Raw genomic sequence first — 72089 nt, forward strand, 5'->3', positions numbered from 1 at the left:
TAAACCTGCACACAAACTTGAAAGTTATCAAATACTAGAGTATTTGCATTATCAAAACCGAGTGTGACTTATAAGGTCAACATTCTCCCCCTTTTTTATGATGACAAATACACTATACAAAAAGTGGGTATAGCCTTGAAAGGCTCCCCCTAGCAATATTCATAATGTTAAAGATTTGTCAATTACCCAATGTGCTTAAGTGTCTTTGAACTTTTCTAATAATACCAAATAGGTCCCAAACGGTTATATTTTTTCCAATTCACCCCCTCTTGGGAATACACCAAATCTATCAATTGGTATATGACTTATAAATTAAGCAAAAATATAAGTAATTGACCCCAATAACTAATAACAATTGCCAAAATGGTTGATCTATGCAATTTAGAAATTAAGCATACACGTGCAGAAAAGTAAGGTGCTGAAAAGTAAATAATGCACGCGATATGTTATCGGGGTTCGGCCAAATTGCCTACGTCCTCGCCTTGGCTACACCAGCAAAAGGATTCCACTAATGCTCACTTAACGGGTGGGAGCGGCACCGGTTAGAACCAGGTCAATTCATGGGGCAGACCTCAACCAACACGCCTTAATAGGATGGTGCACCTAGCTTTCCTAATCGGGTCTAAGCCAATTCGGGACTATTCCATAGGGCTAGTCTCCCTCTTTAGGCCCCGTGCTTGGAATACAACCAATGTGTATAAAATGTTTGTACACGGAAATACGCTTTTAGACAAGCAGATGTGTGCACCAATATAGCTCAATCAATAATGCAAGCACGAATGATATGTAAATATGCTTAGTGATCTAATGTGTGCTAAATACTCAATCACGTATAGATTTCTAGTCCAGATCTAGAGTGTATATTCAAGCAATATTTGAAACGCACTATGTGAACAACACAAATCAGATTAGGGTTTCAAAATATGCTAAACAAGTTCAAACAAACAAACTCAATTAATGTATTTTATTATTCAAGGCACAATGAAGTTGTTTGAAGTACTAGCTTTTGAAAAGGATTTTTGCACACAAAATCTAGGTTTAGGTAACTTGCAACAACAATGCAAGAACCACAACTCTCAAAGTCTTTCCACACTAGATTTATCAAATGAAATCGGTGGAAGAACTTTAATGCTAAACTCTCTCAGAAAATCGATTAAACAATAATGTAAATAAGAGTTCTAGCTATTGTGATTAAGCACACAAGCCTTAGAAGATACTCACAATGCTTGGAGAAATCAAGAATGAAGAGTATGTGAGTGTTTGAAATTAGTATTTGGCTAATATAGGGTTTTGAAAGTTGAGAGAATTTTGCCTAATCAAGTTTGCTAATCCTTGCTAATTAAGATAAATGAATGGGTATATATAGGCAAGGAGGAATTTTTGACCGTTGGGGACACAATGGGTATAATTAAATTTGTTTAAAAAATCATTAAGAATATTATCCCATTTTACCCCATTTAAAAATTCAATAAAAAATATTTTAACTCGCGAGGTTCGGGTGCCCGGCTAGAGGTTCAGGTGCCCAAATAGACACAGTCAAAAATTCAATTTTTAGAGATTCGGGTGTCTGAAAGGTGAGTCCGTCTGTTGAAACAAAGTCAGCAACATTTGTTCGATAGTTCGGGTGCCCGACTCACAGTTTGGTTAACCGAACTAGGCATTTCAATTGCTCGACCCCTATTTTGAACGTAATCGTTCGGTCGCACAAGTAGTTGAAAAGTGCTCTGACATAGCTTCAGGTGCCCGAGGAAGATACGTTCAAAATAGGTTCGGGTGCCCGAAAACCAAGTCAACATGTTGACTTGTTCGGTCGCCCGAGCCATCTTAAACGGCATAGGTTCGATCACCCGAACCCTCTCAACTTTTCCTATTAAGTTCATTTTACCCTTAATTTGATTCCCCTGATTATGATAAGTGATGTAGGGGACTTGTGTTCTTAGTGTAGGTACCTAAGGTCCAACTAAGGTCGTTTTGAGCATACCTACCTACCATGCATGATGCAAATTATTACAAGTCATTTAAGTGCACAGTTCATAATAAATTACATCTCAGAATGAAGAAAAAAATAAATGAATACAAAATATAACACATAGATCTTCATTCTTTGGCACGGACATTGCACGCCACCAAGATATGTCTTTTAGTCCTGAAGCGCGCACAAGGTGAACCTGCATGCAATACTCAGTACAATCATTAGTACCAAGAGTATTTGTCATAATCAAAACTGGGTGTGACCTATAAGGTCAACAGCTGTCAACACCCCAATTTTAACTAGGTCACTCCAAGGAAACCCAACGAAACAAGAGTTGACTTAGAGCCTTAAATGACCCCGAGTTTTGGAATTAAGATCCTAATCCTTCGATTGAGTCATTCTAATCTCAGTAGAAATTCTAAAAAGTAAAAAATATGGTTTAGAGTTGAGTCTTGTAAATATTCAGCCCAAATCTTAGGATTTTGGCCAGTTGTTAGGATTTGTTTATGGTAATTTTAATTAACTCTTTTAGTTGCAAAATTAAGCTTGGTTGTTGTATGGGACCCTTGGTTCCAAAATTAATTCCCCCTTTTACGTATTAGGGTTTGAGTCGTAGGAGTCCGAAGGTTGATTCCTTTTGAAGCACCTCTAATACTGCGAGTTTCTAAACCATTTTTCCCATAGCCGAGCCCTGTAGCTTCCAAATTCATTGAAGATTAGACTTTAGGTTCCCCTGATTTCAGAGTCTTTTCCCTTCTAAATAAGTTAGTGTCCTTTCTCCTAAAGTCTCAATTTTAGTTTTAAAACCCCATAGAGTCCTCGTGAAGTGGTCCTTCAAATTTAAATTTGTCATCCTTCATATTAAGTCAATAAATTTAACTCTAAAAAAAAAAAAAGTTTGGAGTCCTCATATTAGATTAAGAGTGGTCCTTTAATTTTAAAACCATTTTTATTTTTGATAAGTTCAGATTTTAATTACAAACCCAAAAATTAGTTCAAAGACCTCATAATGAATTGAATGTGGTTCTTCGATTCCAAAGTTAGTGTTCTTCATAATAAATTTAGGTCCCATCCTTAAGTTTTAACCTTATTTTCAAAACCCAAGGTTCAATTAATCTTCTAAGTTTCCATTCAAAGCCTTAACCTATTTGGAAATTGGGTCTTAATTTTAGAATAGGTCCTATTTGGGTTATTAAAAGTCATATTTACTGTTTTGTTGGTGTTCAAACTGGGTCAACTAAATTTTTGGTTATTGGTCAAAATCAAAAGATGGGGAAATGTCACAAGGTGTGTGTGCACGTGTGAAACACCTGCACACGAGCAAGCATACAAAGGAAAATAAAAAAGTGAATAAGATGTACAAGTTGATGTGGCAAGAGAATTCTCGAGGGTACATTACATGTTAAGTGTAGGGAAATAATACATACAAAGCCTCCAACTAGAAAATATAATGGAGTTATACAAACAGTGGTTGTAGCGAAAATTGCTCGGGGGTACATACGTGTGCATAAGGGATAACAAATACATGCAAAATGGAAATTGCCTTGGTTCAGCAAATCGAACCCACTCTCAAGCGACTAAATTTCAAAAATCAACTTTTTTGTTTGTCTTTGTTTGGGCGACCGAACCGTGGATCAGGAGTTCGAAATTGTTAGGTTGTTTTAATTTTTACCATGGTTAAGAAATGTTAAATGAGGTTAATTTTCTTCAAAAATTTTAAAATTTTTTTAATAATTACCCCTATGTCCCCAATGGTCAAAATTTAGCCATTCTATATATATAGGGTCTCATTTGCGTGGATTAAGAATTAATTAGCAAACTGATTAGCAAAAAACTCTCTAAAAAATATCAAATCTTATTTTGCTATACTAAGCCCATACACTCAAATACTTTCATTCCTTCGTAACGTCCTCAAAATTCTTGCCATTTTTTTTTCCAAATATATATATCTGTGCATTCACATTCATACCTAAGCAGCGGAAACACAAATCATGCAGTCATTCACATATTTGCAATGCAATACCAGAGCTCAGTATATATATATATATATACAAACTTAAGTCATACAAAAATACCCCTCCAGCATCATCTACTCAAAAATATACACTACTATGTCAAAACTCATCCTATAACAAGGGTAATCAAACTAACTCCTATTTGTGAGCCTGATCCGCTCGCCTAGTTGGCTCACCTAAAAAATGTTAAATTAATAGGGTGAGTCAACGCTCAGTAAGTGGAAATATGCTATTACTAGTGTGTGACAACTAAGTTAAAGATACTTTTAAAAATAATAACCGAACTGCAATGTAATAAATTATCTGTAAAGCATATATTTCTTTCACAATTTAAAGCATTTTGTATCGTCTGTTTTTCTACTTTTCATACTGGTAATATCATACTATACTCATCATATATTGTAAACATATATATAACTGTGCTTTTATCCCTGAGACTCTGTACGTCATGATTTGACCCCTCATGACAGGGTTGTGTGGCTCGTAGGCGGGACTCTATCTTGTCGGCCCTCCAGATAAGTCAATATACTGTACACTACCTCAACCCGGCCAAACTGCATCCTCTCATAGGCGCAGGACTGGCTACTACCTTGTCTAATCGGCCCCCTCTACCCAGTGTACTGGGGAGCTGCATCCTCTCCGAGCTCGGTTAGACGGTACCCACATATTATCTGAGATATGTGGTTGCACTCTATCCGTATATAGCAACGGTACAGTGCTCTGTAAACTGTATCTGTACGATGTCTGTCTATAATCTTTCCACAGGGATCTGATAGTATATATATATATATATATATATATATATATATATATTCTTTTACTGTTTTCGCCATGTTCCAAACTTACCATAATGCTATCTTTATGTACTGTATATATACTATAAAACTGTATACTGCATTCGTAGCATCTTGATGTTACCTTTGTATCTCTGCCTATATATTTTGTCTATATACTTTGTCTGTATACTATGTATGTTATGGTAATAGGAACATGACATGCTAAAACTCTGTGTACTATTCTGTATAAAGCTGTAATATAAATACTGATATGAATAAACTGTATGCGTGTATACATATATATATGTGTCTATCTGTTCCATGAAATTGTTCATAAGAATACTGTATATGCATGTAAATCTCTCTGTATAGTCTCTGTGAATATATGTCTATATCTACACCTGTATATTCTGTATAATTTCATATACTGAGAAGAACCATATAAACTGTACATACTATCTATTTCCACGCATTCCGTATATTATGATATATATTATAAAAACTATATTAATTACTTCATCTCATGAAAATCACTTAGACCACACAATCATTTAAACTCATATTTGATAAAACTTGTATAATAAACTAGCATAAATATACATCTATAAAATCGCTGTTAACTTTATTAAAACTCATAGCATAGCATATTTCCCTTACCTCAACTTTGAAAAGCCCCTTAACAATTCTGGCTCTATACCCGTAGGATTCCTAACTCAACATCCTGAAAACACAATATCCCAGAACAAAATATCAGTATTTTCCCACCTACATCATTTCCTATAACTGTCATAAGACCAAAAACTGGATAAAAGACCTTACCCTGAATTTGGGATGAAATTTAACTTTGTTCTCTCGACGATCCACTCCGGCAGACTCGTAGAGAACTCCACTAGGAGCGTTGTGGTAGCTTTGGATCGTCGATCCGGCAACTGGTGGGGCCGAAATTGAAGAGAGAAGGGAAGGATTCGTAGAGAGAGAGAGAGGAGAGAGTGTGGAGCGCTGAAAATGATTAAAAATCCCGATTTTTAGATATTTATACTACCAGATTCGTTGACGAGACACGTCACCTCATCGACGAGTCTTTCATTAAATTTGTCGACGAGTCCCTATATTCGTTGATGAAATTCAGGCTGCTCCATACCCCTTCTCGGTATTTTCTCGTCGACGAAGCCTTGTGTTTGTCGACGAAATCCTTTATGCACTCGTCGACGAACTCCCTGTGTTTTTCGACGAAGTCTTGTGTGCAACTATGAGCTGCTTCTGTTTTTGCTTCCCTTTTCCTCTCTTTTTAATATTTGAATATGAATATTTTCTGGGTCATTACATTCTTCCCTCCTTATTAAATTTTGTCCTCGAAATTTACTAGCTGGATCCCATCAATACACTCCATCATTCTATAAAAGAAAAGGGGTCTACTTATTTTATTACCTGCCCTCTCTTGTGGCGGAGGAATACCGTGATTACATATTATGTTCTGGGAGATTACACATATAAAGCTAAAAATTATCTACTAGCTAAAATCTTATACGTGTACCTGCAAAAGGAAAACCTATCTAACTATTATGCTTTACCTGAGTACCTCTTTACCTCTTAGAACAACTGCGAGTATTTTTGTCTAATCTGCTCCTCGAGCTCCCAAGAAGCTTCGTCTATAGCTTGATTCTTCCACAAAACTTTAACTAACTGTATTTCTTTAGTGCGTAAAGTCTAAACCTTTCTATCCAAAATCTGTACTGGTACCTCTTCATATGCCAAGGAATCCTTGAGCTCTATCTCTGCATAGCTAATGTTGTGGGATGGGTGTAACACCCCAACCCCGAGGGGTTTGGGATATTAACTTTTTACTATTGATTTACAGCGGAAACAAATAAACTCAATTATTATTAAACCAGAGCGCTAATTATCCATATTACAATCATTTATTTTAAAAGAAGAAAAATTACACAATCATAAATATCCGACATCATACTAATATTTCTAATCAATCTTTATTTTTCTATCCCCACCTGCATGCTTGTTAAGCCTGATTTTCGACATGCCCTTCATAGTTATCTGAAATGAAAATATGATTGGGATGAGATGACGCTCAGTAAGTAAATAAGATTATTATTAGTGTGTGGCCAAAATGAATTTTTTAAAAATTTCGTAAAACAATATTTAATATTATAACTTTAAAACTGCTTCTAGAATAAATATAAATTTAAAAATTTCTGTATAAAACTTTTACCATCAACTATAACAGTAAAATTTTATAATCATATACTATAGCTGATAAATTAAAATTTTAACTTTAAAACTGTATAAATATTTAATGATAAACATACATATACTTTTCCTTATATGTTTTCTTTAGATCGTCATTTAAGCATTAGAATGATCCTTTTCATGTAAACTTACATTTTTCCTTCAAATCATCAGTAACTTTGTACATGTAATTAACTATGTATAAACATATATTGTAAAAACCACCCTTAGGTCTGTTTGCCGTAAGTCATGTTTACCCCCATGACTAGGTTGTGCGGTCCGAAGATTGGACTTAGCTGGCTGGCCGACCAAACTAAATCAACGTACGTAAACTTTAAGTGAGATTTTCCTTATTAAGTCCTGGTCCGGAACCAGATGTGCACTCAGGAGAAATTCACTAACATAAATAACCACTCTATAAACAGTGTGGGTGCACTCTGATCCGTTTAAACTTTAAGCTGCGGTACCGAGCATCTATAACTTTGAACTTTTGTTGCCATAAGGGGTTTTAAAATCATCTTATTATAATTTATGCAATTTAAAATAATATCGTGAAAATCTCATCTTTACTCATATTTTCATAAAAAAAATGCAATGTAGAAATAAACTCATGCCACACAATTTTTGTGTTAAAAATATATATAATTTTATTTTTGAATAGAAAGAAATGTTGAAAATTTGCCGGAGGGGATTAGAACATTTCTTAACCCAAAAATAGATGCAAGTATATTAAAGATAGAACTGGTATAATTAAATATGTGTAAAAATAAACTCATGAAAATTTTATGGAACTAATTAACATAATTAAAATTTACTTGTAAAATAAACTTGGGTATGAATTTTAAATAAAAAAAAAACTAACATAATCAAAATTTACTTACCTTCTTCCTTACGAACACTGTAACTATCTCTAAGAAATGAGATCGGAAAGAGTGGGTGATTGAGAATTTAAATAAAAATTCTTTCTCCACCACAAATTCTTTCACTCACTAATCTTTCTCTTTCTTGGAAAATTGTTGTGAAAAATGAAGGTTGAGAGCTTCCTATTTATAGGAAAATTTTGGGGAAGAAATGGAATTTATAAAAGTGTGGGGAGATGGGTGAAATTATAATTTTTTTAAAATTAAAGAATTGGTAAGGGATGGGCAAGGTATGGGTTGAGTATGGGATGAGGATGGACGCCATGTGGGAGTGCTTGCCACTATTCCCATTAAATAAATTTTTAATTAACTACTTACCTAACTAATTAATCAATTAGTTAATTAATTATTTTATTATTTTTCTTAATCATTATTATCATTATTATTATCATTGTTATTACTTTTAAACTATTTTTAGTATTTATTTATTTTATTATTTATTTTTGAACAAGAATTAAATTTAAATTTTGAAAACTCATGTGGGCCCCACATGGTCTTGTGGGCCCCACACAACTTCGAGATCCAAATGGATCCTACGTAATTCCAATAATCCTCATACCATTTTATGAGCCCTACACAGCTTTGAGACTCATGTAAACCTCCACACGGCTTCGGGACTCATGTGGTTCCTACACTATCTTGTGGACCCCGCATAGGATACTTATATTATTATTATTATTATTATTATTATTATATCATATATTTCTACAAATTATGTCAATCAAAACATTATTTTATGTACTTATTTACGTATATAAACAGTGTCTACTCTGTTTTATCCTATGAAATTCCATTTTGACTAGGTCGACCTCCAGGGAGTGACTAAGCCGCAATGGTCTCTGAGCACTCGCTAAGACAAGGTCTTTCTTAGGCATCAAACATGGAATCAAAGATCCTATAGAAAAATACTTTTGTATTGATATTAACTTAATGACCATTTTTATTATTTTATTATTATTGTACTTTAATCATATATATATTTTTAGGTCAATACAATGGGTCTGAGACATATTTCTTTAACATGACAACATGAAACACGTCATGAATACGAGCTAAAGCTGGCGGCAAAGCTAGCCTATAGGCAACTGACCCAATTCTCTCGAGTGTCTCAAAAGGGCCAATAAACCTAGGGCTCAACTTGCCATTCTTTCCAAACCGCATAACTCCTTTCAGAGGAGCTATCTTCAAAAATACTCGATCTCCCACATCAAATTCCAACTCTAGGCAGCGAGTGTCTGCATAAATTTTCATCCGACTCTGTGCTGTATTGATTCTTTCTCTAATTAACCAGATTTTGTCGGACGCCTGTTGTACTATATCTGGACCCAAAACTTACCTTTCACCTACTTCTTCCCAAAAAAGAGGAGAACGACATCTCCTGACATATAATGCTTCGTATGGAGCCATGCCAATACTAGCCTGATAACTATTATTGTAAGCGAACTCAACCAATGGCATAAACTGAATCCAATTGCCCCCAAAATCAAGTACACAAGCATGAAGCATATCTTCTAATATCTGAATGGTCCTCTCAGTCCGACCATCAGTCTGGGGATGAAAAGCAGTGCTAAAAGCTAACTGCGTACCCATAGCCTCTTGAAAACTTTTCTAGAATCGTGAAGTAAACCGAGGATCTCGATCTGAGACTATGGATACTGGTACTCCATGAACACGAACTATCTCCTAAACATATATCTCTGCCACTCTGTCCATGGAATAACCAATTTTAATAGGGATGAAATGAGCAGTTTTCGTCAAACGGTCAATAACCACCCAAATCACATTTAATTCCTGTTGCACTTGTGGTAACCTTGTAATGAAATCCATCGAAACATGATCCCACTTCGACTCTGGGATAAATAATGGCTGTAGCTGCCCTGCTGGCCTCTGGTGCTCAGCTTTAACCTACTGACATGGCAAACATTGCTAAACAAACTCAGCTATCTCCCTCTTCATTCCACTCCACCAGAAATACTCTCGCAGATCCCTGTACATTTTAGTACTGTCGGGAAGGATCGTGTATAGGGACCTGTGAGCCTCCTCCAGTATAGTCCCCCTGATCTTGGTATTTGCAGGAACACGTAGTCTAGTACGGAATCGCAGAGCTCCATCATCTGATATGCTGAACTCCTCATCCTGTCCATCACGTATTCTAGCCATCACCGCTACCAACTCTGCATCGTCACCCTGAGCTGCTTTAATCCTGTCGTAAAGCGTGGGCTGCATTACTAGGTTGGCAAAAACTGCCTGAGGACTCTCCTCCACTAATTCTATACTAACCCTCTCCAAATCCACTAGAATTGAGTGCTGAATCTCCATGGCTGCCAGCACGGATCCCCCTGATTTCCTGCTCAGTGCATCTGCCACTATGTTCGCTTTTCCTGGGTGGTAACTAATTGTGCAATCATAGTCTTTAATAAGTTCTAGCCACCTTCTTTGTCTCATATTTAATTCTTTCTAAGTGAAGAAATATTTTAGGCTCTTGTGATCCGTAAAAATCTCGCATTTCCCACCATATAAATAATGCCTCTAGATTTTAAGAGCATACACCACAGCAGCAAGCTCTAAATCATGGACAGGATAATTTTTCTCATATTCTTTAAGCTGTCTGGACGCATAAGCAATGACCCTACCGTGCTGCATCAACACGTATCCAAGACCCTTCAAAGAGGCATCATTGTATATGACAAAACCATCCTCCCCTGATGGAATGGCCAGTACTGGAGCTGAAACTAACCGCTGCTTTAACTCTTGAAAACTCTGCTCACAGTCATCAGTCCATTCAAATTTTACATTTTTTCTCGTAAGTTGTGTCAATGGACCTGATAGCCTGGAGAAACCATCTACAAAACGCCGGTAATAACCTGCTAACCCTAGAAATCTCCTAACTTCTTGAACATTTCCTGGTCTCTCCCAATTCACCACTGCCTCTGTCTTACTCGGATCAACTGATACTCCTGCTTCTGAGATCACATGGCCGAGAAAAGTAATCTATCTTAACCAGAATTCACATTTCTTGAATTTTGCATATAATTTCCTTTCTCTCAATATCTACAACACTAGTCTCAAATGATGCTCGTGGTCCTCAAAACTCCTCGAATAGACCAGTATATCATCAATAAACACAACCACAAACTAGTCCAAATACTGGTGGAACACCCGATTCATCAAATCCATGAAAACTGCTGGTACATTAGTCAACCCAAACGGCATTACTAAAAACTCGTAATGCCCATACCTGGTACGAAATGTGGTCTTCAAAATATCTTCTGCTTTAACTTTCACCTGGTGGTAACCTGACCGTAGATCAATCTTAGAGTAAACCTGGGTCCCCTGGAGCTGATAAAATAAATCATCGATCCTAGGGAGAGGATATTTATTCTTGACCATCAGTTTATTTATCTCCCTATAATCGATGCACAATCTCATGGTTCCATCTTTCTTCTTCACGAACAGAACTGGTGCTCCCCAGGGCGACACACTAGGCCTGATGAAACCTTTATCCAATAATTCTTGTAGCTGGTCTTTCAATTCTTTCAACTCGACTGGTGCCATACGGTACGGTGCTTTAGACACTGGTGCAGATCCCGGCAACAAATCTATAGTAAACTCAATCTCACGGTCTGGCAGCAAACTAGGCAATTCTTCTGGAAATACATTTGCGAATTCCCTCACTACTGGTATGTCAGCTGGTCTCAATTCTTCTTTTGGAAATTCTTTTATGTATGCGACATACCCCTGGCAACCCTCCAGTAATAGTCTCCTCACCTGAATAGCCGACACCAGCTGTGGCGAGGCACGAACATATGAACCCGTAAATCTAAATTCTGGCTCACCTGGGGGGTCTGAAAATTACTTCTTTCCGATGGCAATCTATGCTAGCATGATAATTCGCTAACCAATCCATGCCCAGTATCACATCAAACCCCTGCATATCCAGGATTACAAGATCGGCTAACAGCACTCTCTCCTGAATACTTACCAGAAAATTCCGAAGTACCCTCCTGCATCTAATAACAGATCCCATCGGCGTACCCACAGATAGTTCTATATCTAACGGTTGTGTCTCTATCCCGGCTATCTTCACATACCCCGTTGATATAAAAGAATGGGTGGCACCTGTATCAAACAAGACAATCATTCTATATGGTAAAGCAATAAGAGTACCCGTGACAACGTCCCCAGCCATCTCAGCATCTCCTGGTGTCAACGCATAGACCCTCGCCAGCGCAGTGTTCCTTTGATGACCACCGCGGGGCACCTGATATCCACCTTGAAATGGTCTGGGAGTCTAGGTATAATTCGACGGCAGCTGATATGATCGAGCCATATGACCGGGTCTCCCATAGCGATAGCAAACATTCTCCCCAAATCAACATTCACCCGAGTGTCTCCGTTCATATCTAGCACAAGTGGTAGGAGGCTGACTGCTCTAGAATCCCCTGTGTTCTACTGTCTGTTTCTGACCTCCACCAAATCTACCTCCTCTCCATGGGCCTCAGTTGGGACCCGCTTGATAAATCGAGGGCGCAGCCCTCTTCTTTTGACTCTGTGTCTCCATCTCTCTAGATAAACTCTTTTCAGCTATAATGGCCCTGTCAACCAACTCTGAGAAATCCTGGATCCTCAGTACTGCCACCTGCCTGTAAATATCACGCCTCAAGTTCCTCTCAAACATTCTAGCCTTCTTTGCTTCATCGGGGACAACATATGGGCAGAAATGAGATAGCTCAATAAATCTCATCGTATACTGTGGGACGGTCAACGACCCCTAGGACAAACTCAGAAACTCCTGTACTCAAGCATCTCTAACTGAAACAGGATAATATCTATCAAAGAACAAGTCTCTGAATCGAGCCCAGGTTATTTGCACTGGTATAGCCCTCTGCCCCTCTAACAATTTAATGGCCGTCCACCATCTCTTGACCTCCCCCGCCAGCCTATATGTAGCATACATAACTCGCTGCTCGTCGGTGCAATGGAGTACCGTCAGAATCTTCTCTATCTCCTGCACCCAGTTCTCAGCAACGGCAGGATCGGTCGCTCCAGAAAAAGCTGGCGGTTTCATCTTCATGAATTTCTCTATGGTACATCCCTGAGCTGAGGATGGACCTCTCTGCTCTTTAGAACTCCGCACTATCTCAGCCATGACTTGCTGAGCCACACTGAGTAGCACAACATCTAAATCCTCGCCTACTGCGCCAGAAGGACCAGCACCATCATCCCCACTAGCGTGAGTGCTATTTCGTCCTAGGTCCATCCTGCAAACACATAGAACACTGTCTCAAAAATCTATCTTCCTGCAGACCCAACTTATTCAACTAAAACTTTAAATCCTTTATTAACTATCCCTCTTATTCCTAATCTCAAACTCCACTTCTGCAACCCAAACACATGATTCGTCGATAGTTTACTATGGTTTTCCTGAAATCGTCATCCCAGGAAAAACATAGAAACAATCACGAAATCCTGTATCCAGATCACAGAACAAAACCTTCAATCTTATTCCTATATTCTGGTATTGTTTTCCGCTGCACTCTAAAGTCTACAGAACCTAGCAACCTAGGCTCTGATACCAAATTGTAACGTCCTCAAAATTCTTGCCATTTTTTTTTTCAAATATATATATCTATGCATTCACATTCATACCTAAGCAGCGGAAACACAAATCATGTAGTCATTCACATATTTGCGATGCAATACCAGAACTCAGTATATATATACAAACTTAAGTCATACCAAAATACCCCTCCAGCATCATCTACTCAAAAATATACACTACTATGTCAAAACTCACCCTATAACTAGGGTAATCAAACTAACTCCTATCTGCGAGCCTGATCCGCTCGCCTAACTGGCTCAGCTGAAAAATGTTAAATTAATAGGGTGAGTCGACGCTAAGTAAGTGGAAATATGCTATTACTAGTGTGTGGCAACTAAGTTAAAGATACTTTTAAAAATAATAACCGAACTGCAATGTAATAAATTATCTATAAAGCATATATTTCTTTCACAGTTTAAAACATATTGTATCGTCTGTTTTTCTACTTTTCATATTGGTAATATCATACTATACTCATCATATACTATAAACATATATATATAATTGTGCTTTTATCCCTGGGACTCTGTACGTCATGATTTGACCCCTCATGACAGGGTTGTGCGGCCCATAGGCGGGACTCTATCTGGTTGGTCTTCCATATAAGTCAATATACTCTACACTACCTCAGCCCGGTCAAGCTGCATCCTCTCCTAGGCACGGGACTGGCTGCTACCTCATCTAACCGGCCCCCTCTACCCAGTGTACTGGGGAGCTGCATCCTCTCCGAGCTCGGTTAGACGGTACCCACATACTATCTGAGATATGTGGTTGCACTCTATCTGTATATAGCAACGGTACCGTGCTCTATAAACTGTATCTGTACTGTGTCTGTCTATAATTTTTCCACAGGGATCTGATACTATATACATATATATATATATATATATATTCTTTTACTATTTTCTCCATGTTCCAAAATTACCATAATGCTATATTTATGTACTGTATATATACTGTAAAACTGTATACTACATCCGTAGCATCTTGATGCTACCTTTGTATCTCTGTCTGTATATTCTGTCTATATACTCTTTTTGTATACTCTATATGTTATGGTAATAGGAACATGGCATGTTAAAACTCTGTGTGTACTATTCTGTATAAAGCTGTAATATAAATACTAATCTGAATAAATTGTATGCGTGTATACATATATATGTGTTTATCTGTTCCATGAAATTGTTTATAAGAATACTGTATATGCATGTAAATCTCTCTGTATAGTCTCTGTGAATATATATCTATATCTACACCTGTATATTTTGTATAATTTCATATACTGAGAAGAACCATATAAACTGTACATACTATCTACTTCCATGCATTCCGTATAATATGATATATATTATAAAAACTATATTAATTACTTCATCTCATGAAAACCACTTAGGCCACACAATCATTTAAATTCATATTTGATAAAACTTGTATAATAAACTGGCATAAATATACATCTATAAAATCGCTGTTAACTTTATTAAAACTCCTAGCATAACATATTTCTCTTACCTTAACTTTGAAAAGCCCCTTAACAATTCTGGCTCTATACCCGCAGGATTCCTAACTCAACATCCTGAAAACCCAATATCTCATAACAAAATATCAGTATTTTCCCGCCTAGATCATTTCCTATAACTATCATAAGGGCAAAAAACTGGATAAAAGACCTTACCCTGAATTTGGGATGAAATTCAACTTTGTTCTCCCGATGATCCGCTTCGGCAGACTTGTAAAGAACTCCGCCAGGAGCGTCATGGTAGCTTTGGATCGTTGATCTGGCGACTGGTGGGGCCAGAATCCAAGAGAGAAGGGAGAGGATTCGTAGAGAGAGAGAGAGAGAGAGAGAGAGAGGAGAGAGAGTGGAGCGTTGAAAATGATTAAAAATCCTGGTTTTTAGATATTTATACTACCAGATTCATCGACGAGACAAGTCACCTCATCGACGAGTCTTTCATTAAATTTGTGGACGAGTCCCTGTATTCGTCGACGAAATTCAGGCTGCTCCACACCCCCTCTCGGTATTTTTTCGTCGACGAAGCCCTGTGTTCGTCAACGAAATCCTTTATGCACTCGTCGACGAACTCCCTGTGTTCGTCAATGAAACCCTGTGTGCAACTATGAGCTTCTTCTATTTTTTCTTCCCTTTTCCTCTCTTTTTAATATTTGAATATGAATATTTCCTGGGTCGTTACACTCAAATACTTTCATTCCTTTGATATATCTAACATTGTGAGTGTTTTATTCATTGAGTATTATTATTAGTAACCCTCACTTGTTCTTGTACATTTGATTTTTAGTTTAGGGTTAAGCAAAGATTTTTTCCCGTTGATTTTATATTGCAAATCTTTGGTTGAGAAAAAAATCTCATCGCTTTGTAGGTCTTTGCTGTAGTGACCTGAATAATTATAATATTTAAATAATATTAGAGAGGGAGGAAATAGAAATTGGAAGGGATAAAGAAAGAGGTAGCAGGCCTTTCACGTTCGTCGACAAAGTTACAATTGGGCTCGTCGACAAGTGTACGTTTCGTCGATGAGAAAATACCGAAAAGCAAACCTCCCATTCCTGAATTTCATTGACGAGAAACAGAGTTCATTGACGAACTTCCTTCGTGACCTCGTCGACGAGGTGACGTGGCTCGTCAACGAAGGCCGCAGTATAAATAGTTCTAAACGCGATTTTTTGATAGAATTTCGGCACAAAATCCTCCCTTCTCTCTCCCTTTGGTGCCCCAACCTTCTTTCTAGTTTTCTAGGTCCATTCTTCGCCGGATCGATGATCTGAAACCACCACAACGCTCCTGGGAAAGTTCTCTGCAAGTCTGCAGGAACAAATCGTTAGTGGGACGAGTTTGGAATTCATCCCAGATTCAGGGTAAGGCTTTCTACTCAGTATTTGACTATTTGATAGTTGTAGAAAGCATAGTACACGTAGAAATACTAAAGTTTAGTTTTGGGAAATGTCGTTTTCAGGGTGTTAATCAGGAAACCCTACGGGTGCAGGACTGTTTTCTTAGGGGGCTTTTTCAGGAATCATGTAAGGGAATAAACTAAGCAAGTTATTTTATTAAAATGTATGTATATTATTGCAGCATCTGATTTCAGGAAAATAAATATATTTATATATGTTTTATGTTTAGGAAATACTACTGAAAATGATGGTATGTTTAATATGTATAAAACTTATTTCGTGTGGCATGAGTAGAAATTATAATGAAATACAGTTTTCTGGGAATATGATAAAGATATGGATTTTTATAATATGAAAAACCGGCGTACGTGCCAAGATTTTTATATGATTTGTCGGCGTACGGGTCGAGCTATGGTAAAATATGAAATACTAGCGTACGAGTCGATGATTTTCATGATATACGTATACATGCAAAAAGATATGATTGATTTGATAATTAATGGTATGAAATATCCATGTATCACAGTTTCAGTATATGCTATATGTTATTAGAACCTAGTTGGCTTGGTTTAAGCTAGCACTTGCTCGGTACTGATGCTATGTGTTCATGATTTATCATGATATTTGTGTTAACGTTACTGTACAGAGTGGCGTGAGGTTGGATGGTTGATGTGGTTTTAAGAAGTGTGAGCGCCCCTTGTGTACGGACCAGGTCTCACAGACCCATCGGACTTATAGACTGTACTTTTAACTTGGTAGTGGTCGGCTAACCATTGTCAAGTCCAACCTTCGGACCACACAACCCAGTCATGTGGGGGTAATACATGACAACAACCAGCTAACCTACCAGGGTGGTTTTGTATTATTATTATATGAGATGATCTATGCCATCAGAAATCCTTTATGTTCTGCTTTTGAATGAGTATATATGTTTTCCCAAATATGATACATACAGTTTTACTGGTATATGTATAACACAGAAATGTTCATGTTGCCACATACTAGTATTAGTTTATTTCCCCTACTGAGAGATGTCTCATCCCAAATTTCATAAACATTTTAGGAGTCCCTGATAGGAGAGCGAATAAAACTTCGTTGATATAGTACTATTGATCTACCCTTTTTGAAGGGTAAGTTTTGGTGGGGATGGTTGGATTTTGGGGGAAATGTCTCTAAGTCTTTCGTTTTGGGATGTATATACTTAAATACAGTGGATGTAGTAACTCTGGTATTGTGATGGATGGTTTTATGTTTATGATATTATGACTGTATGTTTCCTGCTGCTTAGGCTTCCATTTGTGTTTATGTTATATCTATGGTACCCACCGATTCAGGTTGATTATGATCTGTTGAGTTTTTTGATATTGGTTTTATTATATTATGGAAAAAAATGTGGAAATTAAGCAGGTCGTCACATTTGCACTAATATTACAAGACTCATTAGGGCTTGTATTTTTGTGTGCAAAAATTATTTTCTATAAGATCATATTTGAATATCTCATTGTGCTTGATATTGAGAAAAACTATTTTTGAGATATTCTAAATTTTCATTGGCTTGAATCTTTGAAACCATAAACTGAGATTGAGATTTTATCATTACTTATTTTCAAAGATTTGCTTGTAGACACACTCTTGTGCCTGATTTGAGATAATCACTATTCTGAGTGTTGATTGCACATTTACACCATTAAACTTATTGTTGTTATATGATTGGTGTGTTCTGATTATTACTGGCACAATCTGCTTGATTAAGAAGCATTTTATTTGTACGCATCTTGAATTGAAATATTGTTGTATTCCAAGCGTGGTCTGAGGGGACAGTAATCTAGCCCGGAAGGATTGGTTGTGTAGGTTGAGGTTAATCTTGTGCTAATTGACTTGATTGTATTTAGGTTCTGCTCCACCCGTTAAGTGGGCCTATAGTGTAATCCTTGTGCTTGTGAGCCAAGACGAGGACGTAGGTAGTTTGTCGAACCTCAATAACATTTTTGGTGTTGTTTCTATTTATTGCTTTATCGTGCATGCTTAATTAAATCACTTGTGCAATTTAATTTCCGCTGAATATATATACCGATCTATTTTATACGCGCTAGATTAACCTTAGGCTTGTGTAATACTGTTGCTAGTGGATTGACCTAGGAGATAAATTTTTTAAAATACCATTTCACCCCCTATTGGGATTACAGTAAAGCTAACAATATAGTTTCTCCTAAAAAAATAACCGTTGGGACTCAGAGGGAATTTTTAGAAAAGTTTAATTAACATTTTTACCTTAATTACCACGATTATTTTAAGTGAACCCAAGAGGTTCAGTCGTTCGGTCTTAGGGCCAGTCGCCTGGACAGACACAAAGTTGATTCTGGGTTCAGGTGACTGTGGAGAGAACCAGTTGGCTAGGCGAAGGCGATTTCCCAAACCTTCTGTTGACCCTATGGGTCATACCTGGTTTTGATTATGATAAATACTTAAGTATTTAATGTCTATCAAGTTTGTGTGTAGACTCATATTTGCTGAGAAGACTTAAAGTCTAAAGACCCAGAAGACTTAAAGTCTAAAGACCCAGAAGACTTATTCTTGTTGTAATTTATTTAATGCTCATTCAGGTCTGTAATAGTAATTTAGGAAATGGTCAATAATAATTGATGTGCATCATGCATGTTGGGACTTATAAGCTCAAGACCATAGAGTGAGCTTAAGGCACCCTTCGGTTGACCGACATCAGGTTTTTTAGGTTAAGTTAAAATGCCTAAAACCTTAGAAAAGACCCTAGGTCCTTACACTTACACACAAAATAGTTTCCAATATCGCATAATTTATTAAAGGAATTATTCGAACCATGGACTGGACAACAAGTTGTCATGTGGTCGACAAACCGAACCAAATTGCACATATCTTCTATGGTCGACTGAACCTGTGTCAGGTTACTTTTTCACCAACCTGGGTGCCCGAACATGACATTCATTTTACCCTTGGGCGACCGAACTCATAAGTTCGGCATACCAAATTTCATACTGGGCACCCGAAACGCGGTCTTTTGGAGAATCGCCTAATTTAGCAAACCAAAAATTTATTCAAACGCCCGAACCATAAAAACTCATTTTTTTCACTGTCTGTTTGGACACCCGAATCTTGGACCGGGCACCCGAAACTCTCGGGTTGTTTTTATTTTTACCGAGATTAAAAAGGGGTAAATAGGGTTAATTTTCTTAATTGGTTTTCAAACAAATTTAATAATACCCTCTATGTCCCCAACGGTCATAATTTGACCCCTCTCTATGTATATTCTTTCATTTGTCAAAATTAGTAGGGATTAACATAATGATTAAGAAAAATTCTCTTTGAAATTTTCCAAGCCTATTTTTCATATACTACTTCCATACACTCTCTTACTCCAAATTTCTTGAATAACCAAGCTTTGTGAGAGTGCCTAGAGTGTTTATACTCAATCCAATATTACTCAAACACTCATATTGTATTTCTTGTTGATTGATTGTGTTGATTGAGTGTTTGGGGTAAAGTTCTCCACCGATTTAATTTAATAAATCCGGTGTGGAGAACTTTGTGGCTTGTGGGTTTTTGCATCAATATTGCAAGATACCCTAACCTATAATTTTTGTGGTGCAAAAATATTTTTACAAACTTTTTCAAACATATCTTGTGCTAAGTATTTTGAGAAAATATTTTTGAGATTGTTTGACTACTCTTGCTAACATTTTTGAAACCCTAAGTTGATATTGAGATATATCGTTTATACAAAGTTTCAAAGAAAAGCTTGTTGATACACTCTTGTGCATGATTGAGCATAGAAATCATATTAAGTGTTGATTGCACACATATACATCACTGACCTTATAATTCCTATATTATTGATGTGCATTGATTATACTGTGCGTATTGTAGTATATACCTACTTAGTGTAAGAAGCATTTTCGTGTATGTAATTTTTATATTTGTTGTATTCCAGGCATGGGCGTGAAGAGAGAGACTAGCCCTGTTGAATAGTCTCGGATTGGCTTAGATCCGGTTAGAAAAGTTAGGTGCACCATCTTGGTAAGGTGTGGTTTTAGGTTGAGGTCAGCCCCGTTAATTGACGTGGTTATAATTGGTGCTGCTCCACCTGTTAAGTGAGCATTAGTGGAATCCTTAGGCTTGCGAGCTAGAGGCAGGGACGTCGGCAGTATTGGCTAAACTTCGATAACATATCATGTATACAATTTACTTTTCCGCAATTTATTTACCACATGTGTATGTTTTATTGTGAATGATTGGGTTTATGATTGCATAGACAAACCCTAGGTTGTGTAATACTGTTACTAGACTGGTTAACCTAGGAATAAAGTTTAAATACCCAATTCACCCCCCTCTTGGAAAATCACCAAAGCTAACACCTTCGTAGGTTCAGGCGCCTGGTTCATGGTTCAGATTGTTGGTTCTTGCTATTCGGTTGCCCGGGATCATTTTGAATTAGAGGTTCGGGCTACCGGGGCTGGAAAAAAGAGACAACTTTAAGGTTCAATCGACCATGGACATTTAGTTCAAATATGGCCTGGTCGCCCGAGCCAAGTCAAAGTATTTACTTTTTACCAGTTTGGTCAACCGATGTATTTTTAACGCCCTATGTTTGGTCGGCCAAAACCCTTTCACAGCTCAATTTAAGTCCTGATTTTATTAGAATTCATTCCTGTTCATGTAGGTATTACTTTTGAGTTTATAGGAGAATTTTTTTCATGAAGTGCTTGGGGACCTAAGGTCGGTCAAAGACCTAGGCTTTTAAATTAAGCCCAAAAAATTTGGCCTCGGTCTTGTTAAATCCATTTTGGCCCTTGAACTTTTTCAACCTTGTGTGAATTAGCTATGGAATTTTATCTTTAGGGTATTGGTTCCTATGAGTCAATCTATGGTCCATTGAGCATTCATCTCTATCATGCATGAGATGCAATTATTACAGACCATATAAATATTGCAGACCCAAATAAACTGAATGCAATTACAATTTGAAAGACTTGTCTTCATTCCCTTTGCACTTCGTATAGCCATGTCATGCGCCAGGTGATGTTGAATTGGCTTCTCTGTTATCCTTACCATCCATGCATGTAAAGTGATAATCCTGCTCACATACTCAATGTACAGGTAAGATACTTTGTATTTGTTATAATCGAAACGAGATGGAACTCAAAAAATCAACACGATATCAATTGCAAAATCTACGAAGTATATGCCCACATAGCAAATTTTATGAGAATCACAATATCTCTTTGATTTACAACTGTTCATGTAACTCCTTTTAAGTTCTACTCCTTGTATCACCTAGTGTTCACATTGCCACTCATTGAAATAAGAAATATTATTTTCTTTCAGAACAAATCCTCTACTTTTCCATTTTTTCTTTTCAATTGACCGTACTAGTAGGCCGATTGACCGTCAATATGCGTAACTTTGGAAAAAAATATAATTTCATGCAATTTCAACCAAATTATTTCATGAATTCTAATAATTTTTACATTCTAGCATCCCTAGAAGACATGATTTATTTAAGAAAATGTAAAAAAGATGCATGGAATGAACATTAATATCATACATATACATATACATACATACATACATACATACATATATATATAGAAAAAGGCAGACCAAAACTTGAAAACAAAGAAAAAAGAGAGTTAGATAATTGATCTTATGTTACAACAATTAGTGTAGATCAAGTGGAAGATACACTAATAAATGCACACACACTCCAAGGAACAATCAAAAGTGAATTAAAAGAGATGAAATTCTCTTCAAACTCAACATAAAAACCCCCTTCTTTATTGAAGGAGAGAAGTGTCTCCGCTTACTGAAGGAGAGAGGTGTCTCCACCTACTGAATGGGGGGATTAGTGAAATTCCCATGGCAAGTTGCTTGAGACAATGATGTAGACATGGTTGCTGAACCTTGTAAAAAGTTTCGGAGTCACTCTTTCCCTTATTTCCTTTACTTTTCAAGCATATTTATATTAAAGTATATCTATTACGTATGTTGTGAACGGTTTGTTTCAATTTGTGAATATTGTGAATGATTTGAATATCCATATCAATCAAACTCTATTGAAGTTACTAATTTAAGTTTGATTAACTCTGTTGATATCATATTGTATTGATTCATTACTCACTCAAGCGCTGAGTATATTCATTATTAATATTGATTTGCCGCAAGCATTGTCCGTAGTTTGTGATTGACTACAAATTGATATATAAGTTTAGACTTTCTTATATTTAGGAATATTGATATTGGTATAGTTGTTTGTTGAAAATACTCGGTGGTGATTAAAATATTTAGAGCACGTATTAAATAAGTTTTAAAATTGATTAAACTTATACACATAAAATTTTAAAATACCCAATTCACTGCCCTCTTAGGATTACGTCTTAACTTTCAGGACGATGGACATGTGTAAAATACTATGATATAATTGTAGTAAAATTGTTGATTTATTATATTATTATTCATAATCTTAAAATAAAATAAAATAAAATCTTAATTGTTAATATCATTAATTACAAACCATTATTTAATAGAATATAATGCTATGGTTATTATTTTATCAAATAATAAGTTATATTAAAATATTATAATATATTATATTTTACTTACGTTTAGTAAATCACATATTAAAAATATTATAATTATAGAATATAATATAAAATGTAATATTAGTAATACAAGTAAAAAAAAATATTAATAAAAAAAATGATAAAATATAATATTGAAAGTATAATCAAGTGAACGATCATTAAAATAATATTTTTATAAAAATTAATTTTTATTTAATTTAATAAAATAATAATTACATATTTGTACTATTATTATTTCATATTAAATTTTTTGTATTATATGAAGTTATAATTGATAATTAAATTCGTATATATACTAAACAAACATTGTAATACAATTACAATTCCAATTACTTGTAAACTACTTTTTAAAATTATATCCCCAATCGTAAACTACTCAAAAACAAAAATCACATTTAACACACTGGACAGAAACGGTCCCTAGAAAAGCTATTTGCGATTTGGGCCGTTGTAATGTATGAACATGAGGCGGCCATGTCCACGCCAATTTGCGTTGCGAAGCAACACTACTCAGACAGTCAAGATTGACGTGGATAGCAGGATGACCATGTATACGAATTTTCGGAAATTTACTCCTCATTTCAACTATCCAAATTTCAATCTCCTCTCTCTCAGCAGTTGTGGTGGGAAATTGATTTTGATTTTACTATTATTTAATATCTAGCGTGTATTGTTCTGCTTGATCGAGGAAACCATGGCTCTGTACACTGGCACTGCGTGCTTCTCCGCTTTCAGTTGCAGAAAGGTGGAGAGAATCAGAGCAGTTGCTTCTGAGGATTTCGCCATTTCCAAAGCACAACAGTCTCTGGTGAGGCTGGGCGGCTCCCAGTTGAAGGTGTCGAGGCTTGGGATCGGGGCGTGGTCCTGGGGCGATAATACCTACTGGAACAACTTTGAATGGGACGGTGAGTCTCTGAGTTCCACCTGCGGAAGGGAAACCAAAATTTGACCCTTTTGAATTCAATGCCTAATTGTCATTCTTGGAGGAACTTTATTACTTTCCATTTTATTCTTCATAGTATGAGATATTATCCCATAAAATTTTAACTATTTGCTGCACTTATTCAGCCTTTCTTTATGCTGGGAATCGTTTAAATGTATTTTCGGATTTAAATTTATGCGTGAGGTGTAGTAAGCAAAATGGGTTCTTTCTCCTTTTTTCCCCTCCGGTTAGATATGTTGAATAAATTCCGCTTTTTGTTTTTGTTTTTGTTTTGGGTAACACTCCTAAAATCTATCTAATTATTGAAACTTGTTTAGAACAAGGGTGTCTTAGCTTGTGTTTGGAGCATGAATTTAGGCCTTGGGTTCGGATTTGTAATGATTTGGACGAAACTCAGTATAATGTTTTATGTATTATAATTTGTCCATGCACAAATCCGAATCTAAGTTCTCAATTCCAAGCTCCCACATGGGTTAATGATGCATGTGTTTAATTGGAATAATGATATTTGTTAAGGCTTTATATAGTTCGATTTGGTGATGTTTTAGTTAAATTAGGAGTGCTTATTGCGGCTATTTGATGGGGCATTTGGTGCTCAAAAAATGTAAATTATACGTCTCCATTGTGTTTTTGCAGAAAACTTTGATTTTGGTCAGTTAAGTGTTTTGACAGCAGTTAAATGTTCTTTCTGTTTGCTTTCCCCTAGCTAATAATAATTGCATGTTTGGTATTTGAGAAGGGAATGAAATTGGACAGAATGGAATCAAATTTATTACTTAATTTTCCATTCTCTCCATTTAAATTTTCATTCCATTCTATTCTGCAAATCAAACGAGACGTCAGAGTTTTACAGGGGAACTTGGGGAATTATATGGTTAGCTTTCATTTTTATAAATTTAAATATGTCAAAAGTTGAGTTAATTTAAGGAATGTAGGCAGAAGTTGAGTAAACACATTATCATTTTCATAGACATTGAAATGAGTTGTTAAAATTATATAATTCTATTTTAATTGGTCTATTTCCCTTTCTCTGAAAATTGTTTAAATAAATCACCCATTTTTTTTTTCTCTATGAAGGTGGTGTTGTTGTTTTAATTTTCAATATTATTAATTTATTCATTAATTTATTCTACTTTGATGTGAGCATACAACATGTAATACGCTGGATGGTTCCCTTTTCAAGGGAAGTCTGATGTTGCCTAATTAAGTATTTTTTAAAAAATTTTTTTTAATAAAAATATTGATTTAGTAGCAATTATTTGTCCATATGTTTTGAATCAGGACAGTGATTTATGTTAGAAGATCTAATTTCGTCCATGCTGTGCTGTCTTATTATTCTCTTCTGAAGTACTTATGTTCTCTTAAAGAGTGGGATTTAGAATTTTAGACCAGTGGCTGCTAGTGGTATTCAAGATCATGATTTAGGCAATCCTTATTTATGTATTTTATTTATTTATCATAAGACACTTTTCAAGTAGAATTATATTGTTCACTCATGTTTTAAGTTAGGCAAAATCTAAGATCATCTTTTCTTCCCCTTCCCTTCTCATGGATTTTAATGATGTTTTTTTCCCTGAAGTCTAGTTTAATTTTCTTTGCAAGGCTAATCACATCTGCAAATGCTCTTAAGTTGGTTGAATTAATTTTTTGGATTTCTACAATATTGGGAAGTATTTAAAATTTTAGTTTTGCTGGTGTCAGACAGAAAGATGAAGGCTGCAAGGGCTGCTTTTAATGCCAGCATTGACTGCGGTATAAACCTCTTTGACACTGCAGAAGTGTATGGTTCAAGGGTGAGAAATCCAAATTTGTTTATGCTTCTCTTCATCAGAAGCTATGTTTATCAAATTCCAACAAATATTTTCATCCTCTGTTCTTGCAGCTCTCACTAGGAGCTATTAGTTCTGAAACTCTACTGGGAAGGTAAATTCCAAATTGGTTGATTATAGTTTGACTTGTAAACTGTGTGGAAAGTAGAATGTTGTAGAATGAAGTCTTCATATGTTCAGTTTCTCTAGAAAAAATTGAATTTTATTCCCGAAAAAAAAAAAAAAAAGATTCATTAAGGAACGGAAAGGACAGAATCCAGAACTAGATGTAGCTGTTGCAACTAAGTTTGCAGCTTTGCCATGGAGGCTGGGCCGTCAGAGTGTCCTCAGTGCCCTTAAGGATTCATTATGCCGTCTTGGACTTTCTTCAGTGGACCTCTATCAACTCCACTGGTTTGTCTTATAATCCTTTTAATTACTTTCCATTTCGAAATTTCTGTTGAAAAATAGTAGCTAATCAATCTGTTTAATTGCTCTAATTTTCAGGCCAGGAGTATGGGGAAATGAAGGTTTTACACTTCCACCATTGTTTCATTCAGTAACTGGGTTGATTAGTTGCTGAAATTGGTCAGTTAGATTCAGGAGGAGCTTAGTTTATTGGACAATCAATTTCAGGGTATATTGATGGTCTTGGAGATGCTGTGGAGAAGGGTCTTGTGAAGGCTATTGGAGTTTCAAACTATAACGGTATCTTTCTTAATTTCATCTACTGATTGTTCATTAATTTACACTAATTCAATGATGCGAGTTTAAACTATTTTTAAATCTCCAATGTTTCCACAGAATAATTTGAAGATATCAATGCATACAAACTTTCTGGATTGGGAAAATATAATAGTGATTTTCATCCTCTCAAGATACAATAATGATGAAATAATTCTCTATTTCAGAAAAGCGTCTTCGTGACGCTTATGAACAGCTTAAGAAAAGGGGTATCCCATTGGCTTCAAACCAAGTCAATTACAGCCTTATTTACAGGCTTCCAGAGGAGAATGGTGTGAAGGCTACCTGTGAGGAACTTGGGATCTCATTGATAGCGTACTCGCCCATTGCTCAAGGTCAAATTCTTTTATTTTCTACTCTTGCTTCAGTATGTCCACTTTATGCTACATGGTAAGTATCCTTAGGGTGCATTTCTTTTGGTGGCTTGGCTTAGCTAGACTAAGCCTTGTAGCCTATGTTTGGTGCAACCCAGGTGTGTGATGGGACTGGTCTAGAGGGAGGTCCTTAATTAGCCCATTACATGGTATAAGGCTGCCCCCACGGCCAGCTGGAGCTAAGAAGAAAAAGACTGGACTGCCCTTTGTTTTTTCCTTTTTGGTTATTTTATTCTTCTCATTAAAGTTGGTCTTTTGAGTGATAACTGATAAGCCTATGGCAATTCAAAGATGAGACAAGATAACTATCATAGTCAATCCTGTACTCTAGTCCAGTCCTGTAAATCATAGCCACCTATGTAAATGCATCCTTTATTACTACCAGATATGCCAACTTACATAAGAATTTTAGGTTCACTAAATTGTATTCTTCTTTCACGTATTGTATCATGTTCAAAGCATGATCTTGAAGTGAGGAGCAATATTATTCAGTCAGATTGATACACTAAAGCTGTTTGATGGTTGTTTTAGTGCAAATCCAATTTTATTTTTTCATAATTGCTTCCTGTATTTTTGTGTTTTAAAATGAGCATGGGGAAAACATCTGCAATGATTTTTCTGTTTTGAAGCAGAAATGTGTTTGAACAATCTGTTAATTTCCCGCACGTTCAGTTTCCTTTCATAAATTTTCCTTCCGCATATGGGAGGAAATATTTGTCTACTAATAGAATGACCAAACAATGCATTTAGGGTTGTATGGCTTCTTAAGGTTTTGGTGTAATATTGGAGTGCTTTTAGTTTGTATTTGTTAACTCCACTTGTGATGCACTTAATGTCCTAGTCTTTTCATGCACAACCAGTCCCAAGCCTGGGTGAAGGAGGAGGGTTGCGTTAGGTAGTTGGAAGCCAATGTAGAAGTTATCGGATCACTATGATATGAATCCTTAATGATTATTTGCTAGAGCATCCCCTATGAGTGACACGTTGCACTTATATTAGCTGGGTGTAGTAAAAAGTGGGTGAGGGTGGCTAGGGCGTTGCCTTGAAGGGATAACATCCCAATTGAAGTTTGGAAATTTTTAGGTGATAACAAAATTGTATGGTTAACTAATTTATTTAACGCAATTATTAAAACTAAGAAAATGTTAGACGAATGGAGGAAAAACACTGTAATGGCTTTATACAAAAATAAAGAAGAGGGACTTGCACTTTTATATATCTTGTAAGAAAATTAATGGAAAAGTTTAGGAAAAAGAAGAGGGACTTGCACATGGTATTTATTGACTTAGAGAAAGCATATGATAGTGCACCTAGGGAAGTTCTATGGTGGGTTTTAGAAAAAAATCGTGTGTATAGTAGGTATATTGATGTCAGTAAGGACATGTACAATGGAGTAATGACTAGTGTTAGGACTATAGGTGGAGAGACTAGAGAATTTCTTATCACAATAGGTGTCCATCAAGGATCTGCTTTGAGCCCTTATCTTTTTGCTTTTTGATGGATCAATTTACTAGGAGTATCCAAAATGATGTTTCATGGTATATGTTGTTTGCAGATGATATTGTCTTGATTGATGAAACTAGGGATGGAGTAGAGTCTAAAATAAAATTATGGAGAGAAGTTGTTGAATCTAGAGGTTTTAGGATAAGTAGAAATAAGAAAAAATATATGAAATGTAATTTTTGTAATAGTAGGAGGAATATTGGAGACAAAGTTAAACTTGATGATGAAGGAATCAATAGCACTAATAGATTTTGATACCTTGGGTCTATTATGCAAGCTGAGAGAGAAATTGAAAAGGATGTAATGCATAGAGTTAAAACAGGTAGGGAAAAATTAAGAAGTGCTTCAAGTATGCTTCGTGATTGGAGAATACCCTTAAAATTAAAAAGAAAGTTTTGTAGGACAACTATAAGACCAACTATGCTATATGGATAAGAATGCTGGGTGACTAAGAAACAACATATCCAAAGAGTAAAAGTTTTCGAGATGAGAATGCTTAAATGGATGAGTGGTATAACGTTAAAAGATAAATTAAGAAATGAATATATTAGTGGTAAGTTAGGCGTAACTTCTATAGAAGATAAGATAAGGGAGGGATGACTGAGATGGTTTTGGCACTTTCAACATAGGCCACATTGTTGCGCTAGTGAGGAAGAGTGAGTTAGTTATTGTGATGGGTAGTAGAAGGGATTGGGATAGACCTAACTAACTTGGAATGAGATAGTGAGTAAGAATTTAATAGCTCTGAATTTATCGAATGAAATTGTCCATGATCACATAAATTGCCACAAAAGGATTCATGTAGCCGACCCCACATAGTGGGACTTAAGGTTTGGTTTGTTGTTGTTGTTTTGTTTGTATTTGTTGTTGCCCTTTTGCATATATAGTCTATATATTTATGTTTGGTTTTTTATTGAGCTCATTGTTGGTAGCCATAGTTGGAAAAAATTCAAAATCACCGGATCTTTTCATTAGGGTTTTCAAGACCACAAAACACACTTCACACTTTTGGGAGATTCGCACAAGGTCTTAAATTCCGTTTTCGACTAAAATTTTGAGGCTACAAAATTAGGAAAATTTTGATGGAAAATTTGATATCGATGTCTATTTCGATTTCAATTTTAAAAAATGATGGAAATTACTAGTAAAAGATGGGATTATTTAATAAAACTTTAAAAATTGTTAACATAATGATGCAAGATTTATAACCAAAGTATTATAAATAAATTCATCAATGTCATATATGTCGTGTATAAGGTGCAGTAAGTGTAATATGGTAATCTTATTAAACATTTTCTTTTTATCAGTTAAAGTACTTAATTAAAAGGGCATCAAGGGGATGCTAGCCCAAACTATACAGTCATCCCTCTTTCAGGATTTCACAAAAAATCTAAAATTACATTATTGTCACTCGCAACAATCCTACTATACTAGCTGGAAAGCATAGTAATCACTGCTCTTTACTAGTCTGGAGTGGCATAAGAGAGTCTTTGAACCCTCTCCTGTTTCTTTCTTTCCCAGCACACCAAAAAAATTGCAAGAGTGATAAGAGATGAGGCCTTTCTCTTCTCCTTGATTGCCCGAATCCCTTTCCATGCTTAGAGCTTCCCTCCCACCGAGCTGGCAATAACCCACCTTTGTCCAGTCATGGTTAGAGCATATTACAAAAGTTTCTGGTCCAGGGATAATGAAGGAGGATATGCTCAATTGATCCTGCATCAGCCATGCAAAGGGAACACCTATTGACGACAGTTGGCCCCTTTTCTGCAGATTGTCCAGGGTTAAGATGTATACATGTGTTGTCTCCCAAGCAAGAAAAGCTACCTTTGCAGGGGCATCCATCGTGAGTCCAAGGGGGAGTACTGTGGTTTGTCTACAATGGTGACAGTTTTCTATGGAAGGATTTGACTGAGAAGACCCCATTTTTGTCCATTGTCCACTTTGGTTGATTGGGAATGTTTCAGTGTTGCAAGTTGTAAAGATGGCTATAAAAGTTAATGAGATGGTGGAGTTCCCAATCTTTCACATTTCTGAAAAAGGGAATGTTCTGAAAGATCCCCTACTTTGAAAATTGAAGTTGATGACTGATGAGAGCTTCCTTGTTGTGGGCTATAGATGGCAGGAAATAAAACACTTACTGCTTCCTGGTCATGCCACACATCATTCCAGAAGTAAATGTTGCTCTCATTCCCCCATTTGAAATCTTATAAAAGGGAAGAAGTCATCCCAGCCTTTCCTGATGAGTTTCCACACCCCTAGATCATGTGGTCTTCTGCCAGCCTAAGTAATCCAGTGATTATACTCTGCCGGTATTTGGGAGCAATGACACGAATCTTAGGTGCCTCTCAATTGCCACCTTCACACACAAGCTCTAAAGCTTGTTTCGGTTTAGTTAATCATTGTATATTGGCCTAAAAACTGGTTGACGGAACATCGGTTAATTGTTTGAAATAGTTCAGTTTTGGTTCATCTTTTTAGGGAACTGAGATTTCGGTTTGGCTAGTGGTTTTAGTGGTATGGTTTGCCCAGTGTTAGAGGCATAACCAGGGGACTGTCATGACCGCTATTTGTGTTCTAAGTCCTCAAGCCTCCTGTGTTAATCTTATGTCAAAACTGTTTGTCCAAGGAAGAAGAGGCTCCATTAAATACATGCTCAAGAAAAAGATGAAGAAAAAATTCAAGAAATTCCGCAGGAAAAAAGAGTTCAAAGGTAAGTTGTCATGCCACTGATCAGTCAAATATCTTCAAGGGTTGGTGAGGATAGAAACTCCATGATTTGAGCGGACTTGTAGGAATTGTCTGCCTTACCAAATCTTTTCTTCTGAAGGAGCAACTCTCATCTTCAAATATTCTTCCCAGGCTCAACCATAATACTGAGGCCCTTTGAGCTAATTGTCTTTGCTTCATTTTGTATATGGAGCTCATTCTGAACCGTAATTCCAGCACCCAATATTAAGATGTATCATTGAGAAACATTAGGGTTTTTGTTCTCTCCAAGCTTTGCTTGCTTTGGGGGTTAATCCTTTCTATTTTTAACCCCTGAGGTTGAATTACATTCCTTCAGAAAAAGTAGTAGGATAATCCTTAACTCCTTCACCCTTACGAAATAGGGAACTAAAGCTTCTTGTGATGACCTTTAAAATACCAGAAATACCAGCTTCCTGCACTGTTTTCCCAGTAGTGGTTTGTTGTTCTGAGTTAGTTATTGGAACATCTCCAGGATTGGTAGTCTTAGTATAACTTGGAGAGATGAAAAAGGGGAAGCTTTAGCCTGCTCAGCTTTATGTTCCACCATAGCTGTGTGTGACTTCAAGGACTTGATCGGCCTTCAGCTCAGGGGTAGTGACCTTCCCAAACTGATGCTCCTCAATGGCTAATTCAACTTTGTTGCAAATTCATATTTTAACAACTCAGATTCAAATGCATCGCATTGAGTAATCCATCTTCATCTTTCATGAGAACATCGAATGAGTTAATAGGCATAGAAGAACTGTAGTCCTGTTCTTGAGCAAGGTCATTACTTTCAAGGTTTTTTTTCTTCCAAATCTGTTGTTTCTTGCATTTATGTTCCAAATGATAAAACATTGAACACTTGGACATTTCAATGGCTTTCAAGAAATTTCAACATCAACCATGATAAACTTCCCCGTGGGTTAAAACCTCAATTTGGTTAAGAAAGGATCCATTAATGTTTATTCCAGCACATATTTAAGCACAGGATAAGTTCATCATCTATTTAGTAAAAAAATCCAAGTATAGTGGTGTGCATACTGAGCCAGCTATATAGCAAAGCTGTAAGGTTGTCTTATGTACAGAAGGAATCTTGAAGAACTTTACCCAAATAGGAACTCTGTTGGGTTGCAATTTCTGCTTCTCAGCCATAGGAATGCAGTTAGATAAAAATATAGGACTACAACCAATGTACCGCTGGCCATTCTCAAGAATCCATGCTTTATCTGCCAACCATTCAAGTTCAAAAAAATAGGAACCGTTTTGAAAGAGTTCATATTTGTAAGGCACTAACCTTCCTCCATATTTTAAAAACTAGATTTGACATAGGAAAATCAAGGATTCAATTTCCTGAGGCAAATTTCGTGATAAAAGACCTATATCTTCAGGTAAAGATCGGCACAGAGTACTTCGTGAGAGCTCGATCAAGAAACAGAAGAATCAAGATAAAAAAAGAAAAAGAAAAAAAAATCAAATTTTTAGTGTATGATAGCTCAAAGATGCTATGGTGTGGATAGAAACTGCAACTGATTTGCCTGCCTATGTATCGATTGAGTTTATTTCAGTAGATTTCTAATTCTATAACACACATAACCTCATTGGGAATCAGTTTTGTACTTGATGAACCATCAATTGCTGAAATTTGAGCAAAAGTCATTGTCCAAGGGTATGAGAGCACTAAAATATCTTCCTTAATGACCAAAATCCAGCATTCTAAACTCCCACTTGCCTCAGGATTCTTATATTTGTTTAATTTTTATTGTAATTTATTTTGGATAATTTTTAATTTGGTAACATCATTAAAAATTCTATCTTATTAATATTTAAACAAATAGTATATGATTTTATTCAGGTTTCATAATTATTTTCTTGTTCCCCAAGTATCATAGGCCTGTAGAAGGCCTCAAGTCGGTTAGAATTGAATGTGTGATGTGGATAGACATCATGTCTTACATGATATAGATGGTGATGTAGCTGGACCGATGAGGGTAATCCTAATCCTAAATCAAATCTATTATTCTAGGTTTCCAAGTATCTGACAAGGATAAACGAAAATTGAAGTGTATTGATGAAAATCCTGAAGATAGCCAGCAGCCTCACAAGGTTTATTCATATTCTTAAATCCTGAAAATAATTACCAACTTTTTAGAAAATTGAGAAAATCATGAAAAAATTAGAATAAGCCTAAAATGAAGAGATAAGATCAATTTTAAAATATCATTAAAATCTGACCTCATCTTAATATAGGAAGCAAAAATGACTAAAAAATGAAAAATTGCAAATAAAAAGAAATTAGTTGATGAGCCATTGCAACAGCCAAATATGGGTCCAAAGATTCTATGTTGTAGGAACTATCCAGGCTTTATATGCTGTGGGTAATGGGCCTCGTAATCCCTTCTGATTCATAAGTAAAGAATTTTCAAATTAGGCTTAAAACATTCTCTTCTTGTGAATGGCTTCTTGATCTTATTTGTCCATGAATGCTACTGCAGTCTGTTCTACATCGGATAGTGAGAGTTTAGTTGCATAGAAATTTGAATAGTAAATTTATATTTGATCCTTAATTCCAGGTTGCTTCAATTGGGTGTTGAAGCCCAGACCTTCACTGGCCGACTGTTCCAGCAGTTTGTGCTTATTGATATTTTAAAGCAGTGGTATGCATGCCTGAGAGTGACATCTAAGCTTTGCAAATTATGCAGGTGCTCTTACGGGGAAGTATACACCAGAAAATCCTCCTGCTGGTCCTAGAGGACGGATTTATACACCTGAGTTCCTAACAAGGGTATGGCTATGAGTTTATGAAGCTCCTTTTGTGATTCAACTCACTTTTATTTTTATTTTTTTGGGTTCCCCCCTCCCTCCCTTTTCGGGTGCAGCTCCAACCTCTGCTCAACAGAATCATGGAGATCGGTGATAGCTGCAAGAGAACTCCTACACAGGTTTACTGGCATCTACCATTTAATCAAGTGACCAACTTCTATTTTATCTATTTTGTATCTGATGCATAGAATATTTACAAAACTCCGAGGCCAAGTCATGCATGTCATGGTTGCAATTTTATTTTACATCTTATTTCCAAGTCAAAGCCATAACATATTGTGATTGACCTTGGTAGTCCAGTAATCAATTTTAAGGTTCTACTCAAAAGTGATGATATGTAAAAATCATAAAACCTCCAATTCCGGTTGATCATTCACAAAATTTCTGCTACACTGAAGATTGGAATAATATTAGCTGGTTTCTGTTAAGTTAAAATGGAAATGGAGAAAATATGAAAACAGAGAAAATGGAAACGTCTTAAAGAGGATGAGCTGCAGTAGAGGAGAATGATAATACTGTGTGCCAAATTCATTCCATCAAAAATACAATTATCACATGCTAAAATAATCCATTAAATACCACATGCTCATTATCCCATTAGAATATTATACTCATTTCCTTTTATATCTATCCTATGTATCTACAAATAAGAACATTTGTGTTGTATGAAGTGTGCAAGTGAAGTGAGTGAGTGAGAAGTGTGAAAGTGCTAAAGGCGAGAGAGAGAAAAGTGTGAGAAGAGTTGAGTTGAGTGTCTCCTCCTCCTATTGTTTTTCTCCTAGGTTATAGTATATTCGGTGTGCTCCGTGGATGTAGGTTAGATTAGACCGAACCACGTAAATTTGGTGTTCTTATTTTGCGTGCTTATTTTGCTTGTGTGTATGATTATTGTTCTTAGATCATCCCTAACAAGTGGTATCAAAGACAGATCGGAGCAAAGTTGCTAGATCGGAGCAAAATTGCTAGATCGGAGCAAAGTCGCTAGATCAGAGGTCCCAGGAGCTATATTGTGCTAATTACGTGTCTAAGGAAAATTCTTTCTGAGAAAGTGAGACCTAAGCGGTCCATTGTGACCCTTCACTTCCATGGGAATTTACCTTGTGTAACTCATCATTGGGCCCCACTGTCATGTCATTTGTTAACCCACTCTAGTGTGACGTCATTGTGCCAAGTTAGCGCCACTGCCATGTCAGCAGCTAGTTAACGGCGTCAGTAACGGCGTTAATTAGTGTCGTTAGTAATGGCGTCATTAGTAACTGCGTCAGAATATTCCATTAAATGGGAGTATATTCCCTTAAGTTTAACGGAAAGTTGACCGATTTTGACCAGAAAGCTTGATTAGATTTTCAGAGTCATTTTAGGTCCATTTTTCAAACGACTTGAATCATTTTTAAGGTTTTCGGCCATTCCGGTTCCAACCGTGCTGTCCGTTTGAGCTGATTCCATATCTAGATTGACGAATCGAGATGTCGAATGAAAAAAGCTCAAAGATCGAGATGTTTAACGACACCAACTTCGGTTTCTGGAAGATGCAGATTGAGAACTACTTGTTTGGTAAGGAGTTGCACTTACCATTGAAGGGAAAGCCAGATTCCATGGATGAGGACGAGTGAGAGTTGCTTGATCGAAAAGTTCTCAGAGGTATTAGGATGACGTTGCAAAGTCTGTTACCTTCAATATCAAGCATATGATAACCACCAAGTCTTTTATGAATGCGCTCTGAAACTTGTATGAGTAGCCATCAGCCATCAATAAGGTAAACTTAATGAAGAAGTTATTTATCATGAACATGTCCGCAGGTGAAAGTTTTAGTAGACATCTGAATAATTTCAACGAGCTATTGGATCAACTCGCGTCAGTTGAAATTTAGTTTGACAGTGAGATCCGTGCCTTACTGATTCTTAGTCAGTTGCTTTAGAGTTGGAAACGTGTTGTTACTGTGATCAGTAGTTCCGTAGGAAAATCAAAATTGAATTTTGATGAAGTCGTCAGTATGATTTTGACGGAAGAGATCAGAATGCAGTCAAATAGTGCTTCCACCTCAAGTTCAGCCTTGAACGTGGAAAGCCGAGGGAGAGATTCTTGGAAAGGAAGCGGGCATGGACGATCAAACAATCGCAGCAGATGTAGGACTTAGCGGTCCAAATCTAGAAATCCCACAGGTTCCTAGGGCACAAAGAACATTGAGTGTCGGAACTGTGAAAAGTTCGATTATTTCAGAAACTAGTGCAAAGGTCCAAGAAAGAAATACAAGGTAAAGACAGAAGCAAATGTTGTTTTAGAAGAAGGTGATATGTTGATATGCTATTTGGAGAGCAAGAAGGAGTCTTGGGTCTTAGACTCTGGAGTCTCATTTCATGCCACTTGAAGTAAAGATTTCCTAGTGGATTAGGTGATTTCGGTAAGGTATGCCTTGGCAATGATCAACCTTGCAACATAACCTGCAAGGGAATTATGAAGATCAAGATGAACGGGTTAGTATGGATGTTGAAGGATGTAAGATATATTCTAGACTTGAGAAAGAACTTGATCTCAGTTGGTCAACTGGCAGATGAGGGATACATCACAACATTCATTGGCGATGAATGAAAGATTTCAAAGGATGCACTGTCGATTGCACGAGGTAAGAAAAGTGGAACACTTTATATGACTTCTAATGCATGTATGTCTATTTTAGTTGTTACAGTAAATGTCGATAGCAACATTTGATATCAACGACTTGGTCACATGAGTGAGAAGGGATTCAGGGTGATGCACTCAAAAGGAAAGTTGAGTAATCTATGGTCAGTGGAGATTGATATGTGCGAGGATTGTATACTCAGGAAACATAATAGGGTTAGTTTCCAGACATTCACCAATACCCCAAAGGAGAGACTTGAACTAGTCTACTCAGATGCATGTGGACTGATGACCGTCTCATCCACTAGTGGAAGGAATTACTTCGTAATGCTTATTGACGAACATTCTCAGAAGGTATGAGTTTACTTTCTGGAATACAAATCTGGTGTCTTTGATGCTTTCAAGATTTGGAAAGCAATGGTTGACAGTGAAATTGATTTGAAAATCAAGAAGCTGAGAACCGATAACAGTGGTGAGTATGATGATATCGAGTTCAAGAAATTCTTTTATGAGCATGGTATTAGGATGGAAAGAATTGTGCCAGGTACGCCTTAGCACAACGGCATAGCTGAGTGGATGAATCGATCATTGACTGAAAGAGTCAGAAGCATGCGTATGTAGTTAGACTTACCAAAGCAGTTCTGGGCAAAAGCAGTCAATACAGTAGCATACTTAATTAACAGGAGTCCATTAGTACCATTGGACAACAATCTACTAGAAGAGGTATAAAGTGGAAAAGAGGTGAAACTTTCACATTTGAAAGTTTTTGGTTGTGTAGCATATGTGCATGTTAATGATTATGTCAGAAACAAGCTTGATCCAAAGTCTCGAAAATGTACCTTCGTCAATTACGGTGAAGATGAGTATGGGTATCGCATTTGGGATGATGAAAATAATAAGGTGATCAGAAATAGAGATGTGATCTTTAATGAAAAGGTGATGTACTAAGATAGACACATAACAAAACCAACAGAACCCGCAGAACCAGTTTAGAATGAAACAACCTATGTAGACTTGGATGATGTTTTAGAAGGTGTCGGGACACAACAGTGAAACATCGAGAATCCTCAGGCAGAGGAGACACAACAGCAAAATGCCAAGATTCCTTAGACAGAGAAACATGTGGAGCAGATTGTCGCACCATCGCCTCCTACTCTAACTCCGAAGCTTAAAAGATCTTCTCGACAGCAGTACCAAATAAGAGGTATGTGAATTATTTACTTCTTACAGATGAAGGAGAACCCAAATGCTATGATGAAGCATGTTAAGTGGGAGGTTCGAGCAAGTGGGAGCTTGCAATGAAAGACGAGATGAAGTCTTTCAAGTCTAACAAAAAGTGGGAACTAGCTAAGTTGCCTAAAGGTAAGAAGACTCTTCACAACAAATGAGTGTACAGGATCAAAGAGGAGCATGACGGATCTAGGAGGTACAAAGCCCGATTGGTAGTCAAAGGCTTTAAGCAAAAGGAAGAAATTGACTACACTGACATTTTTGCACCGGTTGTGAAGTTTAACAAACATCAGATCAGTCTTGAGCATTGTTGCTTTAGAAAGCCTACATCTCGAGCAGTTGGATGTGAGGACAACATTTCTTCACGGTGATCTTGATGAGGAGATTTATATGCACCAATCAGAAGGATTCTCAGTAAAAGGTAAAGAAGATCTTGTGTGCAGATTGAAGAAGAGCTTGTATGGTCTCAAACAAGCTCCTAGGCAATGGTACAAAAAATTTGACAACTTTATGCGCATAAAAAATTTTCAGAAGTGCAATGCCGACCACTGTTGCTACTTCAAGAGGTATCATTCTAGCTATATCATATTATTGCTATATGTCGATGACATGTTAGTTGCAGGACTAGATATAGGAGAGATCAGGAAATTGAAGCAACAAGTGTCAGAGGAGTTTGACATAAAGGACTTGGGTTCGGCCAAGCAGATACTTGGAATGCAGATCTTCAGAGATAAGTAATAGGGAACGTTGCTGTTATCTCTGTCGGAGTATATTTGCCGTGTTTTACAGAGATTCAACATGAGCAGCGCTAGGGCAGTAAATACGCCATTGGCGGATCACTTTCGTCTCTCAAAGGTTTAGGCTCCCCAGACAGATGAAGAGAAGGACTTCATAGCTAAGGTACCTTATGCCTCAGCCATTGAAAGTCTCATGTACGTCATGGTTGGTACCAGACCAGACATTAGTCAAGCAGTAGGAGCTGTCAGCAGGTTTATGTCAAATCCAGGGAAGAAGTGGATTTTAAGATATCTACATGACACTATTGATAAGTGCTTATGTTTCGGCAAATGAGATTTGAAAATTCGAGGGTATGTTGATGCCGGTTTTGCAAGTAAAATTGATCATCGTAGAAGCACCACCAGATATGTATTTACTGTTGGCACAATAGCTGTTAGTTGGATGTCACAGATATAGAAGATTGTTGTTTTATCCACTACAGAAGCTGAGTATGTAGCAGTGACAGAAGCCAGTAAAGAGATGATTTGGTTTCAAGGTTTTTTAACGGAGTTCGGAATAAAGTAAGAGAGAAATGTTTTGCAAAGAGACAGTCCGAGTGTGATACATTTGGTAAAGAACTCTGCATTTCATTCTAGAACCAAACACATTGGATTACGTTATCATTTTGTCAGATCTTTGTTAAATGATGGAGTGTTGACACAGGAAAAAATCTAAGGTAACAAGAATCCGACAAATATGTTGACAAAGGTGGCGACTACAGAGAAGTTGAAGTTGTGCTCAACTTCAGTTGGTTTACATACTTGGAAACAGATTTGATCACATCATTATCTATATACTGGTTGAGATAGTATCTCCATCTTCAAGTGAGAGATTGTTAAGCTGAAATGGAAATGGAGAAAATTGAAACGCCTTAAAGAAGATGAGTTGCAGCGGAGGAGAATGATAATACTACGTGCTAAATTCATTCCATCAAAAACACAATTATCATGTGCTAAAATAATCCATTAAATACCACGTGCTCATTATCCCATTAAAATGCAATAACTCCTTTCCTTCTATATCTAGCCTATTTATCTATAAATAAAAACATTTGTATTGTTTGAAGTGTGCAAGTGAAGTGAGCGAGCGAGGAGTGTGAGAGTGCTAAAGGTAAGAGAGAGAAAAGTGTGAGAAAAGTTGAGTTGAGTGTGTGTCTTCTTCTCTTGTTTTTCTCTTAGGTTATAGTATACTCGGTGTGTTCCGTGGACGTAAGTCAAATTAGACCGAATCATGTAAATTTGATGTTCTTATTTTGTGTGCTTATTTTACTTGTGTGTGTGATTATTGTTCTTAGATCCCTAACAGTTTCTAAATGTCTAGCATGATTTTTTTTTTCTTTTTTTTTCTTTCTCCCGGCTGAGATGTCGTAAGAATCAGTTTGATCCTACGTACAGGTGGTCCTGAATTGGTTACTAGCCCAAGAGAATGTTGTGCCTATCCCGGGAGCCAAAACTGCGGAACAAGCTGAAGAGTTTGCAGGGGCACTTGGGTGGGGACTGACGAAGGATGAGATAGAAGAACTGCGTTCATTGGCTTCAGAAACTAGGCCTGTTATTGGTTTCCCAGTGGAGAACTTGTAAATCTACACACGAACCAACAATGCTTATTATTTACTAAAATGTATAAGTATACCTCTCAATATTGGTTGATCATATGGAGCAACAACATGGTTTTTAATTCACAGAAATTCAGGTTTGTTCCTTATTTAGAGAGAACTAGTTCTTGAAATGCTTCCACCAGAAACATTGTACCATAAAACTTTGTTCTTGAAATGCTTGCAGAGAATTCCCTGTATATTCGGCATTTTTTGAAAACACTGATGCATGAGTGCAATGATTACTGTATTCCTAGTTTCGATTACAAACATATGGTGCGGGGCTCTTCGGTATTCAGTCAGAAGTATAGTGAGGCGCTATTTAAACTGTGCATAGGTTGAGAGCGACTATTTTAGCAGTTTTTTCTTGATAGGAAAATATTGCTAATGTTTTCCAAATTTAAATTTATTTTAATTAAAAATATTTAAGAAGAGTTCGGGTAGAACTTTATTTTCACATTTGATCTGTCTCAAAAAATGCTGAATGGTCCACCTTTTTTTTTTTTAAACAAAAGATGCTTAATGGTTCAGTGTTTTTTTTATTGGTCCAACATCTTTTGTTCTGGAAAAGGTCACCGGTCAGGTAAAAATCTCTACTTGGAGTTGCTTTTTTTGCTCTGATATTTCTTTTCTTCCTCTTTCCCCTCTCTCTCTCTCTCTCTGCAATTCGCAGAGGAGATTGAGGGCGAAGTGAGTGTCCCAAGGGGGAAGGGGATCTGATGAGTTTCTGAAGTTGTAGGTGGACGTTGGGTTCGAATTGTACAATCTGAATTTCTTCCACAAGGTACAATCCAAACGTTAGGAAGGTAGTATATAAAAAAGAGAGATGAGGTATGGTTTCCTACATTAAACCTTGTTCTTGTTTTGCTAAAATTATAAAATTTGAATTGAAATTTGTGTTAGTTTGTAGTAAAAATTGGTTATTTATATGTTGAATTTGATTATATTGAAGTAAATTTGGTGATTTGAAGTATCCTTTGAAAACCGTCGATTTGAGGTTAGGGTTTTTTCATGTTTGAAGTTTTGCATATTAAATTTATTTGACTAAATGATGAATGCAAATGAAATTTTGTATTTGATAGTATGAAATTATATTATATGATTTGTATTTTTTATCTTTTATTTTTGTTACAACAACATGTTTGATAGCATGGAATTAGATTATATGATTTGAATTTTTAATTATTGTGGTAAAACTTGAGGTGCTTGTTTAATTTGATGCTAAATTAATCACTCCAAACTTACCTTAATGATAGTTCAATTTGATGCTAAACTAAATGTATTAACTTGATATTTTAAATTTATCGTATAAAATTCATTTGAAAAAGGATTGTATATAGTTAATCTGTTGCTAAACTAAATGTATTAATTTAATATTTTAAATCTATACATATAAAATTCATTTGAAAAAAGATAATATACCTTCATGATAGATATTGATTTTGTGAGTTTACATAATATATATTTAAAATAAATAAGAAGATAAATTTTGCTTTGATTTACAAGCCCAATTTATGTGTAAAGGAATTTCTATAATATGTTGATGTATCATATTTTTCTTGGTCATCCTTCCTATATTAACAAATAAACAAGAGTGTTTTATAAATTAATAGTACAATACAATATATTATAAATTAGTAATTAATTTTTATCTATTTAATTGAAGTCCTTATTCAATGCGAGAGTACCTTATGGCAAGAAACCCATTGAGTTCAAGTAGATAAAATTACATTTTTAATATAACATATTTAATATATGGAAATATTTTATAACATTTTAATTTTTTATAAAATAATTAACAATAATTAGATATAATTATGCGCTAAATTAGTAGCATTAAATAATTAGTAAACTTCTTGAATGAAGTAAAATTAGTTAATTGAGTTTAGGGGTATTCTTACACTGAGTCCATGGCGAGAATAATTTTCTATTGTGGAACAATTGTTGAGTTTTCGTAACTTTAGCCTAAAGAATTAAAGTAGCATTTTTTGTTAAAATTTAAAGGGAATATCTTGAAGGGCCAAGTGTTAATTGAACTTCAATGAAATCATTGATGCAAGTAATATAGTTTTCCAATAAAAGCAAAACCAATAAAGTAAAGCCATACCGGTAAAACTCATTCAACATTTCATCGCTACTATGGGGATAAATTATTTTACTCCCTTCCCAAGTTGAAAAGTAGGATGAGAAATTTAAAATGAATTTTGGAACTGTCTCATTCTTAGGAATAGTAAGAGAAACAATATCCACACCAACATAGCAAATTGAGTATAATGCTGGCTAAAATACAAAAAACCTATACCTAGCACTTGGGAACATGAAGTTCTAATTTGGATTTGAATTTGTATGGATTTTGAAAAAGTCACTTATTTAATTGCATATTTATTGTAAGCATCAATAGAGGTGAACATTGTTAGTGCTTAAGTTGTTTTGAGTCTGATTGAGCACACCTTGCCGTCCTCCTTTATTTTCTTACATCATGACCATTGAAAATTTAAAAGAAGCCCATGCTGCAATGGAGAAAGAAATTGAGATTGACAAAAATGATTAAACCTTTCTTCAAGAAACTATCACCACGCAACTTAATTGAGTTAATTACTAAAGAAACCAAGAATTTACTAACGCAGATATATGTTATATTTAGATTGCTTAAAAAAATTACTAGAAATCGTTAAAGCATTAGTATGTAGGATTTTGGGATTAAAACATTTGCAATGGTAGCCTAGGCAACTTTATAAGGATGCGGGGTGAGTCGACCTATTTTTCAAGCATGTATTCATGGAACTACCTCCATTTATGACTACTTTGTTGACTTATATCTCCACACTTAACATGATTGTGGAAGATATTGGTGTTCCTAGGACTAAAATTGAAGGCTTCAATTCATTAAGATATTTAGCAGCCCATTCTCAAACTTTGTGCAAGATTTCAAATTGGAATGGAACTAGTGGATTCAACTCATTAAGTTTTTTAGCATCCCATTCTCCCAAACTCAAATGCCCATGTTCTCTACAAGCATCAAAGACTTTGATTAACATTGTGGCAGTGGGATCAAATGGCACGTTCTTAACAAAATCCTCAAGCTTATCCATAAACCCATGCTTGCTATGTAGTTCCATCATACACTAATAGTGCTCCAATAGACAAACCTATGGTGTTCCAAAGAAACACATCTCTTGAAGCTGTCTCCCTAAAAACCATTGTGTTCTAAATTTTTATAAAATTTAGTTTTAATGATAATATTTAATTTAAAATTCTTTTGAAAATATAATTAATTGTCTAAATGTATAGAACACATGTATAAAATTTTTAGTTTTTTAAGATTCTTAATGAGTGTATAAATAATAGGAAAATTGTTTAAATGTGCAAAATAGTTTGCCCTTTTCTTTATATATTTCAAAGTAATACAAAAAAATTATTTTTCAACTAAGTGAAGTTTGAAATTTATGATTTTTGGTTTCTCGCAAGTCTTTATTATTTCAGGAAGTGTAGTCTAAAAGGCAAGAAGCTCAAACAGTATTCCAGTGACTGTCTTGTTGTACGTGGAGGGGATGGGGGAATTATCATAGGAGTAGATGGACTAAGCTAGTTCGAGTAATTCAAAATGGCAAGAGGCCACAATTAAACATATTGTATGCTAAGATATTAAAATATTTGCATATTAAACCAAACCAGTATGCGGGGGTTAACTAATATAATACTCTCGGAGTCTGTTCCTATAATAGATGACTATAGTCTGCACATTGCATTGGACGCATACAACTCTTGCCCAAATATTTACACTATGGAGTTATATGTGGAGATCATTCCTCAAATATCAAATGCGGAAGTTGGTGTTGCTGAGGATAGGTAGATGTTGATGCTTTGGGGAACAAGTGACTGAAGTGGAAGAAGACACCCAACCAACAAAGTCATTTTTTGACCAGATACCTCCTCATATGTAGACTTAGTGCCATGATGGTGGATGAAGGTATAGGAACATGACCACTAACCCAAGCTTGCCAATAACCGCCCTTGTGCAGTTGACATTTTATCACGTTGCACATTATTTCAATAGCTGACGGGAGGTAGCTCGTAAGGCAATTGCTGGAGGAAATGCATTTACTTCACACATACTGTTATGCATGGAAAGAGAGAAGCTTAATGCCACTAGACAACGAATCACGACATTCAATAGGTCTAGTAGTACCCTTGGCATAACAGCGGCATAACAATGGTCACATAAAGGAAACAATGTTCAAACTTTAAGTATCAATGAACGCCAATGCTCTTGTGGGAAGTGGCAAGATTTGCACGTTCCCTCCTCCCACTTGTTAGCTCCATGTGCCGAGACATGGTTGAATGCTCTTAGGTATATTGACCTATGCTACAACATTGCTGAACACTATGTAACATACGCAATGAATTTTAATCCGATTAGGCACGAGGACTACTAGCCAACATCCTCATTGCCAAAAATGTATGCAAATCTTGCGTTAGCTCAACACAAAAGTCATCCTAGAAGCTCACGTCTACGTAATAATATGGATGTAAAAGAAGGTAGGAAGAAGGACACATACAACATATGCCAAGAACATGGATTTTTTTATACAAGTTCAATGTAGTATGATTGTATAAAGTTGTGCATGAAAGTTATGAAAATTTTCCCATGAAAGTTGTTTTCTTTGAACATGCGGAATCATGAATGGGTATACTCGATTTTAAGAAGAGACTCTACAAATTTTTTTATATTTTTTCAATTCTTCTGTTGTACTTGGGTGGTATCACCTTCATGCCTTTTCTCCCTATTTAATAAATTGTCCATGTAGAGACCTGGAAAATTAAATTAATAAAAGTAATAAAGAAAGAGAGAGGGAAGAACAAGAAAAGGAAGGAAATTTAAAAGGGGAGAATAGCAAGGCTTCGTTGACGAACCCAAGGTTTTCGTCGACGAATGTCCCGTAATTTTCAGCGACGAGGTACACGTTTCCCGTTGATGAGAAGATACCGAGAGTTTTGGGAGTTTTAGGGAAATTTTAGGTTCGTCGATGAAATAGCCCCCTCGTTGACGAAGTGCCTTCATGGGTTCATTGAAGAATTACTTGAACTCATCGACAAACGCCGGCCTATATATTTACAAACCCTCATTTCCAGTGGCATTTTCTCTCTCCTCTCACACTCTCTCTCTCTAGAAACTCGATTCCCTCTCCTTCTTTCTTCATTTTCGGATTTGTTAAAGCTCGAATTGACGATCGGGAACCACCACGAGGTTCTTGGGAAGATTCTCTACAACATAGGCGGAGTAGATTTTCAATTTGGAGTTTTGGGACATCATCCCAAAATGAGGGTAAGTAAGAGATTTTAGGGTTTAATGGGTTGTTTGAAGTATTTGAAATATGGGAAATATTATACAAAAATTGTTGTGGGAAATGAGTTGATTGATTTGGAAAAAAATGTGATTTTTAGGATTTTGAGCTGTGAACGCCGAAAAGTTTCGGATTTAGGGTATTAGTAGACCTCTCAGCAAGCCAGGTAAGGGGAATAAATTATTATAGTCAATTTGAGAAATACTGATTGAGTTATTATATGAAAATGGTACTATGATATTTTACCTGGAATTTATTATGATATAATTATCAGATGAAATTTGTGTGGCATATGATTTATATTGAAATGTTTTGGAAATTGGGTTAACTGGATTATATTGAGAATATGAGATTATGAAATGTGAATTGAGATATGAAATTCGAAACGGGGAAAAATGATAAAAAGTGATTATGTACCTGAAAGTATATCTTCTGAGAAATGATGAAACGTGAGTTATGAAAATGTTATATTGAGAAATGTGAATTATGTGAAATGGGATATGTATATGTATTTATGAGATGAAATGAGTATTGAATTGATGAAATACCATTAAAATGATGAAATGAGTTGTGATTACTGAAAATGTGAATATTGCAATGATAATGCTGCAATGAGGATAATGATATGTGAATACTGGTATGTAAAAATGAATATGAGAATATGAGAATGGGAAATATTGCAATGTAAAATTCTGCAATATGGATATTGAATTGTGAGATTTGAAATGTGAAATTCTGAAATATGAATACAGAAATGTGATTGATGAAATGCCAATATTGCATAATGATTGCAAGTATGTGGTAATAATAACCTTGATGGATGGATATGGAAACCCTAATGATGGGTTGTGATATTGAGCACGGTACCGTTACTATTGGAGACAGTGTAACCACACAGATTCGTGGAGCGTGTGGTGTGACAGTAGACTGAACTATTTAGTAGAGTTGTTGTTCCCCTTGAGTTCGGATCAGGGCTATAGGCCGGCTAGTTATACTATAGACATGGGATATATGTGATGATATTTCGATCTAACTGGGTCGGCTAACCGCGATTAGATCCAGCCTTCGGGCAGCACAACCCTATTCATGGGGGGAAGCATGATGTGGAGAAAAATATCCTCAGGGTAGCCATGAGTTACAGACACGAATGTATTGGTTATCAAGGATACTCATGAGCTAGATATGAAATGGAAATGAAAATGGAAACGAAAACGAAAATGTGAAATGAAATAGCAAGAGTTATTATATAATTAATTAAAGCAAAGTAAGACACTCCACCTGAGGGCTTACCAAGTAAGGTGAGTGCTCTGATAAGTATCAATTGTACCTGAACCTGAGTTAATCGAGTTAGGATACAAATAATATCAGGGCAGAGGGAAGCTACTTGTTTGGGTGAGTGAACTTCCCTATTCTCGGGAACTTCACAGGTAAATATGTTTTGTGTGTGTATGGTTTAGAAAATGAAAGTAAAAGCTTATGAAAGCTTGTGTTTATATCTATATGACTAGAATGTGGAATGGTATATTTTCTTAAAAGATATTATCACTAAAATGAATATATATTATGTTATAATGAAACTCATACTGCCACACACGGTTGATAATTTATTCCGTCTTACTGAGATGTGTCTCACCCAATTATTTAAATATTTTAGGAAACTGAGATAGACCTGATGATAGAGCTCCGAGATAGAGGGGAGCTAATACCCTGAGTAGATAGGGTGAGTATTACTGAGCTAGGGATGGAGGATTCCCCTAGAGTATTTTGTGTTTCTTTTGTGAATGTGTTAGTCATGTATATATGGATGATTTGTACTTTGATATGTGTATTCGCTGTGGTATGTATATATATATATATATATATATATATATATATATATATATATATATATATTTATAAATGACTTCTGCTATTAGGTTGTAACCATAATGATGGCTGTGTAACCAGTACCCTATTCGGGTCGAGTTATGTATTATGGTATCAATGGATGACATGGCCGATTTGTGATTATATGTTTTATTTATATGGAAAAAAATGGTATGAAAATCGGGGCGTCACAATCCCTTTGCTAATAGATTATTATTATTATTATTATTATTATTATTATTATTACTTCTAAAAAGAAGAAGAAGAAGAAGAAGAAGAAGAAGAAGAAGAGAAATTAAGAGAGAAATTTCATTTTTCCAAATCTCACATTTGATTTCCAAGGAAATTTCATTCTATCTTTGAAATTTCGACAAGTTTCAGTAAAATTTTGAGGTTTCGATATCTAACTTTCCTAATTCCTATTTGGCAAACTCAATTTACTCAGAATACTAGTTTTTAAATTCTAACATCTCTGAACCCCTCCAAATGGCTTTAAATAACGATAATGGTTTATGTACATATAGATTTACATGTTTTGACCCAAGAATCCTATATATTAATGCTTTAAATGATTTGTAATAATTTTTAATCACTTTAAAGCATACTAAATGTTAAGGAAAATAAACCCAAGGATGGGGGGGGGGGGGGGTTTTAATAAAAAAAGTCACTAACTAAATAAATTAACTTAAACTTGAGTTTCTGAGCTTCAATAAAGGGAAAGGGGGGGGGGGGGGGGGGGGGGAGGAAATACAAAAAAAAAAAAAAAAGGACTCAAAACTTGTTTTAAATTTTCACACCCGGTCTGCTACCATACCAAATCATAATGGCTATTTCGGTTGTGAACTGCAGTACCTCCAAGATATCACCTAGTAACGATCTCGAAAGCTAGAAATACCATTGCGCAATATTTGTAATGACTGTTACACATCGATTTTTAAAACTATGCCTTTAAACTCCACTTCTTTAAAACCTCTTGAATCCCTTAAGTTTCTTTATAAACCTAAAAGCTTTTAGCCCAACATCACACCCACTCTAAGTCTCCTTAACTGAAAACAATGATGTCTATTCACAATTTCTCAAAATAGAAAGAAAGAGGATCCCATCTAACATTTCAAGACTCCAACAAAAGAGGAAAATGATCTAAGTCTAGCTAGTATCTCTTAAGTGGATCAGGAAACAACTTTGCCCACTTTTAAGTTAAAATAAAACAATATAATCAACTAGCTATTGCTCGCCCCCTCCCTCCCTTTTATTGACCAAGTGAAAAAAGCATTCTCGCTACAATGGAATATCTCTCAAAACACATTCCCTAATCAAGTTACCAAAAAATTATATGTAGGCTGAAAACCTCCCATCACCTTTTCTTTTTCCAACAACAATCTAATCACATTAAAGTTACCTAACTCATTTAGGATAACACAACCCCCCAACTCCTCCCAAAATTGGAACCTAGTTGTAAGTCTAGAAGGACCATTAACTGAAGTAAATCACCACTGCCCCCTTCCCCCACATCCAACAACACTATCAAGGGAAAAACCCTCTAATACAATCCACCTTATTAGCCACCTAGCTATACTAAACCACCAAATACCTTTTGAAGCTCCTTTTGAAGATATAAAAGTCCAATTGGATCTCAATAATGCCCCCATTAACACTTTCTAACTTTATTTCCAACAAAAAGTAAAATATCGTAATAGTTTATGGACACCAATTCCTAGGCAAAACCCTTTTTTCTACACTCTTCCAATCCTTTAGAATTGGAATCATTAACCTTATAATTTAACATATTAAAAATAATAATAAGAAAATAAAATAAAAATAACACATAAATGGTTAACCACAATTCTAGATTTTTCAGCACTTTCTGAACTCCCGTATTTCTCTCTCTCTCTCTCTCTCTCCCCCCCTCCTAAATGACACACAAATTATTTGCATATTAGCAAATATAATTTTAAAAAATTCCTAATATAATAAAAATATGCACTTAACTATCCAGCGGACTCGCAAGCTTGGGCCAAGTTTGACAAAATGCATTTTTGGTTTTCTAGTGAGCCTCGCAACATCAGACTTGGTCTTGCTTCAGAAAGTTTCAATCCTTTTAGTAACATGAACAACCCGTATAGTATTTGGCCAATTATGATGATGCCATAGAATTTTCCGCCTTGGCGATGTATGAAAGAATCTTTCATTTACATGTCTTTGCTTATTCCTGGACTGAGGTCACCTGGTAATGAGATTGATATACACTTGAGACCATTAATTGATGAGTTGAAAGAACTATGGGAAAAAAAGAGTGGAAAAATATGATGTGGAAACTGAGAAAATATTTCGATTGCATGTTGTAGTTTTTTGGATAATTAATGATTTCCCTACTTACGCAATCTATCTGGGTGGAGCAAAAAAGGATACTTTACTTGCCTAGTGTGTAATAAGGATGTCATTTCCTTACCCTTGAAGCATGTATGAAAATTATGCTTTATGTGTCATCATCGTTTTCTACCATATGGACATTCTTAGAGGACTCATTATAATAGAAGCTTTAATCGAAAATATGAATGAAGGTTGCAACCAAAAAGATTAAGTGGGGAAGATATATTAAAGTAGTTGAAGTTGATAAAAAAATGTGAAACTTGGGAAAGCACTGAGTAGTAGAAAAAAGAAACGCAATGACATTGAGTTAAATTGGACAAAGAGAAGCATCTTTTTTGAGTTTCCATAATGAAAAGATCTTTTACTACGCCACAACTTAGATGTTATGCACATTGAGATGAACATTTATGAGAATGTGATTGGGGATTTATTAGATATAAACGGGAAGATGAAGGACAATGAAAATGCTCGCAATATGGAGGTAAAGAAATACAACCTAAGTTGCACCTCATTCCTGATGGGGACATGCTTCTCATGTTATCAGAATGTTACACATTGTCAAAGGATGAAAAAAATAGTTTCTTTGAATGGTTGAAATTAGTAAATTTACTTATGGATATGAATCTAACATATCTTGATGCATAAGCATGAAGGAAGGTAAGATGTTAGGAATGAAAATTCATGGCTATCATGTCCTTCTTCTTTAGAGGGTTCTACGAGTTTTCCTTCGTGGATACTTGAATGATGATGTTAGTTTAGTGTTGATTGAGTTGGGAATTTTTTTTTCTAGGAGTTGTGCTAAAAAATTTAAATTAAATGTACTTGGACAATTAGAGAAGGACATTGTAATCATACTATGTAAGCTTGATAAATTATTTCTACTAGCATTCTTTGATGTTGTGGTCCATCTAGCTGTCTATTTACCAAGGGAGGTCATAATTGCATGACTAGTGCAATACAGTTGGATGTATCCAATTGAGAGTAATTTTTATCATACATCAATTGCAACATGATTTCCTTGCTCTAGTTGCATATATTGTAATCTTATGTAAAATGCACAAGTTCTTGTCCATTTTAAAGAACTATGTGCGTAATAAGGCACAACTTGAAGGCTCAATCATTAAGGCATACATTGATAGTGAATGTCTTACATTTTGTTCAATTTATCTGCATAACATAACACAAGGTGTTGTTTATTTTAAGTATTGTTTATTTGAAGTATTTTTTTGAATCTAATGTGTGCTAATCTGCTCATTCGAGGAGAGTTTATCTTGTACAAGCAATCTTTTATTGTTTGTTCTATTGTTTGACGGTTTACGTATTGAATCGTTGCTTAGCGAGAGGGAATTCTTGTTAGATAAACGAACTCAACCTTTGAGGGAGAGAGGTTGTAACTTCACCTGGTAACGAAGTTGGGAAAGGAAATCCTCACAGCACGTTGTGCGAGGCAAGGACGTAGGTTGCAGCTGAACCTTGTAAAAACAACAGTGTTCAACTTCTTCTTCCCAACTCTTTTTACTTTCTATAAGATATAATATGCGTGCTTGAATATATTTTCATTATCATCTTGCTGATTATTGAATAGTGCTGAATATCAAATCTTGGTGAAAATTTGAGATTGTGTTGAATATTTAAGAACTTGTTGAAACGAAGAACCTTGCTCGATATTTTGAACTAGCTGGACATATTTTGTTTGAGATCAAATATATATCTGTTGTATGATTAAAGCGTTGATTTGAACATTCAAGAAAAACTTACAACTTTGAATTTGAAAGTAAATAATCTGAGGTAAACTATTTATAAAGTGATTTTCAGATTGAAGCTTAAGTGTTGAAGTTAATTAAGAGTTTTATAGAAATTGTTTTTGAAGGGAAATATTATTCTTGCTAAAAACATGAACTTAATATATATATATATATATATATATATATGTCAAATCACTGAATTCATTTTTCTTGATTATACTATTGTAAATTTTATTGATTCAAATTGAAAGTTATATTTTGAATAAGTGATTAATTGAATGTGTTAATTCCTTATCTCATTTTGTAAATTCATATTTTGCATTGATCTATACGTTCATAATTAATACTTCCCATTAATATAGTATTGTAGCGAATAGAAATAGTGTTTGTGTTAGAAAGGGTTAAAGTAAATAAGAATTCTGAAAATAATTTTTAAATAACCCAATTCACCCCCCTTTTGAGAATACATCCTAATTTCACAACGATTGATGAAATGCTCCGCCAACGTCAATGAGATGTTGCGGGTGGCTCCTCTCTCCTAACTGATGTGGAGATTATGGAACACTAGTATGCTTTTTTAAAATTAAATATTACTTCTTTTGTATTGTCTTCTGATTTGTGCATCCTGTATTTGTTTTTAGCAATTCTTGGGTGTACTTTGTTTGGCTAATGAATATGCGAAAACATCTGAGTCTATGTACATTATGTGTGTGTTGGTGATTGCAGGCATTTATGTCTGCGTGACTACATATGAGTATGAGTTCGTGTACATGATGTATGTCTCACTGGTTACATGCATGTGTGGGTGATGGCATATGTGAGTGCATGTGTGTTTATCTTCCGAGGAATGCATAGGTGCACAATCATACATGTAAGTGTGTGTTTAAGTTTGCGGTATTGTGTATAAGTTCATGTCTGTTCATGCATGCATGCATGCTTTTCAGTGACTATGGTAGTATGTGCATGCATGTGTCTATGTTTATACATGTGATAGTGTATGTATGCATAAGTGTGTGTATGCATGTATGTGGGTGTGCACATGGTTTGTTGCAGAGTCACTTAGGAATCCTTTTTCATCATGGTTTGACTGTGCAACATCCTTGATAGGATTTTGTTTGTTTGTGGTGATTTGGTAATGTGAAGCAACTAAGCTCTATTTTGGGTATACTACCTGCATTGTTTTGTTATTATTGTTGGCAAGTTAAAGTTGTGTCAATTTTGCATGTTTGCAAAAGCTTCTCTTAAGATAAAAATAAAAACACTTTGCGAAAGCTTTTCTCAAGATAAAAATCAAACTCATATTTTTTATCTACATGAAAAACATTGCAAATTGATTGGAGTTAGTTCCCACACATACATGACATTGAATTGGACATGTCAGAGCTGACGGTATCCGAAAATTCCTCTCCAATTGAAATTTAGGAAAGTAGAACTAAGTTAACCTTCATAGTTAAAATTGCTTAGTTGATTTTGGAATTAAAGTGTCCAAATCAGGAATACGAGGTCCAAACTAAGTGGGGTCAATTTTACACGTCCCTGACATTGAAGCAGACGTGCTGGAGCTGATGGCACCTAAAAACTCTTCTCCAGTAGAAAATTAGATGCTCAGAAGCAAACTGAGTTTCATAGTTTAGGTACTTAGTTAGTTTCGTAACTCAAGTATCCAAATCAAGCATATGAGGTCAAATTGAGTGGGTCAGTTCCAACATGTCCTTGACGTGGACATGGACATGTCAGAGCTTACGGTACCTGAAAAAATCCTCTCCTGTTGAAAATTAGATGCTTAGAGGCAAACTCAGTTTCATAGATTAGGTATTTAGTTTAGTTTGGAACTTAGGTATCCAAATAGGGCATATAAGGCCCAAACTGAGTGGGGTCAGTTCCACCATGTCCGTGACATTGAAGTGGACATGCTAGAGCTAACGATACCTGAAAAATCTACTCCAGTTAAAAATTAGACGCTTAGAGGCAAATTGAGTTTCATAATTTAGGTACTTAGTTGATTTCAAAACTCTGGTATAAAAATTAGGCATATGAGTTCCAAACTAAGTGAGATTAGTTCTGACACGTTTATGACATTGAAGTGGATGTGTCAAAACTGACGGTACCCAAAAAATCCCCTCCAGTTGAAAATTATATGCTTAGAAGCAAACTGAGTTTCATAGTTTAGGTATTTAGTTGATTTCACTCTCAAGTGTCCAAATCAAGCATATGTGATCCAAACTGAGTGGGGTCAGCTTTGACACATCCATGACATTGAAGTGGATGTGGTGGAGCTAAAGGTACCTGTAAAATCCTCTTTAGTTGAAAATTAGATGTTTAGAAGCAAATTGAGTTTCATAGTTTAGGTAATTAGTTTATTCTAGAAGTCAAGTGTCCAAATCAAGCATACGAGATCCAAATTGAGTGGGGTTAGTTGTCACATATCCATGACATTGAAGTGGATGTGTCAGAGCTAACAGTACCTGAAAGAGCCTCTCCAGTTAAAAATTAGGCATGTAGAACTAAGTTAACCTTCATAGTTGAAATTGCTTAGTTGATTTTGAAACTCAAACGTTCAAATCAGACATACAAGGTTCAAACTGAGTGGCGTCAATTTTGACATGTCTGTGACATTGAATTGGATGTGTCGTAGCTGACGATACCCAAAAAATCCTCTCCCATATAAAATTAGATGCTTAGATGCAAGCTGAGTTTCATAGTTTAGGTACTTAGTTGATTTTGAAACTTGGGAGTCCAAATCGAGCATATGAGGTCCAAACTGAGTGAGATTAGTTTTGAAATTTCCGTGATAATACCTCCAAAATCATCCCCAATTGAAAATTATTGCTTAGAGGCAAACTGAGTTTCATAGTTTAGGTACTTAGTTGAATTTAGAACTCAAGTGTCCAAATCGGGCATACAAGGTCCAAACTGAGTGGCATCAGTTCGGACATGTCCATGACATTGAAATGAATGTGTCAAAGTTGACGGTACCCAAAAACTCTTCTTTTGTTAAAATTTATATGCTTAGAAGCAAACTAAGTTTCATAACTTAGGTACTTGGTTGATTTCGGAACTCAAGTATCCAAATCAATCATACGATGTCCAAATTGAGTGATGTTAATTCCTATATGTCCATGACATTGAAGTAGATGTGCAGGAGTTGATAGTACTCGAAACCTCCACTCCAGTTGAAAATTAGGCATGTAGAACTAAGTTAACCTTCAGAGTTTAGATGATTTTGGAATTCAACTGTCCAAATTGGGCATATGAGGTCCAAATTGAGTGGGGTAAGTTCTAACACATCTATGACATTGAAGTGGATGTGTCGGAGCTAAAAGTACTTGAAATATCCTCTCCAATTGAAAATTAGATGCCTAAAAGCAAACTGAGTTTCATTGTTTAGGTACTTAGTTGATTTCAGAAATGAGGCATCCAAATCATATATATGAGGTCCAAATTGAGTGGAGTTAGTTCTGACATATTTGTGAGATTGAATTGGACATGTCAAAGCTAACGGTACTCAATAATTCTTTTCTAGTTGAAAGTTTGATGCTTAGAAGCAAACTGAGTTTCATAGTTTAGGTACTTAGTTGATTTCGATACTCAATTTTCCAAATCAAGCATACGAGGCCTAAATTGAGTAGGGTTAGTTTCCATATATCCATGACATTAAAGTGGACATGTCGGAACAAACAAAACCCGAAAACTCCTCTCAAGTTGAAAATTAGGCATGTAGAACTAAGTTAACCTTCATAATTTAGTTGATTTTGGAACTTAAGTGTCAAAATTGGGCATACAAGGTCTAAATTAAGTGGGGCCAGTTTTAAAAAATTCGTGACATTGAAGTGGATGTGCTGGAGCTAAAGGTACCCAAAAAAATCCTCTCTAGTTGAAACTTAGACACTTAGAAGCAAAATGAGATTCATAGTTTAGGTACTTAGTGGATTTAAGAACTTAGGTGTCCAAATCAGGCATATGAGGTCCAAACTCAGTGGGGTTAGTTTCAACATGTTTGTGACATTGAAGTGGATGTGTCAGAGCTGACGATACCCAAAAACTCCTCTTTAGTTGAAAATTAGACGCTTATAAGAAAACTAAGTTTCATAGTTTAGGTATTTCGTTGATTTCGGAACTCAAGTATCCAAATTGGGCATACAAGGTCTACATTGAATAGGGCCAGTTCCAGTACGTCCATGAAATTGAAATGGACGTGTCAGAGTTGACGGTACCTGAAAAATATTCTCCAATTGAAAATTAGGCACGTAGAACTAAGTTAACCTTCATAGTTAAAATTGCTTAGTTGATTCTGAAACTCAAGTGTCCTAATCAGGCATACAAGGTCCAAAATAAGTGGGGTTAGTTCTGACACATCTATGACATTGAAGTAGACATGCCAGATCTGACGGTACCCAAAAACTCTTCTCTAGTTGAAAATTAGACGCTTAAAAGGAAACCAAGTTTCATAATTTAAGTACTTAGTTGATTTTAGAACTCAAGTATCCAAATTGGGCGTATGGGCTCTAAATTGTGTGAGGTTAGTTCCGACATATCCATAAGATTGAAGTGGACATGCTAGATCTGACAGTAACCAAGAATTCATACCAATTTTAAAGATGGACACCTAAAATCAAAGTTAGATACTTAAAACTATATCATTTGTTAATTAACTAAGTAGTAATCATTCTTTTTATCAATTAATTTGCACTTAATTATATTTTTGCTCTACTAAATTATTGTATAATTATTATTTTGTAGGATTTGTATCTGTCAAATGATGATGATGAGGACGATGACGACCACGGTGATGATGATGGTGATGATGATGATGATGATGATTAATGATGACGATGCACACTACTTTTTATTTGTTTTTGTATTTTTGTTACGTAGACAAACCAGGTATATATAATATATATATATATATATATATGTGTGTGTGTGTGTGTGTGTGTGTGCGTGTGCGTGCGCGTGCGTGCGCGCGCGCGTGTGTACATTCTAACACTTTTTATGTACATATTATTCATTCTCTTAATGATTATAGCAATGAACCACAATAATTATGATCGAATATGATATGTGATGAAATATAACTACTGGGTTTTCACATGAATGTCTAATTTTTCTTTTAAAAAAATTATTTGTATGAGACTTTTAGTGATGGATCAAGAACCATCACTAAAAAGCTACTCTTTTTAAATCACTAAAAGTTTGCCAATAGTGACGATTACTAATTGTCACTAAAAGCCGACTATTAGTGATGATTTCTAAACCATTATTAACAGTTAAGATGATAGTGACTGATTGGAAACCGTCACTAAAAGTCTGCAATAGTGACGATTTAATATCCGTCACTAATAGTAGGTTTTTAGTGACAATTTTCAGTTAAAAAATATTGCGAATTTTAGTGATGGTATTATTCCTTTAGTGATGGTTTAATATCATCACTAATACTCAGTTATTAGTGACAGTTTTAAATTCATCACTAATACTAAGTTGAGACAACAATTATAGTGACTAATTTAGAACTATCACTAATAATCAATAGTGACGATTTTGTATTATTAGTGAAGATTTTTGGCCGTCACTAAAAGTCTATTTTTTGTAGTGTTATATGGAAACTACACTTCTATGTTAGATTCACCCATATGAAAATACTCCCATATGACTTTGACCCAACTTTGCCGAGGTATTGTATGCCCTAATCCTAATGGGCTTCACATTTTTGTAATATTAAAGCACTACAAAAAAGAATACTTCTAGTAACGGCCAAAAAACATCACTAATAATAGCAAACCATCACTATTTATTGTTAATGACAGTTTAGTGACGCTTATAGATACAATATAATGGCCATCTCAACTTATTATTAGTGACAGTTTCGGAACTGTCACTAAAATTGAGTATTAGTGACAGAGGTAGACTATATTTTTAGGCTGAAAGTCATCACTAAAAACCTCCTATTAGTGATAGTTTCAAAATCATCCCTATTGTCTCACTTTTAGTGACTGTTCTAGAACCGTCACTATTGATTGACTTTTAGTGACAGATTTATAACTGTCACTAAAAGTTTTGTACAATTATTTTTTTATTTTTTATTTTTTATAAAAAAATCAAGCATTCTTATGAAAACCTTGTAATTACATTCATCATGCATCATATTGAATCATAATTATAAATCAATTGTTGTAATTGTTAAAAAAATTAGAATACATATACATAAAAAGTGTTAGAATGTACATATATATATATATATATATATATATATATCATATACATGGTTTGTCTATATAACAAAAAAAAATACAAAAAATGGTCTGCATCATCATCATCATGGTCATCGTCGTCTTCAATATCATTTGACAGACTGCAGACCCTAAAAAATAATAATTATTCAAAAAATTAGTATCAAATTTTTGAATACTCTAAGTACAAATGATTTGATAAAAAGAATGATTACTACATAGTTAAATAACAAATGAAACAGTTTTAAATATCTAACTTTGATTTTAAGTGTCCATTTTTAAAACCGGGATGAATTTTTAGTGTCCATCTTTTAGTATCTAAGGTATGAAACTCAGTTCGCTTCTAAGCATCTAATTTCAGTTGGGGATGAGTTTTTGGGTACTGTTAGCTCCTACATGTCCAATTCAATGTCATAGATGTGTCGGAACTGATCCCACTCAGTTTGGACCTCATATGCCCAATTTGGATACTTAAGTTTTGAAATCAACTAAGTATCCAAGGTACAAAACTCAGTTTGCTTCTAAGCACCTAATTTTCAGCAAGAGAGATGTTTTTGTGCACTGTCAGCTTTGGAATGTCCACTTCAATGTCACAGATATGTTGGAACTAACTCCACTCAGTTTGGACTTCGTATGGTTGATTTTTCGAAATGGACTAAGTACCTAAGCTATGAAACTTAATTTGATTCTAAGCATCTAATTTTCAGCTGGAGAGTAGTTTTTGTGAACTGTTGGCTCCGACACGTCCACTTAAATGTCATACATGTGTTGGAGTTGACGTCACTTAGTTTGGACCTTGTATGCTTGATTTGGACACTTGAGATTTGAAATCAACTAAGTACCTAAATTATGAAACTTAGTTTGCTTCTAAGCATCTAATTTTTAACTGGGAGGAGGTTTTAGGTACCATCAACCCCTACACATTCACTTTACTATCACGGATGTGTCAAAATTGACCCTACTCAGTTTTTGACCTGGTATGCCGGATTTGGAAACCTGAGTTCTGAAATGAACTAAGTATTTATTGACCTTTTGAGTGTAATTCCGTTTTGATTATGACAAACCACAGTATCTTATTTGTGCGTTGAGTGATTGAGCAGGTCTATATTTTAGCACACACATGTGTTAGATTTACCATGATCCCAAGAGGGGGGGGGGGTGAATTGGTTTTTTTTAAAATTTAACCTCTAGGTATTCCTCCTAACAACAGTATGTTCACAACCCTATGGAAAATCTACTGTAAATAATATCAGAAATTAAATAAATCAATTTAATCAATCACACAAGCACCAGAAAGCAGTAAAGAGGGGGTGACACACATATATGTTATCGAAGTTCGGCCAACTGTACGTCCCCGCCTTGGCTAACTAGCACAAGGATTATCACAATAACTTGCTCACTTAAACGGGTGGAGCGGCACCTATACAGACCAGGTCAATTAGCATAGGGCCGACCACAACCTTTACACCAATCCTTATCAGACTGGATTACCACCCCCTCAGGCCACACCTGGAATCACTCAGATATACAATCAAATGGTACAATATAAAAGTGCTTTCACGTAAAGCAGATTTGTACCCAAATGCATTCAATCACATACACCATAGATGATTTAAAATGTAAGCTCAATGTGGTCTAAATAGTTCAACTCTCAAATGTATTTTCTATCAGTGTAGTGAGTACGTGAGAGTGTCAACGACAATCTGTGTATTTCAAAATATTCAATCAAACGTGCTCACACAGAATATCAAGCAAGCCTCAAGAGTATAAATTAGCAGAATATCTCAATCATATAAATATGTATATGCTTGGACTACAAAATATATATAATCTTTGTTTTCAGCAAATAATATGTGACTGAATAAATATTGCAACAAAGATGTTTCACCTCAAAAATAAATATCTCCTCAAATGGTTTTCAAGATAAAGAACAATAGATATTTGTAAATGATTTTGAAACTATTTCGCAACCAAAAGCAAATACGAGCTTCTCAAGATGTTGCAACGAATATACAATCTTAGAAGATCTAGTAAAGTCTTCTTAGGATGAACTTATTAGCAAAGTTTCCTAAGAATCCTTTTGGGTTTACTCTCAATAAAAATGAATCAATCTCACAGCAAAGAGAGAGAGAGCAAACCTTCCTATTTAAACACTAAAAAACACTTACAGCGGATTTTGTAACTTTGGAAGGTAAGCTAGAGTGTTTGTAGAGAAAATTTGAGCAATAGGAAATTTTTGACTTGAGAGAATTTGATTTGCTAATCTTGTCTTAATTTTCCCAAATGAAGGGGTATATATAGACATCCCATGATTTTTGACCGTTGTGGACCTATTAGGAATTGTTAGAAAAGTTTAATGACATTTTAAACTTTTTAACCCTATTTAAAAATATTAACTGTGGTAAAAAACGAGGTGCAACCTGAGAGGTTCGATCGACCAAAACAAGTTTGGTCGACCAGGACTCATATGGTTCGGTCGACTAGGGCATTTTTGAACTGAATGGTCGGTCGACTGAAAGTGGGCAATTTCCCATTTCTCCATGGTTCGATTGACAGAGCCAATTTGAACTAGCTAGTTCGGTCGACCAGACATTTGGATTTTTCCCAAGGACCCTCGGTCGACCAGGTAGTTGGAGTACAAAATTGGCTTGGTCGACTAGATGGTCAAATTGTTGACCAGAGAGGGTTTCGGTCGACCAGGAGTTTTGAACTATACTGGTTCGGTCGACCAGGACCTTGGTTAACTGTTGACCCAAGTCTGTTTCGGTCGACTAGGGCAAAATGACCTGCCTTGGCCGGTCGACCGAAAGTGCACAATGTGTGCATTTTGGTCCTGTTTCAATACACATTCACCCTATTCAAGTGCCTAATGCATGCAAGTGCAAATGGTGAGTGTCCTAGGGTTATTTATGTTCAAAATCAAGGCACCGAAAGGATCCGATGTCTGTCGACCGAAGTGTAAACTTTAAAGTCATTCTACGGCCATTTTTAGTTCGTATTTGGTTTGAGGTTACATAATAAACCATGCATGTGTTGTGTGTACTTATTACAAACCAAATATCCTAATTACTATTACAGACCCTTTGCATATAAATAAATCATATTACACCGTAAAATACAATATATATTGGGTCTTCCCACTTCAAGCTTTCACGTGCCGTTAATATATATGTTAATATGGACTTGCACATGAACTAGATATTCATTAAATACAGGAGTATTTGTCATTATCAAAACCGGGCGTGACCTATAAGGTCAACAACATGTGACAAGGGAAAAATGGAAGCCATATGGGACTTAAAGCATATACAACCTAGCGTATTCCATGAAGAATCAGAAGAGCAAAAGAAGTGAAGACAAAGTTTTTATTTGTAATGCATTTAGTGTTTCAATTGTAATAATTGCATACCTTGCATGATGTGGTTGGTTGCTCAAACAAGGACCATAGACTAACCTTAGGGAACCAAAAATTTTTTGGAAAAATTTTTCATAAAATGTCACTCTTATACACAAAAAGTCTGAAAATTTTTGAGGTCAAAACAGGGCCAAAATTAAGGTTTTTACAAAGCCCAGTTGATCGGCCATTACATGTTCTATAAGCCCCAGTTGACCAACCAAGCCCTCGGGTCAGAAATAATCTTTTAAACTAGACCCAGTCTACCGATCCTTTCATGCTATATATGCCCCATTCGTCCGGTCTTAACATTTGGTCTGTTTCTAAAGCCCCAGCCAACTAGCCGAAATTAAAGTGTGAAAAGGCCAGTCAACTGGCCTCTTGAACTGGTAGACCGGATCTTGAGCCTAGCCAACCGAACTATCAAAGGTTTGAATATTGCCTAAGGCTAGTCGACTAGTAGTGTGTCTAGTCGATTGGACCCATTGATGCTTTTGAAGAAGTACTAAGGCCAGTCGACCAGAGCTGGTCCTAGTCGACCGGACCTCTTGGCTTGGGCATTTTTTCAGCACAAAAAAGTCATTAATTTTTAATTAAACAATTCTAAAAATGCCCATCGTGTCCCTTAATGGTCAAATTTTGGGGAAGTCTATATATAGCCCACTCAAAGCTCATTTTAATACTTTTAATTATCTTGCAAATTCTCTCAAATTAATTTTTCTTCATTTCTCTCATTCTTACATTTACAAGCAAGCATTTCAATCTTTTTCTTATTCTTTTGAAAAATTTATTGTGAAAGAGAGCTTTGATTCACTCTCGTCATTTACAAATTTATTGCAGTTGAAGATTGTTGAAGTTTCATTCTTGTTGGCATTTATCATTTCATTTTAAAGCATTTACTCTCACTTATCTTTTATTTAGAAAATCATTTTTGAGAGTAAGCTTAAAGTTTCTATCACTTATTTTTCTTGATAAATATTTTTGGAGAAACTTCTTCTAGCTTGTGAATCTTTATGCATTCCAATTGCAAGATTCAAAAGCTCACTTGTCTTTATTTGCAAAAATCTTTTTGAGCAAAAGCCCCGGCTTCTCTTGAACTATATTTTTTGAATATCATTTTTGGGAAAATATCTTGGGGGTTTTAAAGATCTTTTAAAACATATATTTCATATTTCATTTTTGAAATCAAAGATCATATACTTATATCTTCTCTCATATATTTCATATATATACTTTTGAGAGAAAAATCACAAGAATTCTATTGAGCATAAATTCCCATCATACAAGAGTGCATTGATTTTAAATTGTACACATTTGCTTATTAAAAAAGCACTTTACTTGTACATAAAAATTTTCATATTCTTTGTATTCCAGGCGTGGGCTATCGCCTAGGGAGGAGGGCGCCATCCTGTAAAGAGTGTAACGGTTTGGCTCCACCTTGTTAAGTGAGCTAGGGGGACTCCACCCTGTAAGGAGAAATGGTTTGGCTCTTCCTTGTTAACGGAACTTGGAGGACACCATATTGTAAGGTCTATAACGGTTTGGCTCCGCTTGGTTAGGGGAGCTTGGGGGACTCCACCCTGCAAGGAGCTGTAAACGATTTCTGCTCCACCCAATTAAGTGAGTAGGGTAGTGGAATCCTCAAATGGGTTGGCTTGAGGTGAGGACGTCGGTTGGGTTTGCCGAGCGTCATAAAAATATAATGTCTGCGTTTTCTTTTCTCTACTCTATTTGATTTTTACACTTTAATTTTTGCACATGTATGTTTAATTATTTATCGTATTGATTGTGTTACATACATGCTTTAAATATTTGTGGTATTGCTAATTACTTAGAAAGACTCTAGGTTTGTATAATATTGGCCGTGGTTCTAAAAAAAGGACATTCTTGACTTGAAAATATTTTAAATACCCAATTCACCCCCCTCTTGGGAACACACCATAACTGTTAATTGGTATCAGTGCTTCATTGCAAAAAGTTTAACCGCTTGTGTTAAAGATCGTAATGGCGCAAATTGGTGTATCCCCATTTTGTGAGGGACAGTCATGTACCAGGCCTCCTATGTTTTGTGGTGTTGATTACACCTTGTGGAAACAAAAAATGAGCATATTTATAAGATCAATGTACTGGAGGGTTTGGCAAGAGACTGCTAAAGGAATTTGTATGCCAAAGAATAAAAACGATACTAGTTTCATGCATGCAAATTCAAATGCCATGAATATGTTATATTGTGGTTTAAGTTCTAATATTTTTAATGAAATCATGGAATGTAAATGTGAGAGGGAAATTTGGGATGAGCTAGAGAAGAGATATGGAGGAACTGAAAAGAAGGAGACCACCACTCGAGAAGCTTCAAGTTCAAATAATTTAGTGGTGGCAAATTGTGAACAATTTGAGTTAGTCGATGAAGAGGTATTCATATCACAATCTCCTTTATTGAATGGTACATATGATGATTCTTGTTTTATATCTTGCAATACATTATGTAATGAATCATCTGATATCTCTTGTGACAATATTGTTAATGATGCATGCACTGAGTCATGTGGAAATTAATATGATAAATGTTGTGTTGAATCATGTGTTGAATTGAATGATGAAAGCATGACTTCATATGGAAAACTAGAAGAAGCTCCATTTAAGATACATAAGACTGTAATTGAGATGTCTAAAAAGAAAACCTTCTTGAAAAATGTAAATAAAAGGTTGGCAACACATTTAATAGAATTAAAAGAATATTATGCCACCTTAGAAAATAAAAAGATTGAGAAGGTATTAAAAATCACTTGCTTGGAGAGAAAAATGGAAGACTATTTTGGAATAATATCCAAGATTGCAAGTGAAAAGAATAAGTCAAATAAACCCTTAGGAGTTAAACGAAATAATTCTTTCAAAAAGGGTTCAAGATTATGTCATAAATCCCATAATCATTCATATGCCTCATTTGTTAAAACTAGACTTAATAAGAAAAATCTTTCACATGTATTTAAAGTTTGCCTATATTGTGAAAGAAAAGGGCACGTCTGGATTACTTGCCATTTAGAAGTGCTAGAGATATGGATAAGAAGATGATATGAGTAATTAGGATAGAAAACCTCTTTGAACCAAAGGAAGAAGGGTTTCAATTGTAGTTACATAGATGTTTAATCCTTCCTTAGGTCTTAGGTTTAGGGTTAAGTGATGACTAAAGGCTTGGGAAGTGGTCTGTGCCTAAAATGTCAAATCTTAGTAGGTTGAATTTTTGAGTCTAATCCCTATTTTGATGTTGACAAAACACAAGTTTCTTATGAATAGATTCATAATTCATATCACACATAAGATTAAGGAGACAAGGAAGCTGGGAGGAACGTAAAGCTCATATAGGCTGGTGAATTCCATAAAGAAGTGAAGAGCAAAAAGAAGAAGAAGACGGATGTTTTATTTTGTTATTACATTTAGTTTTTATATATTTTTTGGTTGTAATAATGCATCTCATGCATGATATGGTTGAATGCTCAGATGACTACAGACAAACCTTAGGGCGCCCAACACTTTCATGAAAAATCCTTTTCATAAAAACTAAAATCATACAAAAGGTGTTGGCCTTACAAGGCTTAACATCCTGTTTTGATTCCAACAAACAAGTGGAACTTAACATATTTGGTTGAGTAATGATATTTTCGAACTCACAAGGATCAAGCATGTAAATGCAAGGTTAAGGATCCATTGCAAGCTTATACTTCAAAGAAGAATGATCATATGAAGCTTTCAAGATGATATTTTAAAACTGGAAGAATATTAGATAAAACTTAAAATATATTGAAGCTCAAAGATAATATGGAGTCAAATAAAGACAAGCATGAATACTTAAGTGTTTAGAATGTCAAAGTCTTAAGAAGTCTTTATGTAAGTACTTCATTCAAGTACAATATGGATACATAAAGTTCTTAGGTTAATTTATTGAACCTAGAAACCTTTTAAAATACTTGGAAAATATTTTTATAAGGTCAGAAGTTATTTTAAAAAGGTTAAAATTGTTTTTGGAATGAAAAGCAACAATCTTAGGATTTTCCAAATTCTGTTATTTTTTCTATATCTGTATTGATAAGCATTTTTATTTATCAAAAACTCCTTATTTTTAAAAGGTGTTCAACATGAACATTATGGTATTTTCTCTTAGCTTTCTGTTGATACTAAGAACGTCCAATTTGGAGCTATATATCAAAAGGTATGACCAAAATATTGAAGAGTGGTCAAAGTTGTCAGCGCCTCAGCAAACTGACTAGTCAGCCAACTGACCAGAATGAACTGGTTTTGCAGCCAATTGACAGGTAAGCCGACTGACCATTTTGACCTGTGTTCAGTCAGCCGATTGACCATACAATAGAATCAATTTTTAGCATACAGAAAGGTCTCAGTCGCCTGTCCAGCCGGCTGACCCTGATAAACACCTACCCAGTTGCTTGTCCAGCCAATTGACCATATGGAAATTTAAATTTTGAACTTTAACGGGAAAATTCTAAAAATTACTTTTTTAAATCTAAACGTTATAAAAACTTGGGGGACACTCAAAACAACTTGGGAGACAAGGAAACTCACTCTATAAATACATGGTTTTGCAAATCAAATTACATCAAGCAATTGAAAATCAATTCTCAAAGTTGAAACTCTCATGCTCTTAAAGCTCTCATGCTCTCATCTTTGCACATCTGACTTGTTGAGATTTTTTGGAAGCAATTGATCAATTCTTCTCTGTGTTTTTGAATTGTTGATTCTCATGTAAAAGGAAAACTTGGTGAAATCTCTCTTGAGCTTCAATTGTATTTCATATTGATATTTTGATTGAAGTATATAATATTTGAAATTGTACTAATCCACTCTATCTAAGGGTAATTCTTTGTACACAGATTATTGATCTTGTTCTTGTCGATTTGACCTTTCAAGGATTGTTTGGATCATTTCCCAAGCGTGGGGTATCGCTTGGAGAGGCGTTGCTTTAGCTTAGTGAAGGAGTGTTTGAACGTGGGGTATCACTTGTAAGGTTTTGTTCTGCCCGGAAAGGAATTGGTTTTAGTGAATCCTTTGGTGGTTTGCCAAAGGCGAGGACGTAGACTGGTGATAAGCTGAACCTCGTAAAAACCCGATGTCACTTTCTTTCCCTTACTCTCTTTACTTTCAGCATATACGAACTGTGTGGATGTTTTAAATTCTTTAATCATATATACTGCATGGGTTTAATATTAAATAAATTTAAGCTTAATTTGTTTTTGGGATTGCAAAAACCGAAAGGGAGAACGTTGTTTGATCCAAACTTTTCGACAATCGTAAGGGAGTACGTTGATTGGTGAAACACCCAAAGACACTTTAAACTGAAAGTTTATTTAACATCTAAGCATTTGGAAAGAGTATTGAATTTTATATTGCACTTCATTTTGAGAAAGCAAATTCATTATCACAAGGCTTGTATTAACCACGGGGCTTGAATCAAACTTTCATATATATAGGGCTGCAAACAAACAAACGTTGAATCTTATATCTTAATTTGAATATTGTGGTTGGTTGGAAAATTGATTGGTTTGGTTGATTGATTGGTTAAGTACTTTGTTGGTATATGGTTGTGGATTGAATATTGTTTTAAGTATTTATTGTATATTTGATAAATCAACAAGAAATCAAGAATTCATTGAAAGAATTAAATTAGGTTAAAGAATTCATTAAAAAGAATTAAAAGAGGTTAAGGATTCTTAAAAAGAACTAAAAGAAATTTTTGAATCCAATTCACCTCCCTCTTGGGACTACACCTTGGTTTTCAATTGGTTTCAGAGTGGGGTTGTAGCAAATCCTAACTAGTAGCTACATAAATGTAATAACCCGAAAAAAAATAAATAAAAAAAATTAATTAATTAAAATTATTAATCAATTAATTAGTTAAACATTATAAAATTAATGTATTAAATAAACAAATAAAAAGAAATAGTATGAAAAAAAATTAATTAAGACTAATTCCTAATTAATTAATTAATTAATTAATAATTATTGAATTAATTAAGTAAATATATAAAAAGGAATAGTAAAAAAAATTGAAATAAAGATATATATATATAAATATATATATATATAATATAATTTCAAAATAATATATATTAAATGTAATAGGATGGATTGAATTTCAATTTGAAATCCAATCCACATCTTCTTCACTGCGTCTCCTAGCTTCTCTCTGCGAGCTGTCGTCTACATCTCCACCTCTCTCTCTCTCTCTCTCTCTCTCTCTCTCTCTCTCTCTCTCTCTCTCTCTCCTTAATTTCATCGGTCTAACGAGCGCCAATCGAAAAACAGAAGGTGTCGTAGGATTCCTAACTCCGCCACCGACATTTCTACTAGAGCAGATTTGTCGTGGGAGTGGTGTAGGCACCATTCTTGGGGTAAGGTAACTTTCCTCTAATTTCTCAATTTCTCGTTAAATCTGCTATTAGATCGATGATCAGGCACCACCATGGGGTCCTAGTCGTGATCGTCGTCATTTTGACATAGGTAATTTTTCAATTGGGGTTTTCTAGGCCCCACTCCAGAGCGAGAGTGTGATTTGGGAAATTTGGAAAATTGATTATATTTGAAGGTATAACCATTTATTAGGAATTTATGGGCCTAAGAAATATTAAAATAAAATTTTATTTTGGATTAATTTAATGGAATTAGGAATTTTAATTCAGGGTCCGGGTGAGTGCCGTAGGCATTTTTCAAAGTCCCTGTTGGCGTAGTTCAAGAAACCAGGTAAGGGAAAAAATATATATTAAATCAAAATTTTTATGAATTCAATGGAAAATAAATTGTGTTATATATACGTGTATATGTTTTGGTATAAGTTTAAAATGCCAACTGTTTAAATTATGTTTTTCCGAGTTTAGGAATGCTTATTAGATATGTATATGCGAAAATGAATTGATGAAAATGAGAAATATTTTCAGGATAATTATGTAAGAAATGAAAGGTATTTTCGGTATATAAACGTTAAATGTTGGTTGGCTTATTTTACAGGCAATGTATGAATTTTATTGTTAAATTGTGTGACATAAGTAAATGTAAATTCTGTGCAAATATATGTTAAATGTATGAAATGTAGGTTAAGTAAGTAATGCATTGAAAATAAAATATGATATGAGCTATGTTGCTTATGTGTGTCAACCATGTAAACAGTTGAAAGATGCTGGGTAAAACAATTGAAAGATGCTGGGTAAATGTATGACAACTGAAAGATGCTGGGTAAAACAACTTAAAGGTGTTGGGTAAAACAGTTGAAAGATGCTGGGTAAAATAACTGAAAGATTCTAGGTATGTAATGAAATGAAATGAAATGAAAATGGAAATGAATGAAACAAAAATGAAATGTGAAATGTGAAATGTGAACAATGTAAAATGGGAAAGAGTCACTTAAAGTGAAATGAGACGAAATGTTAAAGTTATGAACATGAACATATATGAATGGTTGAATAATGACAGAAAGAATAATGTATTAGTATACTAGAAGTATCTATGCTTGTAGAACATGTTATGATTGGGCGGGGCATGCTCTTCGCCTGAGGGCTTACTGAGAAAGGTGAGTGTGCTAGTAATTTTAGATATGATAGTAGCTGCATAACGTACTAGGGTAGAGGGAACCTACTTGTATAGGCAGGTAGATTTCCTTATCCTTGGGACCTTCGCTGGTAAACCTTTGTTTGAACTGTGTGAATACGAGATCAATTTAATACTTGAAGGCTTACTGAATAAAGTGAGTGCCCTAGTATGCTTTAATTGTGACCTTTGGGTTGCCAAATGTATCAGAGCAAAGGGGTGATACTTGTATGGGCGGGTAATAATCCCTATCCTTGGGTAATCTCGTGGGTAAAATATCTTGCATGTGTTTGAATAGGATCAGAAAATGGTTTTAGGAAATTATGTTAATGATTTGCAAATGATGAATAATATGTTATATACAAACTCATGTTGGCCACACATTGTTTTAATATATTGTTTCTTCCATTATTGAGATACGTCTCACCCGAATATGAATTTATCTTTTTCAAGATTTCCTCGAGATCGAGCTTTGAGAGCTCAAGGGTTTTTAGCCTTTTGAGGATTGTATAAAAAGAAAAGGGTATATTTCTATGTTAATTTTGGGGAATGTAAATATTTATGTTTTATGTCTTTATGTTTTAAGGCTGTTGAGTAAGGAATGATTGTGAAAATACTGAAATGTTTTTGGAGTTATGTAGATTTATGGAAATGCAGGTGATGGATGATTTATTATGGATTATAGTTAGAATTAGTAAAATCTGGTATTATGTTATATGGAGATTATGTTTATGTTTTCCGCTGTGTATATATTGATTTATGGATTATCAGGTATAACGTGCCGAACCCGGATTTAAGGGTTCGGGGCGTTACATAAAGATTTAGATGGCACACATAGGCGTAGCTCCCTTTGGAGAGGGTCAATCCTCAACTGGGCCTCCCATCTTTTGTGGTTTAAATTATGCATTTTGGAAACAAAGGATGAGAATATATCTACAAACCATGGATTGGAAAGCTTAGAAGGTTGTCACACATGGTGACTAATTCCTACTAAAATAGTAGATGGCAAGGAAATCCCTAAAGAAGAAAAGGAATAAACCGACAATGACCATAGAATGTGACAAGTAAATTCAAGTGCTATGAATGCATTGTATTGTGCCATTGATATGAATGAATTCAATAGGGTCATGGCATGCAAATCAGCCAAAGAGATTTGGGATAAATTGGAAGTTACCTATGAAGGTACTATTGATGCAAAGGACAATCAAATCGATATACTCACTAGTGAGTATGAAACTTTTAAGATGAAAATGGATGAATCAATCACTAGCATGTACACTAGGTTCACCCACATAATAAACTCCCTCAATGCCTTAGGAAAAACATACACCACCTATGAAATGATTAGAAAAATACTTAGAGGGCTTCCACCTATATGGGAACCAAAAGAAGAATTTTGAAAAACACTTCCTTAGATGAACTTATAGGTTCTCTCCTCACATATGAAATGGCAATGAATGAAAGAAGTGGAAAAACAAAAGCTCAAGAATCTATAGCCTTCAAAACTTTAAATGAAAACTTTAGTAGTAAAGATGAAGAGGATGAACTAGCCTTCATATCTAAGAAATTTGCAAGGATTCTTAGAAAAAAGAATAAATTCAAAAGAAGAATCCAAAACTCTAAATCAGATGAAGAAGAAACCAATATAAAGAAATCAAAGAATAAAATCCCCACATGTTATAATTGCAAAAAGGATGGACACATAAAACTCGAATGTCCACTACTTAAGAAATATTCTAAGAAGAAAAAGAAAAAGGTAATGAAAGCCACTACTTGGGACAATATGAGTACAAGTAGTTCCGATAATGAATCAAGTAACCAAGAGGTTGCATATACTTGCTATATGGCTTGGGATGATGAGGAAAGCTCTTTATCCAAATCCTTAAATTGTTCTTGTAGTGATTCATATAATGAATCCAATGATGAAAGCATGCCATCTTATGAAGAAATACAAAATGATCTATTTAAAGTGCATAAGATGTTAGTTAATATGACTAAATGATACAAATCAATGAAAAATAAGAATGAAGCTGTGATAAAAAGAATTAGAATCCCTTAAACTTGTTGCAAGTGAAAAAGATTCAAAAATCAAGAAAATAGAAAATAAGAATGAAGTTATGATAAAAGAGTTAGAATCCCTCAAACTTGATGAAAAAGATAAAAAGTTGAAAATCAAAAAATTAGAGAGCAAGAATGAAAAATTGATGAAGGAAGTAGAAGACTTGAGATCCCAATCCTCTATGGAAAATGAGAAAGACTTACATATTTCTGAATTAGAGGATAAAATTACTAAGATGTCTAAAAACGAAGAAAAGGGTAAAAATGTAGAAAATTCTGAAATTTATGCTCTTAAGAAAGAAATTGAGGATCAAGTCAAAATTATTTACAATTTCACTAAAGGAAAAGAAAATTTTGATAAAATGACTGGCTCACAAAAAATGTCTTTAAATAAAGAAGGCATAAGATTCAATGGAATTGAAAATAAAAGGAAAATAGAATCTCTATATGGGATACTTCACAAAAGCCTCTAAATACTATGTTGGCACCTCCTCAAATGGCCACACACATACCACATGTTTTCTATGTAAGAAAAATGGGCATGTTTAGTTCGGATGTCCCTTAAAGAGGAAAGGTGTAAAAACAAAAGAAGTTTGGAGAATTAAAGAAACATCCCTTATTAAACCATCCGAACCCAAGAAAGTATGGGTACCAAGATGAAATACTAAATCCTTCAACTTCAATTGATATCGAATCTTTGGAAAATCACACAAAGATATTGAACAAATTGAAATAGAGAATAAGGATAAAAATTATTCAAGCTTATTAATGCTTATCTTATTGAAACTCATAAAAATTGTTGGTCTTAATCAAAGAATGAATTATACAAGGCTTAAATTAGAAAGTGTTAAGATATATGGATGTTTATATGAAATCAAAAGAAAAAGAATATCTGAAGCAAATAGAACTTTTTTGCATAAGTATTTTGATAAAGAAGAAAGCTTGACAGGAAAATTATCAGCCAACTGACCATAAGATCAGCCGACTGACTAAACAACATCTTTAAGGAGAAAGGATAGGTCAGTCGACTGGACAAAAGCTCAGTCGACTGATTGAAGGCAAAACTGTTAAACAAGTTTGAAATGAAATACTTGAGCAGCATAAGAACAATCCAAGCAAAAGTATAGTACAATGCACATGATAATGATATATTCCATGCTTATGTGATATGCTATATGCTACATGTGTATATCTTGAAATTGATATCTTGAAATCTCTAAAGACAATGAAAATATTGTTGATTAATGGCTCACTATATTTTGAAAATCTGAGCATAAAGTTATTAAGAATAAT

At 35.2% G+C, this 72089-nt stretch overlaps 1 protein-coding gene across 4 annotated transcripts; it reads left to right on the top strand.

Moving 5' to 3' along the window:
- The first annotated feature begins 23461 nt into the window (after nucleotides 1-23461).
- Nucleotides 23462-40398, top strand: LOC131149271 (uncharacterized oxidoreductase At1g06690, chloroplastic). Of its 4 annotated transcripts, none has more exons than XM_058099577.1 (11): nucleotides 23462-23605; nucleotides 23721-23961; nucleotides 25701-25792; nucleotides 25882-25922; nucleotides 26057-26221; nucleotides 26315-26337; nucleotides 26444-26515; nucleotides 26719-26886; nucleotides 33858-33940; nucleotides 34035-34097; nucleotides 39999-40398. In XM_058099577.1, exons 2-11 carry the CDS (start codon nucleotides 23751-23753, stop codon nucleotides 40182-40184), a joined length of 1104 nt encoding a protein of 367 aa, XP_057955560.1. In that variant the 5' UTR covers nucleotides 23462-23605; nucleotides 23721-23750; the 3' UTR covers nucleotides 40185-40398. The 4 variants fall into 4 exon arrangements, with proteins under 4 accessions (XP_057955560.1, XP_057955559.1, XP_057955561.1 ...); XM_058099579.1 differs by having other exon boundaries at nucleotides 23482-23605; nucleotides 25705-25792; XM_058099576.1 differs by having other exon boundaries at nucleotides 23462-23961.
- Nucleotides 40399-72089: the final 31691 nt, after the last annotated feature.

Source organism: Malania oleifera, chromosome 2 (assembly GCF_029873635.1).
Source record: "Malania oleifera isolate guangnan ecotype guangnan chromosome 2, ASM2987363v1, whole genome shotgun sequence".
Taxonomy (NCBI): Eukaryota; Viridiplantae; Streptophyta; class Magnoliopsida; order Santalales; family Ximeniaceae; genus Malania; species Malania oleifera.

Bases quoted from the DNA above. Each gene is read 5' to 3' on its own strand.
- LOC131149271 (XM_058099576.1), top strand. From the start codon at position 23,751: ATGGCTCTGTACACTGGCACTGCGTGCTTCTCCGCTTTCAGTTGCAGA. The intron at 25,923-26,056 runs GTAAATTCCAAA...AAAAAAAAAAAG, and splicing joins TCTGAAACTCTACTGGGAAG to ATTCATTAAGGAACGGAAAG. The intron at 34,098-39,998 runs GTTTACTGGCAT...TCCTACGTACAG, and splicing joins GCAAGAGAACTCCTACACAG to GTGGTCCTGAATTGGTTACT.